We start from the raw sequence: 72,089 nt of genomic DNA, 5'->3' as shown, positions 1-72,089 counted from the left end.
AATTCATCAAAAATATCAGTTTTCAGTTTGTGTTGGTATTAGAAGATGCCAACATTGAAAATCTGGAATAATATGTATGCTAACTTCCACCAGGGTTTAGTAATTGGTAAGTAACATTCTATATAAACATGTGAGGGCGGAGTTATCGACCATGCCAACCTTCATCTATCAAAAGGTACCTCGTGATTGAATCAAGTTGGCATGTCTTATATACAAGTGAATTGATGTTTAATTTTCGTAGTGGTAGTTACTCCACAAACATGTAGGATATTTTTGCGATATTCAGAAGTGGTTTTATTTTCAAGAGACACTTTTTTCCCATTCTTTTTTTCTTATTCAATGTTTTTTCTTGTCTAGGTCAAGTAGAAAGTGGATTTGAGTAGGAATTCTCCAGGTCGAGTAGGAATTCCTTCTAAATATGTGTTAAGATATAAACTTACTTAATATATAGATTTGATTTTCTTTGCATTGAGTAATAGCACAAAATAAGGTAGCTATATTTTAGGTAGCTATATTAGTAGCTATATTACACACTATAGAATAACCATATTTGCAAAATATTTTTCGATTCTTCTCCAAAAAGACTTCATGAGAAAGCTAGCTTTCTTTAGGATAAATAATGGTATCAAGTACTGAGATATTCTTGTAATATTTCATTCTTTTCTCCTTAGTTTATTATGTTGCATTATTTCACTATTATGTGTTCATACATAAAATTTGTCATTTATAATTCCAGATTTGTTTTTCTGTTAAGTCCTCCATTTAATTAAACACGGACACTTCTCACAAAATTTTATTAAGCTTGCTCTAAATAAATTCTGGTGACAGAAAAATCTTTTAAAGCAAGTGCATTTACCAAAGATTCTTCATTTTGATTATGTTTGTGAAATTGATAAATTATCTTTGATTAATACTTTGCTTGGTAGAAAAAACTCTTTCTCCCATTTCTTTTAAGATATAAAAAAAGTTTCTATTCTAGATTTCTTTAAAACTAATAAAAATTTCTTAGCCTGTTTACTCAAAAACGCTTCTAAACACCAACACCCAGTCATATTACTGCACTTAGTATAACTAGAGTTACTGAAGCAACCCTAGAATAGCTATGTATGGTGTGTGAGCAATTGCTCTCGGCCACAATGAAATTTGTTTGTTCTTTCTTTCCCTGCTTTCCTGTTTCTTGCATTTTTTTTACCAAAAGCCTTTTTCTGCATGCAATATTTTTAACAATAACTTATTTTTATGTTCTCAAATACTGAAATATCACTTTTGGTTACAGCCAAATTTATCACCAAACAATATATGGGAACATTCAATTCCACCTACGACTTGGGAACCTGAAACATCATGGTCATCTTCTTGTGACAACTGCGGTTTCGTTAGTAGTAATGGACTGAGTGATAATGTTGTGATGGCACCTGAAGATAGTGGTATTGAAAAAAAGGTATAATACTTAACACCTCTTAAAGTTTTACTAGGGAGATGCCGAAAGTGTTACTTGCCATTGTTATTAACTACATGAAAGTGTAATTATTGGCTATAAATCTTATGCTGTGAGAAATACACCTAGGAAAAGTGTGTAGCCGTAAAACAACTGATTACATATCATTCAGTTAGTGAAAATCAACTATTTAAAAACAATTCTTTATTTTTATACTAGAGCAAAATAGAAATATTTTGCTGTACTATTTTTTTATAGGAGAAAAATACTATTTATTAAAATTATTATAGTTTGTGGCCATGTGACAGAATCATAGCGCCATGGTGACATTGTCGCAGAGCGTTACAGAGCTCTTGCAGAAAGATTTTTTTCTGGGGAGAAAAAATTTTGGTTTTCTTTTCTGTAGAAATTTACACGTTAAATTTAAATAGTACATTTAAATTATCACTTTTTGTCACATTCAATTTACGTTGATAGTATCAGATATCCCTGTAGTGTTTTGATTGTATTTTCGGCATTTATTGATTTTCATATGGTTTTTAATTATTCCAATATATTTCAGACGATATGGGAAATTCGAATCGTGCATTCGAGTATTTACTTTTTAAAGCAACAATTCTATCGTTTTTTTTTGGCAATTATTGTTTTTTATTTCCATATAGTTTTTAAAATCCAATCTTAGTTATTAACTATCAAATCTTGAAACGAAATACGTAACCTCTTTTTGAATATTTCGATTCACGTGATTTCTTCGTTGATCTGTTTTTCAGCATTTACTGCTACGGATTTCATGATTTTAAATTATTTTTTTTAAATGTGTTAGTGATTTACAAAATGCAATAAAGGAAATAATTAGTGAGTTTTTCTCCCCAACAATATGCTGGAATGTCACCCATTATATTATAATGAAATAAATATTACATATTCTTTTAAAAATAATATATTGTCTTTGTAAACACAGCGTTTTTCTTACCTTGAATTAGTGACATACGTCTTTGTTATTATTGAAAGTATCTTGCAGAAAGATATTAGTGCTAGAGTTTTGTCGCAGAAAGCCTGAAAAATTCTGTCATAGGAGTTTGTGATTGGGTTTGTAGGAGTTTGTGATCTTGTTAATGTTATTTCATATATTAACTCATTTTTCTGTGAATTACTTTTACTTTTCTTTAATTCTGGTGACGGTTGTTATTTAATTGAACATTTTTTTGCTATTTTTTAGGAATCTGCTACAACTGAATTCGACCCTTTCCATACCCCAAGCCCTCTTTGGATTTCGCCCCTTAATGACAAACAAACTTTTTCAAGCACTTCAGGTGCAAATACATGGTCTTTCAGCTTGTTTTCTGATCCTTCTCAAGTTTTAATGACTGAAAATGCTCATGATTCAAGAGAGGAAATAATTGATGTAAAGACTGAAACTTCAACCATTTGATTTTATTGAAAAATTTAAAACTAATTAAAATTCATTTCTGTCTATTCTAAGTATTTAAATCTGTAAATGTACTAATTTCATGTATTTGCTGTAAAGTGTGGTTAATACTTTCTTTGAGTGTTACTAATATATACTTAAAAAATTAAGTACAAACTATTCAACTAAATTTCAGATGTTTTTGGTGAAATTTTTTTTTCTAATAATATAGTTAATTTACGTGTCATAACTTGTTTAGTTCCCTAGATCCTTGTAAATCTTATAACACTATTTATATATCGTTAATCCCGTATGTATTTGGAAAAACATTGGAAACATTTGGAAAAACATTAGTTAAAAACATTGTTAATTGAGAAATAGTTCATATTAAGCTATATTTTCTCTTATAACTCTGATGGTTAAGCACCACTGCAAATTTGAACTCAAAACTCTCTTACTCTGCAACAATTTCCAAATAAAAAGCATAAAAGAAGTGGCTTAATGTGTAAGAAGGCAGTGCATTCAACTTTTTTTTAAAAAAAGCTTGAACTACCACTCAAAAAGTTGATTTTATTTTGTATTTGTTATGACATTTTTAAGTTTTATTGAAAGTATAAAACTCCTTTCAAGATTTAGTGATATGTATATAACTTTTTTTTATAAAAAAATTATTGTATTGTCCGTAAGCATGTTTCGACATGAAGCAATGACTACTGAATTTGAAATCTTGCAAGTCTAATGTTTATCAAATAAAAAAAACTAATCAAATTTGAGCAATAAAACTACAATCTGATCAATTTAAACACACTATTTGATATGTTGGTGAATTTTTTTGAAAATGAAGTACTAATAAAACTGCAATCTGATCAATTTAAATACATTATTTGATATGTTGGTGAATTTTTTTAAAAATAAGATACTTACATTTTAATGTATTATCTAACTTTTAGTGACAATTTAAGTCATTGTGTATTCATAACATAGACATATACCTATTAGTTTTAAAATTGTTACAGATTAGAAATTACTAAATTATTTATATGTCTACAAATTTATTTACAACTTCGTTGATTTTTTTTTTGTGGGTTAATATTAATATTTTTTAAAAAAACTTCTTAGAAAAATTTCCTCACTTTTTCTTCATTGCTCAAATTTTACATTAAATAACAGAAAGAGAAATCATTTTATATTGTTAAAAGGTTGCTAAGGTTAGGATGAAATATTTTCAGTTAAACACTCATAAAATCAAGCTAAGAAAATTATTTAAAAATTGCTATGCACCCATATTTTTATTCACCTTCATCCATCAGAACAATTTTGTACCAAGATTATTATTTTGTAGTACAATCAAGTTTCTATTGAGCTTTTTAAGATCAATGTGAAACTGAACTCTTTTAATAGCTGCCTCTTTCCTTATTCAAAGTAAAGTATTGTTAGCACTTTTTATTGATGCAATAATGTTCTCTACAATGAAAAGCTACAATTAAGTGATTAAATTCCCTGCAATATTTAAAACTTCCAATTGTGTGTATGTCCCAATTGTATTTTGTTTTAACTGTCATTTTAAATTGGCATTAGTTACAAGTGTGTTATTTGCATCTTGCACATTGTTTTTTTTAAAACATTTGAAGAGTGAAAATTATTAGTGTTTGTTAAACTATTATTTTTTTCTTTGTGCTAATTCTTTTACAGGTTTATTTTCATCACAAACTATGTATTTCTATCTAAATATATATTAAGTTTATTTATATTATGGTAGACTACTCCTGAATATCCGGCTCTTAATTCTGTGACATGGTTACAGAAAATCCTTCTGAGTTATATGCAAAATCATTTCACCATTTGAAAATCAAGATCATTTGAAAAGAACTTACGAAGTTGTATAATAATACTTAAAGTATTAAGGATTTTCTAAAACTTAAGCTATTTTGCCAACACTTCAGTCCTATAAATGTAAGCCTACTGAAGTATTTATCCTTATAAATTTATGTTTTCTCCCCTTCTATTGAAGCAATATATTTATATCCCTATTTTTTAGAGAAATAAAAAGAGAATTAATTTTTGCTTTAAATTTAATTTCACATCAAATTTTCTTTTAATATGCATTTTAATCACTTTGTTTGTTACTTCAAATATTTATTTTAAAATTTACCGTTCATATTTCAATTTCTTATAAAACACAAATACCACTACTATAACTTTACTATTTTCTTTTTTGAAGATAAAATTTTTTAGTGATTAATCAGATGATTGAGAACATTTTGTTAATTAATTTATGCAATGCTGTTCACTTCTGCAAATGATATCGTTAAATTCTTATTTTACACGGAATGTTTTGTAAATAATTTTAAATTTATTTACATATTTTTGGAGTGATTTTTTTTCATGTGAGAGAAAAAAATTTTCTTTTGGTGATCAAAAATCTATTTTCTAAATGTTTGAAATGTTCAAGATCTGTCAGACAGTTGGTTTGCTATTGGTTGATTTCATAACTTAAGAGTTCAAATTGAATTCTTTACAGTTTAAAGTATATAAATGTGTTTATATTCAGTATCCTATTTATTTCTGTAAAATCTTCCAATACTTCTGCAGTTTTATTAGACACAGTTTTCTAATTATAAATGAATCAATTTATATAATTTATTTGTGAAAATCAAATTCTAAGTCATATAGAGTTTTTCTTTTATTTTAACCTTTGGGTGTTGTTTTTCAATGTCTGTCTGTGTCTAACATTGCATTTGTCTGTTTTTTTTTGTTTGTGTTTCATACTTACTGTTATTTTATTTTTGTAAAATACAACTGAATTATCAGGTTAAATCTTATTTTTTCAAATGTGTGTTTTTTAGATGCTTGCAACTCAAATATAATTTTGGCTTTATTAAAATTTTGAGTTAAGTATTTTGCTTATGATATCCATTCTGTATTCATGCGTATTGTATTGTTTTAATTTTAAAGAAACTTTAAAAGCCTTTTAACATTTAGCACCTGGGCAATGCTGTAGGATTTTTTTTATTGTTGTGCACCATTTCTCCATTGAGTAACAAAAGAATAAACCACTGAAACGTTAAGTAAAATGGTTGAAAATTTTAGGTTACACACTTATCAGGTTGAAGTATACTTGAATTGCAAGTATTCACTGTGAAAGAGTTATTTTAATTTATACATCATTTCAATTTATTTTGTAATTGTCAAAATGTGCAAATGTAAATAAAATATATTTTTCATAAGTATTCATGGTAAAAATAAGAAAGTCCCAGTTTGAACCCTGCATGATGAAATATATTCTGTATATAATGCTCATGCTTTAAAAAGCTGGTTTATCCCATATTTATGAAAAATAATTATTAACAAACTGTCAGTGAACATTAAATAGACATTACTGTGATATTTTTATTTCAATGAAAGTATTTAGCAATAACAAAAGTCAACTTAATTTTTAACCCCTTTAAGCATATCATTATTTACCTCATTACTGTGCAACTGATATTATAACTTGATAAATGTTCTAATATTAAAAGCATTATATTTTCTTTTATTAACCTTTTGCTTATGGCACTTAGCATGATAACACCTGTTATTTTGTTCCATCTGTTGTACTAGCTGTTACAAAGGGTTAAGATGTATGTTCACTGTATAATAATTCTGCACATTCACTCAATGTGAATCTGTTGTTTTGCTGCAAGATGCTCATATAAATGCCCATTTTTTTGGGACCTGTTAATTTTTATTATATTTCTTCGTATTATATTTTGTACAAACTAATATAATAGTTTAATTTGTAAATTTCCTGAAAGCATTTTCTGTTAGTTACTGTAAAGTTAAGAATATGTGTATTAAAAATATATAATTTTAAGTATTTATATGACTTATGTTCCAAAAGTGCCAATTTTTGCTATGCTCATTCTTTATAGTTAATTGAGGCAAATCAATATAGATATAGGTATGAAAGGATATACCACAGGATTTAACATTAGTGGATTTGGTTTATGTTATTAATGTATCTGATATTTTAAATTAATAACTACTCTTAACACTGTTTTATTCCATAAAGAAATACCACTACTGTACAAATCATTATATGAAATTTTTACACAATTTAAAAGAGTTGGAAAGCTTGAAAAAGGTCATGGATAGTTTCTCTGTTTAATTTAGTTGAACAACGGGTACACCACTTATCTTTTAAAAAATTACTTGCATTCGCAAGTAATTTTGGTTTGTGATGCATATTAGGAAAAATATTGCAGTTTATAATTTTGCACTGATTTTTTTTCTGCCTATATTAGTGAATCTGCTTATTTGAATATCTTAAACATTAATTTTTTTTCAATCAACTTATTATAAATTATTTATAAATTTTACTAAAATGTTTCTGTTATGTCTATTTCTAAATCTTATTTATTTTTATATTCTTTTTCTGAATCTTTAAGTTAATCCAAGTGTTAGGCATACTTGTATTGAAAAGTTGTGTTAAAAGTATCACTAATTGTCTACATTATATTTAAAGCAAGATTTAATAAAATGCTAATAAATCATAGACCTCTGATTTTCCAATTGAAACAAAAAGCAATTTTAGCTCTTTTTAAATATTATAAAAGAAATAAAGTTGAGATACTACATATGTATTGATCAAGTATAGAAAGTTAAAAAAAAAGTTAAATATTTAATGAAACAAAATATTTATTTTTCAAAAAATTCAAATATTAAAATAAAATTTGTATTTTACAGAAGTGAGACATAATTTTACATAAAGATCTCTATATTTCTGAAAATTCTAAATCTAGCGTTGTCATTTCAGAAATACTACTGCATAATGGATATAACAAAAATTATTTATTAAAACCCTTGCTAAAATTTTATATAATACAAAGTAACAATTTTGGTTGATATTACAAGAGACCTATGTTCTACAAAATTAAATCTCTCCAATTCACTGGGAGTTAAACATTATTTTTTGGTGTATTTCTATAAAATACTGTAGGTACTATAATTTAAAGTGATAAAACAATCATGATCAGTACATGTTATAAATTTGTCGTTAGTCTTAATATTTTTTTCTCCATATTTATTGCTTCTAGCTAATATTTACAAACAATTATGTATAATGAAACATTTATATGGAAATTAAATTTTTTGAAAAATAAAATAGGAAAATACTTTTTTATTTAGTCTTATTATCATTATTTTAACTAATGTTAATATTTATTTCTTCAGCTTTTGATTTAATTTTGAGATTGTAAAATGAAATAATTTCAAATGCTTAATAAATAAATTTCCTTAGTTTCATTTTGATAATTTATGCTAGTCTTTATTTATTGTATTTATTACATAGCTTAATTTTTCTGTAAATTATTCAATATTTATGATAAATAAACTTACTTTTGGGACCTGAAAAAGATATTGAGTGTATTTTGTAATGCTTTATCTGTTTGATTGATAAATAAAAGATAGGGTTGCAAGTTTGTCGCGGGCACGAATTCCTGAGAATTAACGTTTTTTTTAAGCCTGCAAATATTTTGATTTACCAAAAATTTTCTAAAATGTGAGATATTTCGGTTTTTTAATATTACAGTTTAGCATCAATTAGCTCTTTACTGTTGGTTCAATATTGATAATGTATAAGGTCTTTCTACTACAACATTTCTGTTATGCCACAAGCCTGGCATGCAACATCTTGACACGAATTCCTGATCACAAACAAAGTGGTTTCCTTCTTGCTTGTTATATGCTTTTATTATTTGTACCATATCCATGTCTTTCAATGCATAACACCAAAACTTTTCTACAGCTGAATTTAAGAAATTTTTTTCCAAATTTAGCTTGAATTTTCTGCAATTTTTTGGTAGTACTTATTCCCCCGCTACAAGCTTGCAATGTTAATAATAGATGTTTTTATTTTTTTTAATATGTTTATTTTTTCAGAATAAGAGTGAGAATTTGAAGTATAATTTATGTATTTATTCCTAAAATAATTATTTCCATGTAAATTAAAATGCTAAACATTTTTGTGCGAGTTATATTTAGATTCATTGAATATGTTTTTGTTACAATAATTTTGTTTTTTTTTTCTGTAATTTTTTTTTTAGATTCAACGAATATATGAATGTGTGTCTTGAAAGTTTCAAATATAAATGTCATGTTTCAATGTCTTATACTCATTTTCCCATGCAGCTATGATCGTATAATTTGCGAAATTTTTTTCAAGAATGGCGACTGAACTAAGTTTCTTTTTACCATTCTTAACTTTTTGCAATTTATGTTTTGTTTATGGAGTTAATAAATTATGCAGTGAAAGATATGTAAATCTACCAACTCGTGAGTTAACAGAAATAGTATCATTCTGTTAAAATGTTATCTCTTTGAAATGATCGTACAAAAGAATTTCATAGATATATTATATAAAAATTTAAGCTAGGTATGAAACTATATACGGCTACTTTAACTGTCTTATACACATATTAAAATGTGTAGATCTAATTGATAATAAAAATAACATTCTTGTGCTTGTTCAGGTGGAAACATAAATAATGCACTAAATTTACGTAAATTAAACCTTTATTGCTGCTGGGTTATCTATGTTGTTGTACAATTTTTTTTAGTCTTTGTCAAAAGAAAACCACACTACAGCAAGTGTATTAAAACTTATACTGAATGCTAATAATTACATTTAATGCTAATAATTCAAATTAGAAATTTAATAAAATTGTTTATTTTTTCTCAGTTACATTTTTTCAAAACTTTCTTTAATTTATTAACTACAGTAATAAATTCTTTATTACTATGTAAAATGCAGTGTTTTTTTCTCTTTCAATTTCAAATATTTAAATTTTCAATTGTTCTTCGCAATTCTATTGAATACTGTTCCGTATTTATAAATTACGCTCTTGGTGTTGGAGCATCTCCCTTGGCGCACTGTAATTACACCAACTTGGCAAGCACAACCTTTTCTAAACTCAGTCTATGTTTGTACGCCAACGCAGTCCACGCACATACACCCTAAACGGAAATGCTAATAGACTCATTTTAGTAAAAAACACATTTTTACTGTTCATTTACGCTACCTCCGCACATTTTGGTCCTTAGCGACGCGGAGGTGATCCAGATCCTATGGAATACTTAAAGTGTTATGATTGAATTTAATAAATTCATTCCGCTAAATATGGCAAATATCATAGCGCTAAACCGCAAGCCTGGCAGCATCAAAAAGCCAGCTGACGAAATTAAATAATGTTCTCACAAAAAGACGAGACAAGATGGACATCTCTGAGCTTCAGGCTCAATTGGATATTGTGCTTAGTATCCAACAGAAATTCGAAACGCTAAAAGATGACTACTACAAAATCGCAATGGAAGATTAAAGTTGAGGCCTCTCTTTTCGAAGTGGATAACGACATTCAAAAATTAGAGGTAAGCTTTAAAACCTCTATGCAAAATCAAAGTGTTGATAATTCTATTATCAGTGATCAGCCTAAAAAGACGTAAATTAAACTTCCGAAAATTCCACTTCCGTTTTTCAGCGGAAAATTCGAGAAATGGAACTTGTTCCCAACACAATTCAATAGCCTAATTAGTGAAAATCTTGAACTTTCTGACTATGAAAAATTACATTATTTACGCGGATCTCTTAAAGGAGAAGCTAAAATCATAGAAACTGTTGACGATAACTTTTCTTCACTATATTTAAAGCGTTAGAATAACGCTATGAAAACAAAATAAAAATTGTTAACTGTCGTATCAAAAACATTTTAAATATTCATCCCTTAAAGTATGAATCAGGCAGGGATCTCCGTAAAGTATTGGATAACATTTTGAAAAACCTCAGATCAATAAAAATCTGATTTCGAACGAGATGAATTATCCAACGCTTTATTATTAAATATTGTACTCGATAAATTAGACAGAGACACGCGCAAACAATTTGAATTAACATTGAAAGATAACGATGTGCCTGAATTTGATAATTTCCTCGAATTCTTGAAAGGAGATGTCAAATTTTAAACAATATTCAAACTAACATTTCTTCTAAATTTAATCCCGATATATCGAAATCTTTTTTTGTTAAAGACAAATCTCCTAAGTTGTGTATCGCTTGTAAAATACAAACACACGTTCTGTATCATTGCAATGCATTTAAAGAAATGAAGTTTTAAAAGTTTAGATTATTTACAAAGAATCGCCTTTGTAAAAATTGTTTAAGTGATTTTCACCCATTATCCAAATGTAACTCCAAAAGTTCTTGTTTCGTTTATAAGAAAAACTTAAATCATCGCACATTCCTTCATGAATATTCTACACCGTCAATCATGACAGCTAGTTATGACATTCAAGAGAATGAAACCAGACTCGCGACGCCTCGTTTTTCTGTTACGGAATTAAGAGCATTTTGATAAACACAGCAATAACATATGTCAGAGAAGCATAGGCGTCCTATACTCAGCTAGCGAGAGTTCTTTCCTCTCGCCATCCGCGCAGACTTCTTGGGATTGAAAAAAACAAGAAATAAACATCCCGATTTGCGGTTTGAATGATACATCATTAAATATAAAGAAAAAAAGTATCAGCTTTTTTATCGAATGAAAATAATGATTCGCATTGGGAATAAATTTATTAATTGTTACCACTGTAACAAATTTCACACCTTCTAAATGTTTCGAACTTGAACATTCCCACGGGGAAGTTAAATTAGCTGATCCATAATTTTTTATTCCTCAAAAAATATACATTCTATTAGGTGTAGAATTATTTATTTCATTATTGAATGGCGATAAAATAAAACTGGCAGACTACTTATTCTTGCAATCAAGTTGTTTCGGCTATCTTGTTTCAGGTGTTATTTCAAACAATAATTTTTATAACACTCCAAAACATTGTTTTTCAACTAAAAACTTAGACATTCTTATTAAAACTCTCAAACGCTTTTGGGAAATTGAAAAAATCGAAACAAACGAAACTTGCAGCGATGAATTAAAATATTGTAACGAACATTTCGCGAAATCGCATTATAGGAAACCGGATGGTAGATACGTTGTGGAAATGCCATTCAAACCTGATTTTTCCGAAGGAATGTTAGGAAATTCTAAGACAGTCGCATCAAAAAGACTAGACCAGTTACGGACGCGATCCCGCCATGCTAACGCTTTATTCAGAATTCCTCAGCGAATATGAATTGTTACAACATATGGAAGAGATTAAGGAAAATTCATATGTCACAAACGGATACTTTCTACACATCACGGTGTGTTACGCCCATCAAACAAAACTACTTAACTTCGTGTAGTTTTCAACGCGAGTGCGAAAACTTCCTGTGGACATTCTTTAAATGATTTATTGTGCAAAGGAGGAGTGTTTCAGGAAGAATCTCTTCTCGGTCCTAATTAGATTTAGAAAACACGCTTATGCATTTACAGCAGATATAATACAAATGTTCAGGATGATTGAGGTTAATCCTCCGCAAACCGAGTTTCAAAGAATTCTATGGAAGAACAGTAAAACCGCACCAACTAAAGTTTATGAGTTGCGAACTGTAACATACGGTACGGCATCCGCTCCCTACTTAGCAACAAGGGTTCTGCAACAACTTGCCCTATAGGAACAGAAGGACTTTCCTTTAGCGTCAAAGGCAGTACTTCAAGTTTTTTATATGGATGATAGCCTCTCTAGTGCTCCAGAACTTAGCGAGTTCGAAAAGCTCAAATCTGAATTAACACAGCTGCTCCAACGAGGAGGCATGACTTTGCACAAATGGTGCTCCAACAAGGCTTCATCAACTGAACTTAAGGAATTCTCGCTTGGCCAAAATTTTGATGAGATAATGGTCAAACCTTTAGGAATGTTTTGGAACAGTTTAACGGATTCATTTGCGTATAAGGTTACCTCCAGTACAGATTGCAACTACACCAAACGAGAAGTATTTTCACAAATAGCTCACATCTATGACCCACTAAGACCTGTCATTGCCAAAGCTAAAATATTCATACAGCAATTGTGGTTGCTTCAATTAGACTGGAACGAAACACTACCTCCAGATGTATCCAAACAATGCGAAAACTTCATTAAAACTACCGGATATAGAATGCATTCATGTTCCCAGATGTTTCCTGCAAGTTCGTAAGGTTGCACGGATTTGCAGACGCATCTCCAAAGGCTTATAGAGCCGTGATTTACATACAAAATGTATATAACTCCAATGAAGTAACTACTCAACTTCTTAGTAGTAAATAGCGGGTTGCACCACCCAAATCCATGACAATCCCTAGGCACGAGCTTTGCTCCTGTCTACTTCTCTCAAAACTTACACAGAAGGTCATAGCTGCAATATGACTCAAAATCGACTCATAATACATTCAGATTCAACAATATCCCTAGCATGCATAAACTCTCCTTCTAATTTGCTCAAAACATTTGTAAGCAACCGAGTGTCTCAAATCCAGCAACTATCTAAAGATTTCCAATGGAAACAAATTCCATCAGGGCTTAACCCCGCAGACTTGATTTCCAGAGGACTTGATGTTAACAGAGGCGTATCTATGGAAAGAAGCGCCTATGGCAAATCTCTTACTGGCGCCCTTCCTAAAATATTAATATTCTCTTTTTTTTTCTTAAATTTTTTTTTTTGTCCAATGCAAAATAAAAGCATTGTTTGAAGTATTTAACTCTTTTGACAATATTGCAAAAAGATTGCATTAAATTTATAGAAAAAAAAAACGAATTGATAAATAAATAAATATTAAATATAGCAATAAAATTATTTCTTTTTAATTGTTATGCGTTCACATGTATTCGAAATCCTCCTAGGTAAGAAATAAAAATACCTTTTCTATCATATTTATAGAAGGTTCTATTGCGTTTTTTAAATTGCCAATAAAAATTCTAACAAGTTGTTTAATTAAGCACTATTATATTTTAAAGCTTTACAATTATAATTTGGTAACAAAAATACGCACACACAACAAATGTAGCTCTGAGTTAAAGAAGAACTGTAATATAACCGGATGATACCTAACATTTTCAAAATTAAAACTGAAGGAAATTGATTTTTTTTAAATNTTCTCTTTTTTTTTTTCTTAAATTTAATTTTTTATCCAATACAAAATAAAAGCATTGCTTGAAGTATTTAACTCTTTTGACAATATTGCAAAAAGATTGTATTAAATTTATAGAAGGAAAAAAAAAACGAATTGATAAATAAATAAATATTAAATATAACAATAAAATTATTTCTTTTTAATTGTTATGCGTTCACGTGTATTCGAAATCCTCCTAGGTAAGAAATAAAAATACCTTTTGTATCATATTTATAGAAGGTTCTATTGCGTTTTTTAAATTGCCAATAAAAATTCTAACAAGTTGTTTAATTAAGCACTATTATATTTTAAAGCTTTACAATTATAATTTGGTAACAAAAATACGCACACACAACAAATGTAGCTCTGAGTTAAAGAAGAACTGTAATATAACCGGATGATACCTAACATTTTCAAAATTAAAACTGAAGGAAATTGATTTTTTTTAAATAATCACGCTTTGCTAACGTCAAAACAATAAAATCATCGCGATATAATAAATTCATTAAACATCACAATGTAAATGATTTAGATTTGTTGTGATAGTTACAAATAAAATAGCTACAATCAAAAGATATATTTTGGTTAGTTTATTTACTGTTCAATAAAAAAAGACCGATGCTCGTAATATAATTAAGTTTCGCAAACATTAATAACCGATAATATGAAAAAATATACACATAATTACATACAAAACACTAATAGCGACAATAATACATGCTTCATTGAGAAATAAATTAAAGGAAGTTGACGTTTTAGTTTTAAGAATATCTAGAAATAATTATTTTGCAAACAGTAAAAAAAAAAGGCAAGAGGTAAAGAAATAGACCGATATCTGTATATTTAATTAAAAGAAGAAAAAAAATATGAAAAATTCTCTCTTTGCATCACAATAGAACAAATTAAAGATAAAGCAAAAAATTAAACAGATTTGAATTATTAATTTTTTGACGTACAGTGCGCAAAAAAATAAATAAAGGGACCACCCTGATAACTTTTGATCTAATGATCAGATCTTTAATTTCTTCTTATCTCAATGGTTCAAGGGGTGACTTGAAATAGGATAATTAATGCAGGTAGGATATTTTAAGTTACGAAATCAGATACTAAAACGTACTTTCTCTGAAGTTTCTATTTATACATGCCATTTTTTCGACGAATTTGGATTTCTGAACCCCAAAATATAGGAGTAATCGCAATTTGAGAAGTACCTAGAGAGATTTTCAAACAAAGCGAAAAAAAATAATAATAAATTGCACAATTATTATATCGTTTATTGCACAATTATTAAAATCGTTTATAATTTTGAAAATTGTTTAAAAAAAATTTTTTTTTAGTAAATATTTATTATTTTATTTAATATTTGTCTTAAAAATTTGAATTGTAAGGTAAAATTTTTTTACGTCATTTTAAAAGAAGGTAATTTAACATGGGAAAATACAATAGTTCAGCAAAATTGATCGAACAGTTAATGAGAAATCAAATTTCAAATATCCGACTTCTTTAAAATTCGATTTCTCAGAAAATCGAACTCCATATTCGAACTATATGAATATAGACTAACCTGCAGAACAGGTTTTTCAAAAAACTTTATAAAACTAATCAAAATTAATTGGATTTAAAAGTTGTTTTTAAGGAAAAAGAAAAATATAAATCATTGAAATATTTGAGGAGAAGATGACTTTTCGCATCTTTATGAAAATACACTATAAGAATGCGTATGCTTCATAACTAAAAAGACTCGAGTTCTTCATTAGATGCTTTTTTTTATATATATTCTTAAAATAAAGATAATTATTTAACGAAAAAATATTATTGTGATTATCATTTTATTGATAACTTTTTTTCTCAAGTTACTAAACTGTTGTAATGATTGGGTTATAAACTACATATTATACCCTTAATATTATTTTGTTACCATTTTACTTTGATTATAAGAAATAAATATAATATATAAATGTAATATATAAATAGAGGACACTTTAAACCCATTTAAAAGCAGTACACTAATTTTTTTCAAGCAATATGATATGGAGTGACATAAATGTAATGTGATATATATTGCGAAAGACTTAAAAATTAAAAAATTAGCATTTATATAAAATTAAAAGAGTAGTATTTATTTAATCTATTTTTTTGTTTGTTTGTTTTTGTTTGAAGGAAGAAAATGGCAATCTGAAATAAAAGAAAAAATATAGGAGAAAGATTTGCAAAATTTTGTGCCTGAGAAATAAGGAAGCGTGCTCCATAGCTCGAAGACAGTTTGATAAATATTAAATAAGTATAATTTAAAAATTCAAAACAAACATGTCTTTAAAAATTAAAAATTCTTTTTTCTTTTTTCAAATATTTTTCTTTTTTCAAATCAAAATATAATAAAAATTGTGAGTGAATAATACTTCTGTAAAAAAAAAGGAAAGAAAAAAAAATCGAACTTTCCAGTGGTTAAATTCAAAATTTATTTATTATGAATAAAAAGAAAAACATTTTTAGGTAGTTGGCAACTGCTGAACTTAATGAACGTTACTTACTTAATTTACACAAAAGTATTTACCTATCGCAATTAATTTTCAGGAAATTTAAAAAATTATGTCCCCAATAACATTTGAAATTTTGACATTTGTTTTTTTTATTATATATTATTTTTAATAATCAAGCATTAACAAGTATTTAATTATACAATATATAATTATTAATACCAAAAAATCAATAATTACTTACAATCAAGGAAGAAAATCCTACCACTTAAATAGTTGAATGAATCATAAAGAGCTGTAACTTATTAAATTAGATTATAAAATTCCAAACTAGACTTTAAATATTTATTCTCTTGAATTAAATTTTGAAATAACAACTAGAACAAGCAGAATTTTTCATATGTGCCTGAACACCTNCAGTGTTTTTTTCCTTATGCAATATTACAGTTTGACTCTAAGTTAGTTTCAATAAAGTCTTATCAATAGTGTCTTGTTTGTTTATAAGATTGTGAACTTTAAAACTCTTATGCGCGAATAAACCTTTTGAATGAACATTATTAAACTGTTTATTTTATGATCGTTTATTCCTGAAAAAAATTTTTTTTTTTTCGTTTCTTCAAACAATTTTACGTTTAGTTTGTGCTTTATTTTTCATTTTTAATTGAAAAAAATGAAATACATAATACACTGAAAAGAAAGAAAAAAATTAAATTCTCTGTAATTTTCTATAATGAATAATGAGCTTATATTTTGTTTCCTTTTTTTCCGTATCGGCTATAACTTAAATTCTTTCTATTACAGCTTTGACTTGTAAAGCAATGATAAGCTACATTTTCGAAAATTTTAAATTCATTTGAAATTATATATGTGGTTAAAAGACTTTTCGTAAAAGGATTTTGATAAAAATTAAAAATATTTTCATTTGAATGTATTAAAAAGTTAGCAAAGGGAGTAATAATAATTATTAAAAACTAGGCATTATTCTTTAAATTATGATTTTGTAATTAAAATTTGGTTTTTTCACGTAATCGTCGTAAATATAACAGCAGAAAGGACGAAGCTATTTTTTCATTTGTTTATTTTAGTATTCATCGTGAATGTATTCATGAACATTAACAAATTATATTTAATCTGAATTGTTTGACGTTCGTCACCAACTTTGTTTACGATTAGCGGTTCCCTTTCATACTTCACTGCCCCAGTGACAAAAAGAGTCCCTCAAAAAACGATGTTTTCTTTTCGAGCCCAGGTGAAAAGTTTAAATGTTGTACGCTTTAATGCTGTATGCTTTCTCTCTCTCTCTCTAAATATATATATATATATTATTTTTTTTTGAACTTAATGAAATTCTTAAGTAAAAAAATTTTTGATGTTGATCGATTTTGCGCCTTTTTGAAATAATGCGCCCATGGCATTCGCCATACTTGCCATACCCTAGGTACGCCACTGGATGTTAAGGCCCTTGCAGCCAGTGAACTGTGGTTTAAAGGACCAGACTTTTCGAAATTAAACTTACCTGGTCTTCAGAGTGTGCAAATTTCTAGTGGCTCAACCGACAAACTTTATATTGGTGAGTTGAAGCCAGTTTCCAAAATAACTTTTGACTTTAAATAATGACTAAATTTTTAGATGATTTTCTAGTTATCACTAATGACTTTCACAAATTAATCAGAATTCTGGCATTTATTTTTAGGTTTGCCCAAAACTGCAAATTTCCTGAAAGGGTAAGATGATTCCTTCAAACAGTAGGAATACATGAACGCGGAAAAGGTGCTCTTAAAAAATTGTCAAAGGAAGTATTTTTCTTCTGAGATCTCTGCTTTAGAAAAACGATCGCCAGTTCTATCTACTAGTAAGTTAAAATTTCTTAATCCCTTCATAGATCGAATGTGGGTGGCAGACTTGTGCATTCTAATTTAAGTTAGAAACACCCAGTTATTCTTCCGACGGGAAATAAATTAGTTAAGTTCATATTTCAGTACTACCATAAACGAGATTTCCATGTAGGCCCTCAAGCCCTTCTAAAGTCGTTCATGAGTGAGTAGAATGCTTCGGAAACAAGCAAGTTGTCGCGAATCAAATTATGGGGGACCTTCCTGCAGAAAGAGTTACACCTAGTTCAACATTTTTAAATGCAGGAATCGATTTATGTGGGCCGTTCGAAATAAAATATAGGGGACTGGTAATCATCAGAAAATATATGTTGCTTTATTTGTATGTATGGCAACCAAAGATATACACATAGAGTTTGTCTCGGATTTTAAGTCCGAAGCTCTAATCGCAACCTTAAAAAGATTTTTTGCGCGTCGTGGCAGAAGCTCCATGATTTTTAGCGACTATGCGGCTAATTTTACAGGAGCTTCCGCAGAACTTAAACGCTTATACAAACTAAAGTTAGGTAGCGAAGACGTTTCGAATATGCTTTTCTCCGAAGGTATCAGATGGAAATTTTTGCCTCCTAGGGCTCCCAACTTCGGCGGTCTTGGGAGGCTGGCGTGAAAGCATTCAAATATCATTTTAAGAGAGTGGCAGGCCCCATAAGACTAACGCTTGAAGAGTTTTTAACAGTAATCACTCAGATAGAGGGCATCCTCAATTCGAGACCTCTCACTCCCCTAACTACTGATACTGACGAATTTCAAGTTTTAACTCCGGGCCATTTCCTTATAGGAAAACCAATAAATTGGATACCAGAACCTAATTTCATCGATAAAACAGACAATCGTCTTAATAGATGGCAAAGGGTTCAAAAATTAGTGCTAACTATTTGGAGACATTGGCAAAGCAGTTATTTGAGTCATTTACAACAGCACTCAAAGTGGCTGCTGAAAAAACAAAATTTATGTTCTGGCATGCTAGTTCTTAAGGAGGACATCCAACTTATCACTGGCCTTTAGGTCGAATCATTAGAGTAATTTCAGGTTCAGATGGCAAGGTGAGAGTAGCGGATATTCGCACAGCGAAAGGAAATTTTATGACTAATTCCAAAACTTGCATTTTGCCTATAGTAGATAATTTTGAGTTGAATTGAAATGTTCATTTGTATCTGTTTAATTATTACACTGATTGTATTTATTTACTGATTGTATAATTATTGAGTTGCTTTATTTCTTTAACTTTAATAAGAAAAATAGCGATGTAACTTTATATAAATTTTTCCTTATTGAAACATGCATATTTCAACACCGGGTGGAATGTTTCGTATTTGTAAATTACATTCTTGGCGTTGGAGCATCTCCCTTGGTACACTGTAATTACGCCAACTTGGCAAGCACAATCTTTTCTAAACTCAGTCTATGTTTGTACGCCAACACAGTCCATGCATCTAAACCCGAAAGGGAAACGCAAATAAACTCATTTTTAGTAAAAAAACACATTTTTACTCTTCATTTACGCTACCTCCACACAAATACTATACCTCATGATCTGGTTTGAATACTAAATATTACACTGAATTTAAGCTAGAAAGATTAACTTATTAAATAATTGTTACAAGAGCTTTGTTCTTCTAATTTTTATAACTAATTCGTGTTCCTTACATTACCTTCGTTTTATAACAATTTTTATACATTACTTGAATTTTGGAATTTTAAGATTCAGACTACAGATTAACAAGTTTTACATTATTTGATAAAAGAAATTTTTTTGCACTTGAAAATACATTTTCTACATTATCAAATGACTTTTAAAAAATTATCTTTTTAAAAAACTGATATGTATTAGAAAAAAAAATAATCGAAGGACCCATCAACTATGTTTGTTTTATTTCAATGTTGATAATCCTTTTGACTTCCATTGAAATAAGAGATTTAAAGACTGAAAATTTTCAAAGGTTGAAAGTAGATAACTAAAAATTGAAGATGACACAAAACATGACCAGTTTATTAACAAGCACTGAAATATAATACAGAACATAAAAAACTTCATAAAACTTACAACCATTCTTTAGATCAAGTGCAAGTAGAAATATTGAAGATTTTTCAAGAAAATGAGTTGAATGTAGAAAAATGAGCATTAAATATAAGTTCATCTTTTGAGTGACCATGTTCTTGACACTTGTACAGGTTTACCTATGATAAATATAAAGTTGAGAGAACATGGCCCACATACATTTTAAATAAAGTAGAATATTTTATTCATGATTAGATATTTTGTAGAGCATTATCAATCGTGGTTGCTGTGGAAAACTATAATAAAAATAAAAAGCTCAAGTATTTCAGGGTTTGTAAATAAGTTGCAACTGAGAGAGTTTTCTGCTCTAGGTAATTTAATGTGAATTACAAGCATAATGATATATCAAGAACAGTGATTTTCTAGACCAATTATACAAATGAAATTACCAAAAATTTTTTCTATGTAACTCAAAGGACATTTACAGGAATGATGGTCATTGAAGGTTGGCTTAAAATAACCATAGCATAATATTATATAGATTGTAAACAAGAATTTCCCTATTCTGAAACAATTAAATCCGACAAACTCCAGTCAACAAAGGCATGTTAGGCTTTGTATGTTGTTAAAGGAGTTTTAACTTAGGTTGTTTAACCCCTTCTATTAAGATTTAATAATAATGATTATGCGTGAAATAACTATTTAATTTTTATTGAAAGAAAAATTGTTTCATTTTATAATTTTTACATATTGTTATTTGAAATTTTATTTTTGATATGGATATTGTAATTTGTTGTCGAATATCAAAACTTAACTAAACGAAAAACGAGATATAATTAAATTTGTTCACTTACCTGAAGTGATTAACTTAAAAAGTTCTAACTTGTTGAAAATTTTCTAAGTTAAACAATTTGTCTTAATTTATATGGAAAGAAAAACTTGACTTTTGATCTGTTTGCTATTATCGGTAAATGCAAGTAATTGGTGGAGAGTTGGTAAGCTCAAGGCAGGTGTGGGAAACTTATGTACTTGGGAAGCCTTTTCTAACTAAACTTCTACTCCTTATTGGGCTCCAAATATAGGGCACCAAACAGAACATAAATAATCAGGCCAAATATGGTTGTCAATAATATTTTCAGTGACATACAAAATGATCAGGCCCATTTCTTTCTTGCTGTGTACGAACCTCAGTGAAAACCATACGACTAAATATGCCCATCAAATAGTTTCACAAGTGACCCAAAGCTGCAACTGTATCCTTTGCTCACCAATGCTTTGATTTGTTATTTGCACACATTGTCAACACAAATGATTTGATGTTTAACATTTAGAATTATAGGAAAACCTGTCAACAAAACCTTGATGTATTGGGGTAAGTAAAGTGAAATAAAATTTTTTCTATTTCTTTTCTTCAATATTCATTCAACAATCTCACAATTATTATTCAAGTCAAATGCGTAGTCTTATGTTTTGGGGAATTTTTATTTTTGAATTAATAGTTATCTGTCATGAGCAGAAGAATAATCTGAATTTTCTTTCATTGTTACAATTTAAATACTTTTATAAAAGATAAATAATAGGGATGATTGCATATCGTGATGTGTCTCGTCAACTACAATCGCCAAGGTACCAAATGGATAGTTAATTTTGAGAAATTGTTAAAAATCGATTGAAAGATAAAAAATGATTTATTATTGCCCAATACCGTGTTGTGCTTATAGAGTCAAATGCATTTATTACACAGTTTAATGCATTCAAAATTTTATTGTGGGTTATGAACATTGAGTTAGATTTATATTTATTCATATTAACATAACGTTAAGGTTCTGTGCATATAAACTATTGCATCAATTTTTGATTTTTATATTAATAAGTTTCTATGCATTAATGTTACATATATATACTTTATAAAGTTCTTTAATTACAATGTTGAATAGGACTTGTTAATTTTGAATAATCTAAAATGATTTTAGAGTTTGCTGAGATATATATTTAACCGTAAGTACCTACCTATGTTACTTGTTCTCTTAAAGATGTGTGTATTTAGGGATGTAATATTTTATATTAAAATTATTTTCTTATACATGTAGATTTTATGTGTTATTTGCTGTTATAGCTACATATGCGGAAGTCCTTGATAGCAGTGCAATTATAAAATGCAAAATGATATAGTTATGCAATTGTGTTCATTAGAATACAATAATAAAATTAAAACCACCCTATTTCTTTTTATTAATACTATATTCTTTATACATTTAGGTACTAATGAGGTAGAGGAAAGACTTAAAAACTACAAATTGATAGCCCAGGTCCATGATATATTATTATTATGTAACAGCCTTTGTCTACAACAGGCTGTAGTGTTTTGGAAAATAAATAATTGTAGGTAAATCATTATTTGGAAATTTATTCACTATTATTTGTGTATCATGACAATGAACACCCATATTTATTACATTCATTAAACTAGTAAAAAAATATGATTCATTCAACCAATGAAGTACAAGTAATTAGACATTTTTTTTTACTATTGTAATTGCAGATCTAAATCTAAATTTATCAGATCTTTAGTAATATAATTGATATATTACATATACATTTGAATGATAACAACTATGGGATGTGACAGAGAAATACTTCGGAGATAAACTCTGAGAATTTGATGAAGATTTTATAGGTATTAGAACTGATAGAAGCTCCATAACCTGAAAATTAGTTGCCAAACTACAACAATAAGAAGTAAAACGAATTAGCTAAAAGTTATATTTTTTGTTTTGTTTCATGCTTACATTTACCTTTTTAAATTTATTTGTGCATTCCTACCACTTGTTTCCTCGTAATTTAAGGAAATTATCAAGATGTTTTTCTTATATTAAGTCTTTTTAGTGGAATTGTTTATTTTTCAAAACTAGATTTTATTAAAAAAATTGTTGAATTATTAGTGACTTTAAAGTAATGTCAATAACAGGTAAATATTCTTAACATGGTGTGTTTGTTGTATAGCGAGTTTTCTATTCTATATTTTTAGTTTTCAAAAATAAAAGATTGCATAGTTTTAATAACTCTATGATTTTTGCAAACTTAATTAGATTTTCATTATAATTTAACTCCCTTCCCATTGCATTTTAGCTACTAATTTTTTGGATATGGTTTATCTATAATTTCTTCAAACATCCATGCAAATTGTTCCATGAGTTTTAAAAAATTCGAAACTGATGATATTTATAAGTTATACATAAAATTATAGCTCTTACCGCATAAGTGTACCTATAATTATCAAAATTAAGTTAATTTGCCGCATTGAAGTTAATTCTTTTCAGTTTAAAAACCTTGTTATTTGTTCATTTTCAAAAATTCAAGAGTGAGTCTGAACTTTTGACCAGTACTGCATATATATACATACACTGTCAGAAAAAAATCCTTATTCCAAGGAGGTGTTGTGTTGGAAAAACGATGATGAGAAAATGATGATGTCTATTCAACTTTTGCATAAGTTTGGCACTAGTATCACCACTGTGAACATGCAAATTAGGGTTGCTTTAAATACGTATTCTACTGTTCCTAAGCGTTATTTTTGTTAAATTATGACACAGTAAGTTGCTGTTAGTCAAGAATGCTTTTAAGAAGACCCAGAAGACATTATCAACAGCTCACTGACTTTCAATGTGGTCGTGTAATAGGGCTATGATCAGGTGGATTTTCTTTCCATGATATTGCAAAAAGACTGGGGAGAAATATATCTTTTGTGCATGATTGTTAGCAGCAGTGGTCAAGGGAGGGTACTGCTTTAAGAAGACTTGGTTCTGGATGGCCATGTGGCACTACTCAGAGGGAAGACCAGCTTATTGCTGTGACGCACCACACTACGGCTGCATCAGAAATTTGAGCTGCAGTTTGCACTAAAGTGACACAACAAATTGTTACAAATCGGCTACTTTAAGTACAGCTTCTACTCACCCTAAACCACTGTCGTTTACGCCGAGAGTGATGTCAAATTACAGCTCACTGGAGGACAGTGTGGAGATTTACTACGCTTTTTTATTTATTTTTTATGAAAGTCTGTTTTGCCTATGTACCAGTGATAGCCATATATTGGCTAGAAAAAGGCCAGCTGAGAGCCTGCTACTGACCAGTCTCTGGCCTAATCACACTGGACCTACACTTGGAGTTATGGTCTGGGTAGCTATTTGCTATGACAGCAGGAGAAATCTCGTGGTTATTCCACGCACCTTGACTGCAAATTTCTATGTCAACCAGGTTAATCAACCTGTTTTGTTGTTATTCATGAGCAGCATTCAAGGGGGTATTTTCCAATAGGATAACGCTCGCCCTCATACTGCTCTTGTAGCCCAGAATGCCCTACAGAACGACAACATGTTGCTTCGGCCCACTAGATCACCAAATCCTTCAACAATCAAGCACATATGGGACATCATTGGACAACAACTTCAGCGTCATCCATAACAAGCATTAACTATCCTCCTATAGACTAACCAAAGGCAACCATGGAAACTATATCCCACAAAAGAATATATGGCATCTGTATAACACAATGCATGCCCATTTACATGCTTGCATTCAAAATTCTGGTGGTTACACTGGTTATTACTGAACTAGTATTTTGCATTTGACATGGTTTTTCAATTAATTACATTAACCTGTAATCTTGAAACAATTAAATATCCTTCTTAGACAAACGCATAGCCGAAATTTCATTACTCTACAATAATTGTTTGTTGGTGTTGGAATTTTTTTCCATCAGCATTATATATACACACATATATACATATATATACACATATATACAATGATGGAAAAGACACTTTCCGCTTTTAATATTTTTTTTTTAGTTTCTCAGGCAATGCTTTGATCTATATTTTCTAAGTTTAGAGATGTTTAGTTGATGTGATTTTTCATACTTAGCAATAAAATTTGAAGCTTTAGGAGGCTACAATAAATTACGAAAGAAAACAAGTATTTTTGTATTTTTGAACACCCTATGCCAGAAAATCAAGCAATAAGCTTGAAACTTGTATCTATTACTTTGGTTTTTATTTTTAATAACTGAATAAAGTTTTGTTAACCTAGAATTAATATTTCTGGAGATTTTTATAAAAAATTAACTTTTCCACCTTATGTTTTTTCTTAATAACTTTATAGACGTTCAATGGAATTGAACTAAATTTTTAGAGCAATTTAAAATTAAATACAAAATTAGCGATTAAAAATTAAAAAACTTTTTGTTAAAAACTGTGCAAACTATGAGTATTTAAGCTAGTTCTCTTATACTGTGAATGCACTCACAAAAATTTGAAATTTTTTTTTCATGATTTTAAAGCAATGAAAAAAAAAATTGATTTGAATATTTTAAAAATTTGAAAAGTTTCAAGTAATTTTCTAACTAGTTTCTGTACTTTTTAAAAGAAAGCTCAAAACGTTTAATCGTTTTGCACTTTCTTCCAAGAAGTACAAAAACAACTTAGAAAATTGCTTGGAACATGTTAGGATTTTAAGATATTTAAATAAAGCTTTTCTCATTAGTTGCCAAATACGATTCCCTACAAAATTATGAAAAAACTTTCTTAAATTTTTTTTTGCGTATGTGCAGTATAAAAGAACTAGCTTAAATACTTATATTTTGTGCTGTTTTTAAAATTTTAAATCAACTATTTTGTAACTAATCTGAAATTTCTGCAAAAATTTTGTTTAATTCCATAGAATATCTATAAAATTATAATGAAAAAACAGTAAAAAAAAAATTAAGTTTTTATAAAAATGTCCATATTTCCATAAATATTTCTTCTATGTTCATAAAACTTTATCAACTTCAGTAATCTATACAAGTTACAAGCTTATCGCTTTATTTTCTGGCATAGGGCGTTCAAAAATACTTTTCTTTCGTAATTTAATGTAGGTCGTTAAAACTTCTGAAAGTTCTAAATTTTAGTGCCAAGTATGAAAAATCGCATGAAGTAAACATCTCTAAAGTTACAAAGTAATAATTTAAATAGTTCTTGAGAAATTTAAAAATATGTCAAAAACTGAAAGTGTCTCTTCCATTATCTTAGGGTAGTGTATATACCTAATTACAATTACTATAAGGCTCCAAGTTAGAAAAACTCCAGATTGCTGATATTTTATGATTTTCCAGATTTTGGGTATCTAAAATAGATTTTAAATTGTTAAAAAAGATTGCTGTAATAGCTTGTGACTTTTTCTTAACTGAGTGTGATCTCTTTTATGTTTTCTTCTTTTAATAGCTGCTGCGAGCAAAAAAAGTTAACAGAAAGTCTTCAAGAAAAAGTATCTAAAGATAAGGGTTATTGGCTATTTATTAGCAGGAATTATCCCAGGAAAAAACAACCAGTTTCACTACAAGTCCCAAATGGCCATAATAATTACATCACTTTAGTGAAATTTATTAATTGTGAAAATAAATCATAAGCTTTCTTTCAACAAAGCTTTCTTCCATTAAAAAAAAAAAACTTTATACATTTTCTTTTTACTGGGTACGAATATTTCACGATAGCGTAAGTTGAGAGAAATATATTTCAGTTTACCTTGTTTGGCGTTAACATTATTTAATATTATTAATGGAGCCATTTTAACTTCAATAAAAAGAAAATTTTGCTTAGTTTAAAAATTTTCCAGTTTTTGTTTAAAATGAAATTATTTTCATTTTTTAAAAGGTATTTGTACTTGTCAGTTACAATTTAACTAGTCATTAACTTTTAGAAGGAAATCGTTAGGCTAAAAATTACAAAGATGAACAAAAATATCCAGGGGCAATTGGTGCCACTGTATCACAAATATGAACTAAAAACTCTAGGAAATAGCTGACAGCATATCATGCAAATACATTAAAAAAAATGCCAAGTGAAAGGAAACTGTAAGCAAAGAAATTATAAAGAAAAAACAAAAACAAAAAGTGATAGAAAACTATATAAGAGTGAAACTAAGTCTAGAAAAAATCTAAGAACTGATGAATTACCTGATTCATTAAAAGTGGTCAGTGACAATCTTTTTAACCTCTCTTCAAGATAAGCTTCAGATGAAAATCTCTTTGAAGTAATAGGTAGAACTACAAGAATTTAAATCTTTTGTTACACAACAATCACAAATTAAAAGTTAAAATGTTAGAACAAATTAAAAATACAATTATAAAAAACTTATGATTCCTAAAAATATAAAGAATTCTCAGTTCTCAGTGTTCCGGAATAAAAATTGCGTAGAAATTTGCTGCTGATCTCATGCTAGTGTAGGATACTACTCTAATGACTATCATCTACTGGCTCATGATCCACAGCGAACATGTTTAAAGAAGAATGCTTTTTTTTTATTGTTATTTGCATTACAATGTAAATGTAAAGATGTAAGGTTTCACAAGTTTACTATATCATCTTTAAACACATCTTTTTTATTAATTGAATTTATTCTAGTTCAATTTGATCATTTTTAAGATGATTTTTGTTTCATTATATCAAAACATTTTACAGGATTAATTGTAAACATAGAAAAAGTTTCCTGCAAAGCAATTAGTTTAGAATTTACTATTTAATTTATATGAATGCTGAAATAAATATGACAGTAAATTTGGGGGTTCAAAACTCATACGAATTCTTAAGACTTGGTAGAAACTTGAAATAAAAAAGAATTATATAAGACAGAAAACCCCGATGTAGATAGCTAGGTGATAAATAAAGATGTACGAATGACAAGACAATTATGGGTAGAAAACTATTTTTTTACAGATACTTTAAGAAAGTATGTGAGTAGTCAGCAAGAAAAAAAAAGAAAAAAAAAGAGGATACTTAATGATCAAACAAATTTTTATCTACTGAAAGGAAATCTTTGTGATTAGAGAGGCTCATCTAAGGCATGCTAAGTAATTAATGCAGAAAATATACATTACATTACAAATAAGACAAAAAAAAAACACATCTTTCCCAAATAAACATACCTTTAAAAGCAGATTTGGATTTCTTACCCTCTAGATATGAAAGAAGGTAGTCACAATTTAGATTCTATGTTCATAAAAGTTAAGACTGAAGAAGACCAGTTAAAATCTTAGATTTCTTAATGATATTCTTGCTTTTTTGTATTTCATTACATCTTTAGAGCTTTCATTATCGAATTGAGCAGTCATTGAACAGTTTTTGTACCTATTTATGAAGTTCTTTTATCCTAAGGTAATTGCTTACATAAAATATGTTTATTTTGTGTAAGCTTTAAAATTATGATAATATGCTTTAAAGTTATGAAGAAATAATAATAAGTTATAAAATTTTCTTCATGTAAAAAAAGTCAAATTTTCATAAGCAATAATCTGCAACATCATTGTACAAATATACTAAGAATTAAATATAAGTAAATTTTCAGATTTTCCTTCATTTATTTCAAATAAATTGGCATAATTTAAAAAAAAAAGTATTAAAATATTTCAATTAATTATCATTTGCACTCTTGGTCGATGTTAAAAGTGTCCTCTTCCTCGGCCTTGTTGAATAGATATTATGTCATTCTGTGTTTCTTAGAGGGGCAGAAAGTACAAATTCTGCATTTATTAGCCATACTTTTAGTTTGTGATCTTTACAATATTCAAAATATTTTTGATGCCTATTTTCATGAAACTAAACATTTGACTGGTAGACAATGGTTGCAGCAAATATCAAAAAGTAACAAGTGTACATATCACCTTTGAATTACTCATTTTACTAATTATGACGGTACTGTGAGTGAAGTAGTTTGAGCGCTAAAGGAATATTTTGAATTCGTAAAACTGGCAGGAGCGAATTATTAGACAAATGTTTAGTTATCTAAGGATATATTAAGTAATTTTTAATGAAAAAAAAATTTAAATTTGAGCAAAATTAAGTGAATAGTTATTGAAAAATTAACTTAAAAAACCAGCAAAAAACTTATGAGCCTAAACTTCCTTCTGGTAATACTATTAGAACCATATATTACAGATTGCAGCAGTGGCAACTTATCATTGGGGTCAGAAATCTAAATCTGTCAAAATAAAACTACATTTATTCAAAAAAACGTTAATAACTGCACTTAATGTTAAACTTAAAGTGATAGCTGCATTTATTGATGAGCATATTTTATTTTGATCCCTCAAATCATGAAGATTCAATTCAGTGAAATACGGAAAAATCAAATCGAAAATTATGACGGGAAATTTATTTTTTATTTTATTGGTTGCACACATTCCGGTTTATAACAACTTCTCACTATTCACTGTTATACATGCTTCACTACAGTATCACCTTTATTGTTAACCACTTTAAAATCTTCCCAGATCTTGAAAATATTTAAGATTCTGGTATTGTGATCAGTTGCAGCTCTTCATAAAGTGTAAGTCTGTCATTGCAGCAAACTTAAATTGTTCCAGCTTATGAGCATGATTCTACATTAAATGATTAGCACAGAATTGTAACTATTGAGCTAGTAAACAGTTGATCCAGTCCTTTATGTCAATGAGATACAGTTTTGTTTCTTAGTTTTGTTTTACTTAAGGGTTTTCCACATTGAGTTTTGAATAACCCCGTAGTCTTAAAGACATTATAAGCTAAAGACTGAAAGTTGGAAAAAATATTTTGAAATCACCCTGTATTTGTTTTCTGTAAACTCACAAAAATAAAACAAAGGAAATAACTATTTTAAAGGAACATTTTAAACAACAAAATATATTTCATCACATAGTCCTATACATTATTACTCTCCATACATTAAAATAAGATAGAAAAGGAGATACAAATGCATGAAACAACAAAAATAAGGTAGAAATGTATGGAACAACCAATCTGTTTTACAATCGAACTCTTTATCTGCATTGTTTTGAAAATCTAAAATGTTAAAAACTTTAAGCAATACTAATTGAAATAATACTATAAACTGTATTAAAGTTTGACCTGAAATTTTATCTTTATCTCTGAGACTATGCATTTATAAGATTTTGCCAAAATAATAAATTTAGTAAAGTTCAAACAATGATCATAGAGTAAATGCTATTAACAATTCAAATGTGTGGCTTGTAATTTTTCAGACTTCTATACTTTTTGCTTTCCTGCTTAACATACAAGTGTTTCCCAAAAGTATTTCTAAGCATTTTAAGCTGAAAATTCAGAACTGAACTATCTGGAGGATCAGTGCAAAGAGGGCTAATTATAATTATTATATTTTAGTGATCAGACATGAATGCAGCAAACTGTCATGCATAATTATGATGACCCATTTTGTCTTTTAAAAAAAGGCAAGAGGCTAATAAAATAACATCACCACAGCCCTATGAACACTTTCCATCACTTTTACTTTAATATCAGGTAAATAAATTATTTTTCTGTTTCATTAAATTTCTGTCATTATTTTATTTATAGCAGTCACATATTTTAAAATAAATAAGGGTAACATTATTTTTCAAATAATAAATGTATTAAAACTTTAGCATTTTGTAAGATTGAAATTTATAATGAGCTGTTTCATAAACCATTAAATTTTCTAAAATTTATTCTCAGCATACCTTTTATAACATTTATCTTTTAAAGATATTTTTTTTAACCACAGAAAAAATGAGATTTCACCGCTTTTTTCATCTAAAGTTTATGAAGTAAAGCAAAAGACAACCTTTTTATGTCGTTATTATCCTTGTATAACTAATAAAATACCAATGATTATCATCTCCAGTCAAATATAATGATAAAAATATTATTTATAACAATTCATGAAAACAACTTACGGATATACTGAACTTATAAGCAATTTTTTTAAAGTCTAATCTTTAAAGAGTTTATTTTAAATAACAACTTTTTATGTTAGTTTACAAAATAATTTCTAAAATTTATTATTTATTCATTTCTTTTACAAGAAAATATTACAGAAAAATTAAACCAATCATCTGAGAGACATTATCTATCTGACTGTAGTACATAATGGCATTAAGTCCAACAGCTTTAAAGTCATATTAAGTGACAAACGAATATAAAATTTTAAGAAATTGTGTAAAAAAATTGATATGTTAAACTTTTGTGACATTAAATTTTGAACTACTAAAGAATTTTACTCAAAATAGAATTTGAAGCTATTTTAAAAGGCTGTAGCCTTAACACTAAACATAACATAACCGGTCAAATGACTGTTTAAGATCTTTTGCATCAAAAATGCACTTATCATCTTATCGTTTATGCACATTTGATTTCATGACTTTATATAACAATATTACAGTTAATATTCTATTAATATTTTTTTTGTACTTTGTTTGTTTCGAATAATACTTGTCATATATCTATTTCTACCACAACCAGTCATTTGACAGGAAGAACAATTTATTGCTTTATAAGGTTATCGGAGTAGAAATTACGATGTAATGCGTGTTCAACGTATTGCATTCGATTCGTTTCATATTTCTTCTAAGAGCGTTGCATAGTTAGTTCAATCAGAATAACTGTAAATTCAAATTTTACCTAAACTTTTAGATTGGCATTTTTGTGTAAGAAAAAGGGACAAAAACTAAATATTTTGGTAAGTAGCTTATATTTTATTTTGATAGCTTTACTTCATTTCTAACTAACTGTTAATTTTTACCCAGAAAAATGTTGAAACAATCAAGACAGCACAAGTTCTTAGAAGAAATAATATTAATTATAAGAATAATTATAATTCTAATAATTATATCTTATGATTATTCTTATAAGTAATTATAAAAATAATCATAGGGATTATAAAGATAACAGTAATTAGAAGAAATATGTTTGCGGAAAATGTACAATGGAAACACGCTGTATATGTAAAAAATGTGTTGAGCAATGAATTAAAAATTCTTATTCTTTGTGTTTGTAATACATAAAAATTGGCAATAAACAATTTTGTTTCGTTCTAATAAAGTTTTTTTTAGTTTATTTCCTTCCTAACATCCATATTTCATACATTCAATCAAGAAACATAAAGTCTGGTCATTTGACCGGCTATGGTAGAAATATATATACATTAAGTGTTGGTAGGTTTAGTGTTAAGAGCACACAATCGAAGAGGTTGCAGCCCAATTCTTTAATTAATTGTTACTACTTTACAATTTTCACACACTCTCTCTCCTATCAGCTATATAATATAATTTTAAAAACTCTCAGCACATCTTGGTTAAACCAACATTAAAATGATTGATAATTTATGATACATTCATATTTTTGTACGTATTATGTATTCATATTATGATACATTCATATTATTCATTCATATATAAATTTCATTCATTTCATATGTTTGGATTAAAAGAGAGAAAAGTATAGAATACCATCATCTTCTTCATGTGGGATAGAAATGAAATTATCAACTTGATCCTCACACCAAGATGGTCTCTGTTTTAGCTCTTCAACAAACTTGGAAATCAATTTATCCATCATATTAGCCTGAAAAATATCATAAATTCAAAAGTTATTGTTTTTGAAAATAAAAGAGGATACATAATATTTTAAGAATATTTTTCATCAATTATAAAAAAATACTCAAATGAAACCATCAAAAGCTTTTGCAATGTGGCTATTCAAGAAAATTTTAACTAATCTACAAAAAGTTTAGTAAAACATTAAATTTTAATTAAATTTGAAAATATAACAAAATGTAATGAATTTTAAACATCAGTTCAAATTGAAAATTAGAGACATTACTTGACCTGATTTTGACTTGGGTTTTAGGAAAAATTAAAATAATTTTTAACAGTCAACATTTTGTCTAAATTGAAATTTTGAAAGCTACATGACAGTTCGATTTAGCTACTCAACATAACATTTGAGTTCCTTACATTATTTCACAGTTGGCCATCAAATGTTAATCTTTTAAAGATTTTTTGTAGCAGTCATTTGAAAAAACATTATAAGCATAAATTACTTAAAATGTTTAATGAAAACACAAATAGTACAGTTAAAAAAAAAAACATACAGATGTTTAAAAAAACTCCCAAAACATGCTAAAATCTAGTGAAAAGCTTAATTTCGTAAAAGAAAATTATTAATCCTCTCTTTATTTACTATTTATATAATTGGTTATGAGACTAAACAATAAAAATAATTATGCGTTTTACTTATTTATTAGTTATCCGAAACTAAATTTTGGTTTTGAAAATAAAACCAGATATACAACTGTACCATAATCAGGCTAAAAAAATTTACTAATCATAATGACAGGTAATTTCAGTCTCATCAAAATAAATTTGAATACTCACAAATTTATTGAAATCTGCAAAGTGCCACCATGAATTTTTATTTAATAATATATTTTTTTTTAAATTTTTACTTTGTATGCCATACATAAATTTATCATATAGTAAATATGTCCAGCAATAGATTCAACATAAAATAAGGAAGTAAAAATAATTTAAAATAAATCTTGTTTTTCTTCAAAAAAAAGTCTTATTATTTTTAGAATTTCTAGAAAAACAAAGGAATAACATAATACAAGGTAGGTCAAACCTATAATCCTGTGCACTAAATCTGAGTGTATAATTCTGTAATAAATTGACTTATTGGTTCTTGCTCTTTTCATTTTTCATTAACATTTGGAAATATTCTTCTATACTTTGCATGAAGTTCATAATAAGGTTAATCAAACATTGTAATCAGAATGTTTCTCAGAATATGAGTTTAACTATTGATTTTCATTTTTGCGCCAGTTTAAATCCCACTCCTTACAATATTTTAAGAGCTAAACACCAATTATCAAAGAATTTCAAAGAAAAACTGAACATAACTGTTAAATTATCAATTTAGATAATGAAAAAATTATTTAATACCTGGTGTGAAAATATCTGTATGAGTTTTGAATCTCTTGCACGTTGATTGGGAATTTTAAATTGAATGAAAAGACAAGGTAAACAATCAGGATTTTCAGGTTTCAGAGAGGCATAATCCCAGGACAAATTTCGAAATTTCATACTTAGGAGTAGACACTGCAATTGTAAATGATATTTAATCAACTGGTATAGAATTTAATACACCTTAAAAATTAAAGCTATTGGGAGTACAAATACCTTTTCTATAAAAAAATTAGCAGTTTATTATGAAAAAGACGGTGCATTATCTTTTATTCTAAGTATTCCCCATTACTAGACATTACTTTTCCCCATCTTTCTGGGAGCATTCAAATACCACGTCAGAAGAACTCATCATCTGTCAAGGCAAGGTCTGGTGAAGTGACGGGTAGGACTTCCCATTGAAGTGTTTTCAAATTGGTTTTGACCGGCTTCACAACATGTGGATGAGCATTATCATGCAGGAGAATAATTTTGTCATGTCTGGAGTAGAACTGGACTAGTTTTTCTTTGGGTGCTTGGCTCAATTTTATTAATTGTGTTCAGTAGAGAGATCTAGTAATGGTTTTGCTTGGTTTAAGCAACTTATAATCGACAACGCTAATTTGATCCCACCAAATACACAGCATGAGTTTTTTCCCTAAGTATTTGGTTTGGATGTAGATGTTGTAGTATAACCAAGTGCTTTCCACAATCTCCTCTTTTTTGGGTTATCATAGTGAATCCATTTTTCATTGCCAGTGGCTATACAATGCAGAAAACCCCTTTTCTTATGTCTGGAAAGCAGCATTCCACTCATGCGAAATTGATGTTCAATGTCTCTTGGATGGAACCCAACTTCCTTGTTTTTGGATCATTCCCAGCGATTTTTAATGATCTGAAATTGCTTACTGAGTCACTTGTAATGTAAGAACAAGTTCTTTTTGTGTTTGGGACAAATCTTCTTTCAATAATTCCTCCAATTCCTAGTCCTTTTCAGCCTTTCACTGCGTTCATTGTCTTCCACCTCAAACTTACCGTTTTTAAACTTCTGAAGCCACTCACGACAACTTCTCTCACTTAAAGCAGCCTCACAATATGCTTCTCCAAGCAATCGATGTGCCTCAGTTGCAGATTTCTTCAAATGAAAGAAGTAAATCAAAAGTTTCCGCAAATGCTTATTTGGCAAAAAACTTGGCATTTTTGCACAAAAACAATTACGTAATGCTAATACAGAATCACTAATACTTTAAAGTTAATATTGTTACCAGATGAACAAACTTACAATAAGACGTTTAACACCAGTCAATTTCTATGTAACCTTCTAGTAGTGCCATCTTGTGATGAACAGCGGGAACTTATTTGTACATTCAATACATGCATAGAAAAATTTAATTTTTAGCAATCAGTTTCAAAATTAGCTCAATAAAATAAATTATTTTTAATGTTTGTGTTAATTTTCAACTTTCTTAATCATTAAAATGAAGAAAAGTTTTTTGCTTCATTAAATATGCATTTTGTAAAACCTCTGTCTGTAAAACTTCAGAAAATATTAATCAGGCTTTTAAACCAAACACTTTAGTAAGAAATGAATATAATTAACAAGTGATTCCTCTATTTAAAAAAAAAAAAAAAAAAACAAAAAAAAATTTTAAAANCTAAAAAAAAAAAAAAAAAAAGAATAAAAATTTTTAAAATTAAGGAACAATATTGAAGCAAAGCTATTATGTCACCACAGTCAATTGTAAGTTGATATTGTTGCTACAGTCAGTCAATTGTACTTTTGTTAGTTTATAATTGGGATATAATTTATACTTGCATTTAAATATTTTATATTTTAAATTTAAAAAAATGGTCTAATCTATTACAAATTTTCAAACTTTAGCCAACCATTATATAAGAACCAAAAAGCATAGTATGCATTGATACTAATTTATAAATTAAAAATATCTGGGGAGATAAACCATATAATTAATAGAACTATGTAATTTTTAAAAAAAATACAATACTTTCAATTAACTGTAATTATTTTAATTTATTAGCATTAATTATAAATGATTTAAAAATGTACAATACAATATATAATACTTGATCAAAAGGAACTTAATTACAGAGTTAAGGAAAACGTTATAGACAATCGTACCATAAACAAATTTCTTTTTTTAGCTTTGGGCAGTAATTTCATTCAATGAAGGAATATTTAATACTGAAATAACAGTTTTTAAGAAAATCAAAAACAAGCTATGTCAAATACACATTTTAATATATTATTGTAAAAATGTTATAGTCAGAAATAATCTTTTTTACTTTAAACTTTTAATTAATAACTTTATTCTAGTGAAAATATTCAGGTCTTTAATTTTTACTAGCATAGAAAAATGCTACATTTTATTTAAAAAAATATTTTTAAGAGATCCATTGTGTTTTGTATTTTTCAAATTCAATGTACTTAAATTTTATTTTATTAACTAAATATTAAAATTCATATTTCGAAAAACAAAATTTTTTTAATAAAATATTAAATTATAAAATATACTTGTTAAATATTTAACAATATATACAGTAGAGCAAAAAAAAAAAAAAAAAAAAAAAAAAAAAAAAAAAAAAAAANAAAAAAAAAAAAGACTTAATGATGATTGTAAATAGGAATTATGAACTGAAAACAGTAAAGCAACTTATATCAGTGTCCAAAAATTGAAAAAGAAAGTGAAGGTTATATAGTTTTTGGGAAATAGCAATCAAAAGATCTTTGTTTTTTAACCTCTTAACGATCGGTTAGTTTTCAAGAAAACAGTTGTAAAAGTGCCTATTTTTTTGTATTTGTATTACGTATTTGATTAGTGCTGCAACTAGTTTAAAGTAAACTAACTATCTACAATTACCTTAAAAATATCCTAGTACTGCCATCAGGTGAGCAAAATGAGAAATAAAATGTTTTCCAGGCAAAAGAAATGAATTAGTTTTATTCTTATTGGCGTGTTACTACTGAACACTTCTCCCCGTCATTTTCACGGGAGCGAGAAGGAAGGGGTTAATCCTTTCTATTACAAAATTGTTTTCAAATTCTTTCACTTAAATTTCTATTTATGAAAGGTTATTTTATATCTAAAAAAAAAAAAACATATTCTTTTATTTCAAATTTCATATTCTGTAATATAAAACTATTAAAATTCATATGATATATTCCTTAAAATTATAACTGTTCTAATCATTATTGAACAACAAAAAGCAAGAAATAAATGTGATAAGGTCTTTTTTATTAGCTGTGAAAATCTTTGATTCCCAACAAGTCTTTACTTTCTAATCCTACAAGTCATCTGAGTTGGAAATGTTTCATTCAAGAAATAAGGTAAAAAAATAACCATTTATAAAAGATCCAAAAATATCTGATGATTTCATTTTGCGAAATTTAGCAAATTATAGTATCTTCACAACATTTTGATGTTAGACAAACTAAATCTATTGAAAAAGGATATGTTTATTTAAGTAAAAAACTCTTTTGTGTCTCATTTTGTTACTTAATTGATAGTAAGTACTAATTAATAAGCATATTTAAAGCAAGACTCAATCAAGCATATCCAAGATTTTTTTCCTACTTCTACATTATTATTAAGCAAAAAAATGTTAAAACTTTGAACAAGAAGTAGAAATAATTGAAAAAATTACAATACATTAATCATACAGTAGTAAATGAAAAATATGAAATATGAAAAAATTATACACTTACATGGTCTGCAGCATCTATTAAATGAACACCTTCTCGGTTGATACCTATCAACACCTTCTTATCAAAATGATCAAGCAAAAGAGCTAAACCTTTCGTGGGTTTTTCAACTTGGCCATGGAAGAAAGCTGAACTGCAAAAAACATCCATATTAGACTGAAGCATAAGAAATTAAAAGTCACATAAAAAATTAAAATTTTAATTTCGCTTTTTAAACTCAAAAGACTCATAGGATTTCTGAAATACTTGCCGAATAAAGCTTTACATTTTAATTAGGAGCTTAAAAATAAAGTTTTCACTTCATGACCATGCTGCCAAACTTTTTTAATCATTGACCTCCAAATATTTTATAATTATCTTATTGACACCCTTTTAAAAATTAATTAACTGTTTCTTAAATGATTTATTATATTTTGACAAAATCAAATTTTAACAGAAATCTATGAGATGGATGTGTTGATGATTATTGGCTAGATTTACAACATTTGGTTTGAAATATGCTAGTTTCAGTCTAAATCCCCTTCTCAATTCATTTCTCTGCTTTTTTAAAATAGAATTAACATGACTGAAGCCAAATTCAATCATATATGAGCTTGGAAATGTAGCATTACAAAAGAAAAACGTTTTTTTCCTCAATGCCCACCCGGGGAATGACCTTTCATCAATACAAGCATCTAAAAGGGCAGTATTGTTGGCCACTCCTTCAGGGGCACCATATTAGGTGGGTCAACGTTGCTCCCACAGTAAGAACAGATAGTATAAAGAATGAAAGAACATCCCTGCCTTACCCAGGATTCGAACCCAGAACCTTTCTGATGCAAGGCCAGACCCCTTCACAGTCCAGTCGGCAAAAGAAAAATGTAGCATTACAAAGTTTAGGGTACTTTACATGTACTCTTTATATTCATCTAAAATTTACTCATTATTTAAAAGCATCTTTGCTTCAAGATCAACTAATAATTCATTGACTTAATCTTGGAAATGACTGTCAATATTTTCAACTTGAACAGAAAGTGGCACAATAATCCATTCTGGGATATTTATATTTTCGATATTTCCAAAGCAAAATTTAAAATCATCACTAAAGTTTTAAATTCTTCATGAGTGAATAACATTAGTATCCCTTCATTGACCAATAATCAACTCCATAGGTCCTCATGACTTACAGGTATGCATTGCTTTTCTTCCGTGAATCATGGGAGGTTTACTTTCAAGGAGGAACCACGTTTCCTATCAAGTGATAGGTAAGTGTTAGGGGATGTACACCAAATAATTGAAACCGGACTGAGGACTAAAAGCTCCCATTTGGTATCATATGTCTAAGTTGAATAACTGAGCAAATAGGAAAATTATATTGATTTATCTCCAGCTACATCTATAATTATGTATTTATATCAAGCTTTTTAATATATTCTTTCTTATCGACAAAAATATTTTTTAAGGTTGAAATAAATATTCTTGTAGGTAGTTGCTGTAGATCTTTTAATTATTTCTATATCTTTGAAAAGATTCTAAAAACAATTTATGGTGTTAAACTTCATTATTAGGGTACCCTTTCCATAAACGTTTGTTATTAGGGTACTCTCCCATTAAAAAAAAGAACAGAAATCTAATCATCAAGGCGTTCATATAAATTGAACATTTATTCAGACACTTGACAAATGATCGATTAACAACTCCATAGGGCTTAATGCCTAGTAGATATTGCTGTGTTCTTCTGTTCTGTGCATCATGGGAGGTTCACCTTCAAGGAGGTATTGACATGTTTCCTATCAAGCAATGGGGAGGTAGTAGGGGGTTTAAACCTAATAATTGGAACTGACTGAGGAAGTGATGTAGAACTAAATGCTTCTATATGGTATCATATGACTAACTTGAATATCTTTGTATATAGGAAAAACATTTTCATTTCTCTGTCAATACATTTGAAATTATGAATATATATCAAATTTCTTTACCTATTTGTTTGGTATTGTAAATATTATAGTTTTTAAAGTATAAATAAATATCAATGTAAACAGTTATTATAGATTATTAAATTATTTTCATATTAGGTGGCTGGGCCACCTCTTCAGAAATTCTGATGCCGTCCCTGCCAAAAAAGTGACTTTTTCCACAATTGAAGGGACGAGACGTAGGGGACGACCACCTACAAGATGGATAGACGACGTTGAAAAGGACCTCAAGCTATTGGGAGTCAGCCGATGGCGGGCCGTCGCACCGGACAGGGCCAGATGGAGGAAAATCTGCGAGTCAGCCTTGGCCTGTGAAAGGCTGTTGCGCTTATGAAGAAGAAGAAGAAATTATTTTCATATCATTGCAAGTGTTCTAAAAAGAATTTATGTCATTAAACTTTGTTATAAATGTACCCTTTCTGTAAACAGACAGCTGTTGTAAGCAGACAATTTTTTGGTCCCAAGAGTGTCTGCTTGATGAAGGTTTCTTTGCATATTCCCAGGGGTCAATATCGACCACTTTGATGTCCCATGACCAAGAGAAGAGTTTTCAAAACCTAATTATTAAGTAATGATAAATGATACTCATTTTTCTTTTTTCTGAAACAATTATTTAATTTAATAAGAATTTTTTAAGAAACAAAAGTAAGTAGGAAGTAGCAGAAAAATTTAAGTACAATAGAAACAGTACAATAATTTATGTACAATAGTAGCAGAAAAAATTAAGTACATATTTCAAGAGTTTCAATGCACAACATGGTTTGAATTCTTAAAGAAGTCCCAAAATTCGAAGAAATGTTTTGCTTTAATGGAAATTTTTAAGAAAGTTGTAACTTTATTTTATAAATTAAATAACAGATGAGAAAATTAGGTTTATCGTGCACTTACCCATAATAAGGTAAAGCCCAACAAAATTCCATGTATTTTCGCAATAATTTATATCTGGTAGTGTTAACAGATATGCTTTTATATCTATCCAAAAGTCTGTGTTCTGGACCGGGCTTAGCGCTGACATTAAGAAAAGCCCAACGGTTCTTGCAAGCATAATCAGGAAGATACTCATTTATCTTACTTCTACAAATAAACGTATAAAAGCATTCATAAATCAAATATTTTAATTTAATTTAAAAATACAGAAAATAAAATAAAGAATATAAAATAAGGAATTTAAAGTAGCTTTCTTTTTGAACAGCAAAATTTAATTTGAGCTTAGATTCAATTTTCTATTACACAGGGGTCGCATTCCCCCTAAAATTCCTAAAACTATGTGTAAACCCTAAAATTCCTAAAAATCTGATAAAAGTTTGTTGGTGTTCCTAAAAAATTAGAGTTATAGGCTAAATATAAATAAAACAGCAATAATCTAAAATATAAGAATTTAACTACATTAATTAAAACTGTTTTAATTTTGCCACATGGGAATTCTGATCCTGAGAGAGGTTTTTCGATAAATAAAGCAATGCTTAATGTGAGTCACCATGAGAATACTATTATGTCTCTTAGACTAATCAAAGATACCATTCGAAATTATGGAGGAGTGTTGAAGATCACCACAACACTATTGAGGGCAGTAAAAGAATCTCACAAATCATATCAAGAATATATTAGAAAAATGATCATGATTAATTTGTTTTTCTCTAACTTCTAATATAAATTGCTGATTTGAAATCTAATAATATCACACAATAGTTTTTCTTAATAAAGTAAGGTAAAGGGTAATAATAAAGTTTTGATTAAGAAGGTAAAAATTAAATAAAAATCCAAGTTGGTGTTAATTTATTTTTTCTCTTGATTTATTCTCACTTTTGCCTGTTCCTGAATTATGCACTTAATTTCTGATAGGTAATATGTAAAGTTGAAATTTCATTTTTACACTTTAGAGATTTCATTCTTGACTTAATAAATTTCAGAGCTTTATTTTATGGCTTGCAATTATTTATGATATGTGTGGATGAATTGTAATAATCTTCTGTTATGTAATAAACTACCGTGTGATCTGTTTTTATCCTAGCAAAATCATATATTACCCCTAAAATTTACCTAAAATTTTTTGAAAAAAGTTCCTAAAATTACCCTAAAATTTTAAAAAACTTTGCTGCTACCCCTGATTACAGTTAAAAAAAACCAATTATCCATGATACTCGGGACCATCACTATCCCGGATGGCTGAATTTCCCGATTTTCTGTATTGGATAAAGAGTTTTGTTAATCGATGTTTTATTGAACCGAAATTACAATGAAAAAGAGTAACATATTTTAAAATGAGAAAAGAAAGAAAAGAAGCTCTCCTAAATAAAAAAAATGGCAGAAAAATAGCATTTAAATTAATAAAAACATCTACACATTTAGACGAGAAAAACAAGCTTAAAAAATAAAAAATTCACATATATATTTTTTGGAAGATTTATTAAAATCACCAAATTAACTTATATATAAAATAAAACCAATGATTAAAAAAACGCATTATATTTCATGCCTAATTATAAGGAAAAAAGAAAACGATAAAATAAAAGGAAAACTTATTAATCAAATTAAATAAAAACAACTCTTGAAAATTACCAAATGGAAACGATAGTTAAAAAAGCACTATAATAAATATTAGAACCCCTGACAAGGCAGAATATTATAAGACTAAGTGAATTAAAAAAAATTACGAATATAAATTATGAATAAAAAGAACTAACATATTGAGTATGAAATTTATCATGATAAGTGAAAAAAAAGAAAAAAACAAACTCAAAACGTAGTGGAATCAGAAAAGTATCACTTTAAAAAAAAAAGCTACAATTTGCTTCATAAAATAATAGTCTGTGAAATGAACTGATGAACTTATTTTGCTCCGATATGGAGAGCTCTGATTTTGATGTATAGTGATATCTGTAATCAATACCTGCATTAGTAAAGTAAAATCCGACGTGGTATGTACGATGGTGTGGCGTGCCCAACAAAAATTATTTTTTTGGGCTTGACGTATATACCAGGGAGGCGTTACTCCCCAAAATTACGGTATATACATATATTATTCTTAATAACCTGTTCCTAGCTTAAGAAAGTCATTATTGAATTAAGTCAGTTCTTATATTTTTTGTGATTAAATTTAAAGTAAATTTAATTTATTGAAAATTGATATGACTTATAAAAAGAAAAATTAAAAAAACCAGAAAGCTAATGCACCTCAACATTTATTTATCAGATTAATTACCTAAAGAATTTAACAGTATGATATTGCTGATAAAAAAAAACTAATTCTAAGTGAGCTTGAGTACATGATGTCACAATCTAGAAAATATTTTTAACAAAACTGTTTTTATAAACTTTATTTTAAAATTTTTCTTTTTAATTTTAATAAAATTTTTAATATCCTCATAAGTTCCTTGTTTAATCAAAGAAGATAATTATTTCATTAAATCAGTACTTTTAAAATTTTTTTCAATTAAATTCAAAGTTAACTCTATTCATTAAAATTTGGTCTAACTTATACATTTCAAAATAGAAAATAAAAAATTACTAGCAGCAAATGTTGTAAAAAACAATTTAGGATTTATTTATCTGATGAATTACCTGAAAAATTCCGCAGTGTGAATTTGAGGATTAAAAGGACCAAGTTCTAAGCGAGCTTGAATACCAGCCAAAACATCACAATCTTGAATTTCACAGGGGTAACGTCCTTTAAGTACATTATATTTAGCTTCTTCATAAAGAAGTTCCAATATTTTCATATCACAGATCTAGAAAATAAAGTGAATATTAAAAGAAAATATCATGACTTAAAAGAAGGATAGTCGTTTTTCTATTCTATTTGAATGCTGAACAAGAACTAGGTAAGTCATTCATGTCCTGTAACTAGTATTCATAAATTTTGTTCAGCTATTTTTTGAATATTTAATAAACTTTTTTGGTTGGCTACTCAACTTGAATTGAGTTAAAATAATTTTTTTTATGAAATTAATAAAAAAAAAATATTACGATTTAAGTCCTAACAAGAAAAATAAAATATGCCAGAAGATATAAATTTGCATATTTTAGTAAGAGGAAAACCAATAATTTGCATAGCATATACAAAATATTTCATTTTTGCTACATTGAATAATATTAAACAGGAACTGTGATGAAAAAGTAGATAAATGAGAAACATATAAACAGGGCTTAATTGTATTAAATGTTCTTATTTTAAACTAAAAGATTAAATAATAAGATAATTTATTCAAAATGTTTATTATACACCTAAAAAAGGTTTTTCTACCTTTACATTTTAGAGCATTTAATAAATTTAAATTAATATATTTGGTATATTAAAAACTTATGTGTTGCAAACTTTATATACTACATGCAAAGACATTAACATATTTGAAATATAAAACAAATAGGAAAAAAACTTACTCGCATCTCATCCTGCTTATCATAGAACACATTTCTCTTCAAGTACAGTTCTGGTTCATCTGAAATATTATGATTTAACACATTTGATTATTTCTAAATTATTATGATAATTATAACAACTAAGAAAATACATTGAACATTTTTTTTAACCTAAAATATTTTCAAAGTACATTTTTCATCATCAGTAAAAATGATTTTTCTTTTTGAAAATTTTGTGTTTCCGATTGCATGATTTTCATAAAATTGTATTTTACAATTTATAATTTAGACATAATGATTTTTAACTTATATTTACATTAAAAGTTCAATACATCATTAAATATATTTATTTCTATTTTTGTTTATATCTTAAATTGTGCATGAACATAAATTTTCAAGCCTATTTGTAACTTATTATTCAATATTATTTGAAACTTTGATATTTATTTTATTTTAATTAAGAGCCTCAGCTCTAAGCTAAAGTTACAATTCTGACTTGTTTTAGAGATAACAAGAAAATTTTTGCTTAACTTTTAGAATATGAAAGGTAATAGTTGCATGCCAAATTTAATTGCAGTGTTATGTTGATTACATTTAAGCAGTTTAGAATAGTTACATAAAGGTTATCTTTAACACATAATTGTCAAATTTACAATCTTTCAAAAAATGAAATGTTTGTAAAGTTAAATAGATAAATTGGTTGGAACTACAATGGTTATAAAAACTATAGTTCATTGTTTAGCAATAAATAAGATCATTGGTTCCCAACATATTTTGACCTATTCTCTTTTTTCACTATTGCTAGAAGTTCATTCATCTGTTTCCAAAACTCAAAACATCTCTCAGGTTCAGATTATTTCTTAACATGGCTTCAAGAATTAAACAACAAATGCACAAAAAATATTTTGATGTACACCAATAATTGTTAAGTTCCCAAACGAATTATTTAAACAAAATAATTGAAAAATATTTAAATTCTTAGGAAAAAATTATTATTACAGGTGATATTAATCACTTTTTATTCAACAAAACACCTGTGAATTTTAATTTGTTATTTCTTGAATGCATGGAGTTAACAATGTAGGTCACTTGCAATATTCAATCTATTTCCTTGAGATATTCTAATTTGCAACAGAGTTGAAAAGCCTAACACACGATTAATTGTTACAATTGGAAACAATGTACTGACAGAATATTATTTTTTTTCTATTTCTTGGATGCATGGAGAAGTTTTGGAAAGGTTCAACACAAGTCACTTTTAATGTCTAAGTTGTCTTTACTCTTTTAGTTGTCTGTATGTGTAACAAAGATGAGTCAACATAAATGGTAAAAATATTTTTTAAAAGCACTTCCTCCACTCTAAGATAAGACTCAGTGACTGATTTCTTTTAAAAAATGTCTTTAGCAAGGAAATTAAATTTCAGTTCAAGAAGTTCCACTTTTTAAACAGGCAAATTAAGTAAATTTTGTATTAAATCTAACTCTTTATGAGAGATCCTTCTCCTGTTAGGAACCTTTGTTTAAGATTAAGTAAAGTTTGCAATTTATTTAAGATTTTTTCAGGCTGGATGTTCTTTTTTATACTACAATTAGTTTTTTCATTTGCAATGCTTTTTTAAGTGTAGCAAATAATTCTACGAGTGAAGCAAGTTTTATAAATGAAAATGTGCAAATATAAGCTATTTTTTCAATAAAAAAAAATCACATAAAAATTTAATATTTAATAAAAACACAACAAATTATTTTTAATTAAAACAGAAAAATATTACCATTGATTTTATTCAGTTTCTAGGCACAGCCAGCAAAAAGAAAAAATTCCTTTACTCTGAATAACTTTTGATCTGATCACCAGCTTTTTAAGTGTTTAAGATATAAGAAATTCTAGGCATAAAAAAATGGGAGGTAGAAATCTGATAACTATTATTCCCTTCTAACGATTAAGAATGACTTTTAGTGAATGAAAATCATTAGATCAAACTTATATTAAGAGATAAATCATGTTCTCAGTTAAATCATGCTTAGATCAAGTTTTTTTTTTCTCATTTCATTGTATAAGATGTGTGTTATAATACAAGGCAAAGTAACACAACATTAAAAAAACTTTGATAGAAAGCAAAAATTAAGAAACTATGTTGAAAAATTATGTGTAATTGAAAAAATTTTATATTGTTTTTATAGAGTATGAAAGAGTAAATAATTTGATTTTATACTGATAAATGGCAGTAGTTATTCTTAGATAAAGTTGAATATGATATTTTTTAAGGATTGTATATGATGAGATTAGAACAGTCCAGCTGGTCAAAGTTATCAATTTGTATTATGTGGGTATATGTGAAATAAGTGTGGCATCTTTAGATAGTTAATTAACCCACTGACGGTTCTGCACGTAATAAGTCGCATTTTAGCCTGCAGTTTTCTCAGCAGAGCAAAACCGGTTTTCCCATGTTAATGGATAGAGGAACTGTGTGTAGGTGGGAAACATTCTCCCAATTTTGCCCATTTCCTTAACCGCCAGTGGGTTAATGGCATGCTTTACCCCAACTAAAACTAACACAAACCCTTTTCTTCCCAAGCAAAGTGATGTATTAGTTTTTAAAGAATGATTTGTTTTAATTGAAATGATTTTTGTCTATTTATGACAATAAGAAATTCTTAAAAGCTCATTAAATACTTTTTAAAATAAGTCTTGGATGAAAAAAACTTTCTTTAAAATTTTCAAAATTTTAAATTACTTTAATTAAATTGATAACACAACTTGATAATACAACTTTTGCAGAAAAAGATAACCTCGAATTTTATTTTAAGATAAGTTACATTTAAACTTTTTAAAGCCCTTATTATTCAAAAATATTTCTTATTTTTGATGAGAAAATTTTTTTATAATCATAATTCTACACTACTACTTATAGAGTTTTAACAGCAAATATATGCAAACAAATAATCAAGTTGCTAACTTGCATTTGGACATCAGTACATTAGATGAAAACTATAAGAGCAATGAAAGAGCATATGATGCAAGATATCTGAAACATAGGTATTACATAACCATAGCACCATAGGTATTACATAAGAGGAGATGGCACTACCACACTGGAAGCTTTATCACATGCTTCAATTCCAAATTTAACTTCTTATTAAATTCTTCCACATTTTTGAGTTACTTCACATTCTCATTTAGTGCTCTTTATTCATATCTCTACCTTTTAATTAGTCTGAAAAAGGCTAATACTTTCATTTCAATTATGAGGAAACGTTTAATATCCCTGGCAATGCAAAACAAATTTATAACCATTCAAGAATTGGAAAAACATCTTTCTACTTCAATATTTAGTTTATGCTTAAAATCAGAACTACAGTTAATAAATAACTAGAAGAAATTAATACTAACCATTAGAATAAATTTATACCCATTGTCTATTAATAAAATTTAACATTATCAATAGATTTTAAAATATATTTTACTAATAAAATCATAAATAGAATCAATAAAAAAAAAATTGCACAAGAATGTAAATTAAAAAAAAAAAGTTTACTTTGAGCAAAAAACAAAGAAACTAAAATATAAAAAGAACTGAACCTTTATCAAGGTGTTTAGTGGTAGCAGATGTATACTTCAAAAGCAGGGTCATCCATTGTTGTCGTGTGTGATACGGTCTTTGGAAACTTGTTAGCTGTAATTCTTACAAATAAAAAACAATAATGTTACCAGGAATAATCAGCATATTATAATTAGTAATTATTGTTAAACTTTTGAATTGAAGATTTTAAAAATTAAAATCTTCAATTCAATATGTTAGGTTTCTTATCTTCAATATAGCAAAAGACTCTGAAGCAAGAGGGTGCACTTGTACATTGCCCGAAATCAAAAATTAAACTTTTACAATTAGTACTAGTTGTGTTTTTAATATGCTATATTAAATTTACTCAGATTTATAAAATAAATAAAAAAGTTTCATTTCTTAATTTAAAGTTTATTTTTTTTACATCAATTAACTTACTTTTGACTTAAATTTTCAAAAATTAACCTTCACTGAATATTTTACTTAATCTGGACTTGATTGACCTTAACCTAAATATAACTTAAAAACAGCTATTACTTTTAACTCTATGATAATCATTTTATAAAATTGTATAAAACAATTCCTGTGTACCAAAAATTTTATTAACTTTACTAATTATTCGAATGGTTCGTGTAAATTTATGAAAATATTTTATTTAATATAAATTACCAAGCATAGGAGAAACAAGCCAAAGGGAGAATACATCTCTAGCACTTGTAGGTAGAGAAAGATCTTGATCATCTTGTAATATCAATTCCATAAGTTCTTGTACAGTTGCTTGAGATGGATTTTCACATTCAACACACAGCACAACTTTATTCATTAATAAAACGCATATGTCTTCTTCTATGTAAGAGAAAAATAATATGATTTTATTAGAAGCAATAAATTTTAAAGAGTAAAAAATAAAAACTTATTTATCTAATATTATAAAAGTGTTACTGTAAATTCAAAAATGTGTTTCAAAGGATAATGATTTTAAAAGTTTAATTTAAAATCAATTTTTCAGAAATTTAGGAAAAATTCCTCATTAAATTAAAGCTGAATTTTAAATGGAATTTATTTTTTTATATCAACCAACCATTCCTCTAAAATTTTTCATTAAGCCTAACATTTCATTACTTTAGAACTCATTACAGTAAATCAGTTTGTTGGCCATTTATCAGTTTATGCATTCAGTAAAAATTTTGTTATGAATAAAACTAAACTGGCACACTAAATTTTTGCATGTATTTCACCCAATCAAAGAAAACATTTTTAAATTTACTTTTTGTTTGTTTTTGAGATCTTTGTGCAGTTTCTCGATGCCATTCAGTAGAAGTATTTGGCAGATAGCATGTCTGCGATGGCTGTGAAGGTAGAGGATGACGTGGAATATATTCTGGATGTATAGTTCTGTAACCAACTTGATATGAACGAGGTAGTTCCCATTCTTGCACTCTATCATCACTAATTTGCAAAGGAGCTAAAATTTAACAAAAGAAATCAAATGCAGTGCAGCTTTTTTGTAGAAATTATTCTAGACAAAGGAAAATAATAGTGACAGCAATAAGAATGTCACAGATCTTTCAATACATAGGATTCAGTTTGTATGCACAAACACAAGGGCGATTCTTATCAAATGCGACAACTTTCAGTATATGCAGCAAAAATCCTACTATAAATTGGTAATTTTTTTTAAAACTTCAGTTAAGGCCATAATTAATAGCTTTTTAAGATGATTTTACACTAATTTTAAAAATTATATGCAAATAAAAATATATGTTGGGTTCTAAATGTCATTTTCCTGACATTTTACAAAGAATACTTTAAATAATTACTTGTTTTAAAACTCCCTTTACATTTTTTGCGTTAAATTTTTTACATCTAAACTGATATTAGCATTTTTAGTGTATTTGCACAAGAAATGACTTAAAAAATATTTCATAAATAAAAATTTTCTGTTAATAATTTACATATCACAAGAAAATATGTCATTTTTCCTGGCCACTTATTTTCATTTCTCTATAACCTACATAAATGGTGCTAGTGGTAATTTTTTTGTCTAAGTATATGATTGGTAAGCCATTTCGTTATAACATATCTTCCAGTGGGCACACAGAAGACAGTTACAGAGAAAAACCCATTTAAAGAGATCATAACATATATAACAAAATCTAAACTAAATCATAACATAACAAAACTAAACAAACATCAAAACTAACATCATAACAAACTAAATCATAACATAAAATATATTATTCAGTCTGAGCTTCTTTAGAAAAAAAAACATTAACAACATAAATATAAATTTCATTCCTAAAAGTAGAAGAAAATAGAAGTAAACAGCTACAAAATTTCAAGTGTCATTATCCTGGCTATTGGCATTATCAGATAAAATTTATTAGATCACCTATACTGTTATTTTATCTATACATTTCTCTATAAATACACACACATATACATATTTAAGGTTTTCTGCGAAATAATGTTTTTTTATAGCCATATATGCTTTTGTCAAGTAAAACAAAAGGATCCTGGTCTTTTGATCTAAGAATATTTTAAACTAGTTTAAAATTGGACCTTTCTAATGAATATAATTTAGATATTCTCAAAAGATAAACAAAAATTCATATTTTTTGACTTTCTCTTGAAAAATAACAAATGGTCTACTATGGAAAATAACATATAGTTATATGGTCTACTGTCCTAAAAGAAATTATTGGATTATTAGCTAAAGGTAACCATAGTAACATTTACCTAAACTAATAGAGAAAGATTATTTTCTTCTCAGGTTCTTTAGTCAGTCTACTCAATCAAATGCGAGAGAGAGAGAGAACAAATTTCAGTTTTTTTTCCTGCCATCAAAATAAATTCTTAATTAAAATGTTCTCTTAATTAAAATAATCTGCAGAATGAGGATAAATAAATTCTTAAGTTTTCAGCCATACTGTATGATATGTTTGTATCATATTTTATAAAAGCATTTAAATTCAAACCACATTATCTAATATTAACAGCTAATTTTTTTTTAAAGATTTCCACTTTAAATCTTTACCAATATAAAATTTAACCCTTGTTAGCAGCTAATTGTTTAAGGATTTTCAATTAAAAATTGCCAAATTATAAGCTTTTAATTTTTCAGCAAGAAGTCAGAAATCAATCAACTCCAATACTTGCCATCAACTTGCTGCTTTTGCAAAAATTTGCACACTACTGAGATTTGTGAAATGATCAGAAAAGAACTGCAATTCTAGAGTAGGCGAGCATAATGCAAAGCCCTTTAAATGTATAAATGATGAAAGATGCATGTGATGATAAAAATGGTATTCTTTTAACATATGACAAAAATAATAAATATATATGCTTTTAAACCAAAATTCAATCCAAATTTTAAAATTAACATTCAGTACATAGTTCGGAAAAATTCAAACATCTTAACCCTAAATACTGCTTCTAAAATGTAAATAATAAATATATATGCTTCTAAATCAAAATTCAATACAAAATTTAAAACTAACATTCAGTACATAGTTAGGAAAAATGTAAACATTTTGATGCATCTTGACCCTAAATACTACTTTAAAATAAATTTTTAGAATAATTAAACATTACATTTGTAACTAGACAAAACAAATATTTTTTCTACACCACTAGTCAACCACTTGTTTCCCAAACTACTAGTCAATGCATTCACTCAAAAATTTGATAAGCTATCTCCAAGAAAAATTAATCAACTAAATTTTAGACCCTAATTTTCAACTAACATACCACATCAGTGGCTGATAAAATATTGTGACCGATGCACTTTTTCATATTCAGAATCTTTTTACACAAAATCATTAAAATTATTCTGATATTCAAACAAAGGATCCTTATTTTCCGATACTTATTTTTAAAGTTAGCATAAACATAAAATGTAGAAGTAAATTTCACTAGCAACTAATGACATATATTAATTATATCATTCAAAATAGGCTTAGTTTTTAATGTCTGAGTCTTTTATATATCATATTACTACTCAGTAAATGAAATGTATACAGTTTTCATTTATTCTATTATCTTATTATTTAATTGTCATGACACTTAAACAGTGTTGACACTTACTGAACATTTTGAATCAGCTATGAATAGAAAAATCTTCTCTAATATTTAAATTTTAGAAAGATTTTTCAAAATAAGTAACTAAGTTAGTAGCCCTGTGGCAGAATTTTTTCGGGATTTCTGTGACAAACTTTGTTAGCACTAATATTTTGCTTTCAGATACTTTTAATTATATCAATTACTAATTTAAAGTAACAGAAACGTTGTGTTTAGAGAAGAAAGTAAAGAATAAAAATGTATAAAAATTTTTCATTGTAAAAATAATATTTTTTTAATTCTAATATTATATGCGATTTTCTCGCATTTTGCAGGTGGAGAAAATTAACTAATTATTTCCTTTTTCGAATTTTGTAACTCAAGACACAAATTAAAATTCGTAAATAAATTAAACGATAGTAAATTAAAATTCGTAGATAAATTAAAATTCATACATAAATTAAAAATCGTAAAATGGCAGCAACTGTCAAAATAAAAATCACGAATCTTTAAAAAAGAGATCCTCAAATAAGTGTATGTAAAATATGGATTTCTTTAAATGAAAAAAAAGGAAAGAAAGAACATCATTTCTACAGTTAACTATCTTTTAAACTTTCGCAATTTCTGAATTTTTTATTTTAGATTAATATTTTGAAATTCTAGCTGAAGAAAGTCATTAAAGATTTTTTTTTTAAAAAAAAATCTCAATTGAGATTAGAAAAATCACGATTATTTCCTTCCTCTCTGAAGCGCAAAAAAGACATCTTCTAAAAAAAATTTTGCAGAAAAAAAAACTTTTTTCAAGAAATTATGCAGAAAGGAAAACCAAAAATTTCCCCTTCCCAAATGAAAAATCTTTCTGCAAAAACTATGTAATGTTCTGCTACAATGTTGCTGTGCTGCCGCAATTCTGTCACGAGGGTTAGTAGTTAAATAAATAAAGATTTTCATACATCCAAAAGTTTTTTTTCTTAAAAGTTTTAAAGGTATCAGTTCTTAAATAAATTGAAGATTTACTAAAAACCTCTCATAATAGAAACACACACATAATATTAACACATACATAATCTTAAGAAAATCAAGCTTGAACATAAATTGTGGAAAAGCTCTGTGCCTTTTAGCATTGCAATTAAAAGATAAGTAATGTAAAATACAAAGTGTAAATATATGTGCAAAATATAAGTAATGTAAAATAAAGTATTCTTTACCTGTAGATGATGAGTGAGGAGAATAATGGAATGAATGTGGTGAATAATCATACCCAGTTTCACATCTCATGACTGGACGATTACGAGTACGAGTTCCAGCATCAAAGTATCTTAAGTCATTTTCCATTTGAAAAACATTAAAATGTTGATTGCCTGCGAGGATTTATTGTAGTTTTATCTTTTAAGGTAAAGATCATATTTTCTATAACAAAAAAAAATTTCATTACATTAATAATAAAAATACATTCTAAAATTAAATTAATCAATATCTTCAATACTTACAGTTTTATTATTTAAAGGTAGCGGGAAGAACCAAACATGAGCATTTATCATCATATTAAAAAAAAAAAATCTAAAATATAAAAATTCATAATTACAGGTAGAACCCGATAAGCTTAACTAATAGTAAATATAATCAACTTTCAGCAAAATGATTAATTTTTTAATGCTATTTTGACTTACCTATGATCGTATAACTTATTCGAGATAGTGTCTGTAGTGAGTAGCTAATAAATTTTCTAGATCTTATTAAATATTTTATGCAATGAAAACGTTAGAATTATATACATTTTGTTTCGTTTTTCGTTACTTGATGACATGTATTCAGATAATAAATAATTTTACACGGTTGGTTTAAGATTAAGTTAAGTTTTACAAAGAAAATACAATACTATAAAAATTAAATACTTAAATAATTTAGAAAATAAACACTTATAAAAAAATAAAAGCATGGAAAAACGAAGTTCATTAAGTCACAGTCACCCTTTTATAATAGTATTTTTTAATATATACCAATCAGGCAAAAATTGCCGATGTATTTACAAAATTCCCAAACAAAAACTAGATTATCCAAACAAACGATAGTTGTTGCCAAAGATATATTTTTACAAGAAATAAGTGCATTACAATTTGGAGGCCAACGTGGCCAAGAGACTAAAGTCTCAGGTATTTTCCAGTTCAAAAGATGTTATAAATATTTTTTTCGCTGATCATACAGCTGTATTTAATTTTTAAAATTTCCAATGTCACAACAATCAATGTAACATTTTAATTTTTTATACCTGTTGTTTGACATGGCAGCATGTCAAACATTGAATACTAAACATGCAGTAGAGCTGGAGCTACAAACTTTGCATCTTTTCATAAACATAATTTCAGAAAAAAGGGGGATTTTTGAAGCATTATTTAGTAACACGCAGTATTGAGTTTAAAAAAAAAAATTCTGTGAAAGTGTTGCATACAGTAATAGTTATTTCGTAATAAAATCTTTATTTATTTCATATTTGTTTTTAAAATGTAACTGGCTACTAAAAACCCGCCAGCAACATACAATGTCGAAGATTTGTTTATTTATTTTGGTTGTCTTATGTAGTGATGTTTTAGCGCTCATTGAAGATGATTATTCGAATATTAAAACATCTGGCAGCAAAATGAAAGCTAAAATTGGCGATATCGAGCGTGAAAAAAGAAAAGAAATTGTTAAGAATTATTTGGAAACGTTACCTAAAACACAAAATGATTGGGTTGACCCTTACGATATGTCATTACCATCACAAGAGTCAAAAGACATGGACAATGAATACAAGCCTGTATTTAGTGATATAAGCGGTGAAGTTATTGGCTTAAATGCCATGTCAAAAGATAATACTGAGATTGTCATTAAAGATTCTGGCAAGCTTTTTCATAATCCTAAACATCAATTATGCGTTCTTGATAGCATATATATTTCTCGATGGTTGAAAATGTTGATTTTAAAAATTGAAACTGACTCTTTCTTTAAACCCAGTGCACTTGTCATTCCCCTTAATTCAGATTCCCTATCTGAACTTAAAACAATATCAACTAAAACTTTAAATATCGGAGAACTTGATGAGCTTGTTTCTAATTTGATATCTAAAACAACTGTGACTAGTAAAGAAACATATGACTGGGCAAATTTTTCATATGATTTTGGATACGGATTATTAGTATTATTGGGTACTGGTTTATTTGCTTATTTGTTTTATATTCTTTTTATCCTCAGACCTATTTGGACTATATTTTGGTGTATCATTTTTATTTGTATATTTTGGCATTGGATGCATTTGTATCAAAAGAAAGTTGCATATAAACATGCTCAATTAGCATCAATGACGATCCCTTCTGAGTGTAGAAAAAATGATTTCAGTTTTCTTGAATCCATTCAAGAATATTTTAAAAGTTTTTTCAGAGTTAGCGATTGCACAAAGTACTATGAGGCACTTATGGTGGATCCAATTTGGGAAGTTAGTTTTTCAGTTGCATTCTCTGAAGCATTGTCCGCAGCTCTCTTTCAGCCTATGTATTCCGGATCAAAAGCATTAAACGCTTCAGCAAAACAGTTGCTTGATGGTTTATCTCTTTCAAGCACTATAATACTTTTAGGGTTTTTATTTTTATTGATTTTAATGTTTTTTGGTTATCGTATAAAGTTACCATTTTTTATGGGTGCAATAGAACCTGGTTATACTCAGCGAAATTATGTTGAAGATGTAAAACCTACTAGAACTATTAGTGCATTGGGTGGTTTCATACAGAAATCTAAGGAAATTATTGATAGAGAAGATCGTAAAACTTCGGGCTTGTTTAAAAATAAATCTTATAAAGATTGTAGTTGCGACTCCCCGAATCGAATCAAATGTAATGAAAATGTTACTTCAAAATATGGCTCTGAAGAAGATTGTCTCTGTGCTTCTCAGTTAACTTGTAAAGACTGTAAAAGAACACCAATAGAATATCATCCTGATCAAGTGTCGAAAGTTGGAGAAGAACTAAAGAGTTGTACATTTTGTAAAAAGCATGTTGCAAATGATAATTCTCCTTGTAGAAGAAACAATTCGTGTTTTGGAAGTGACAAATGTTATAATTTATCTAAAATTAGTGGCCCAACTGAGTTAGCTGATGTTGATCAGGACAAAATTGTAGAAAACGCTTGTTCTGCCTGTGAATCTAATCAGTTGAAACCAAATATTTGCTGTGGAATGTCTGAACAAAATACATGAAGTTTTAATGGTACTTTTTTCTTCCCTTTGCTAATATTTGTAAAGTGTTTTAATATTTTTGCATATTTTAATTTTATTATATTTTCTTTGTATATCAACTTAAAAAAAATATTTTTGCCAAACATTTTAATTGTTTTATAATTGCTGATTCATGGTGCGTAGCATTTTTAAAAAGAGCTTAAATGTACCTATTTGCGATTTTTGTTCTCTAAAAACCCTTAAAGGCGCATTTCTTATAGGGAGTTTTTAAAAGATGTTTAATAAGATTTCTTAATATAGAATTATCGAAAATAAGATTTCTTTCTTTACAATGTTGATTTTTACTACGTATTATGTATAAGCGCGGTTTTCATATTGTTCTATTAAATGTCTTCACAATTCATTCAAACACTGCATTTAGGCATACTTGTCACTCTGTAGTGTATGAAAGTGCCAATCATTGTACATGTTTGATGAAATACTTCTGGGTCCGCATGTGCGTCTACTGAGCTGGGTTTGGTGAGATTCTTGCACTCTCAAGGGCAACTCTGCTGCATTTTGCAACATATTCTCAATTTCAGGCTTCATTTTCCACCCACTGAAAATCTCTCGATCTTTTTTTATGTTGGCTAATATAATCAAGAAAAAAGTTCTTTATCAGAAACTAGTTATTTTGTCATGATCATGTAAAGTCTTTGAAAATTATATTGCATTTTGTTAATGTATGTAATGCTTTAAAATATTTTTAGTGCTTAAAAAGTGCTTATTTTTTGTTGAAAGATTCAGCTACGCACCCTGTGATGAGAATATGTTTGTATTTATCAGTTTATTTTTTATGAACTGACTAAGTGCAAAAGCTTATTTTAATGAAGATTTTAATGTTAATCATTTATATAAATACAGTACAGAACCCGTTATCCGGAAATCAGAAAACCGGAAAACCGGAATGAAATTCGATAAATTTTCCCGCCATTTTTTTAAAGAATATTTTTTTTCCTCATAATATTTTAGGATTTTTCTTTCTTTTTTGAAAGATGTTTACCTTACCATCATTTTGGAAATAATCATTAGTGTATTACTTCATCGTTTTTTCTTCTTTTTAAGATTATTTCCAAAATTTTTTTTTTTTAGTTGGGTTTAACAATAAAAAAAACTGCTTTTTGCAGCGATTCAGAAAACCGGAAAAATCAGTTATCCGGAATAGCGATGGTCCCGATCGTTCCGGATAATCGGTACCTTACTGTAGTTATGTAGTGGCTGATAAAAATTTTATGTTTGCTTCAATGAAGAAGCATTTTCTGAAATGAGTTTTCCTCTTTTTAAAAAAAAGCCAATATATCTTGATTGTTAAAAAGTTGAAAAACATTTTCATTGTCTTTTTTGGAAGTTATTTTTTGTTCATAAAATTTTGTATATTTAAAAATATTCTTCATGTATTGCATAGAGACTTGTTCCATTCTTATATCTTCATTATCTCGTTTAAAATAAAGTGAATAACTGTTTAAAAATATTCAATAATGCTTTGATTCTATCCTTTTAATTGCATTTACAGACTAATTCTTACGGAAAAAACTCAGGATTTTTTAAAAAGAAATAATCGCATCACAGAGGTGCTCATGATTTCTATTAGGTTTTTTTTTGAATAGATAGGTGGTAAATGATAGAGAGGAATAAATTGTAAAATAATTTTTATATGTACTTAATAAGATGGAATTCTAATAGATCATATCCAGAAAAAATATGAATTATTAATTTTCTTAAAATGAATTGTTCATCTCTAATTTTTGACTATTGACATTTTTAAGAAAAGTTTGTATATATTATAAAGGTACACTGTTTTAAAAAATTTTACTTAAATGATTCTAAGTAAAACTATATATTTTATTTAATATGATGTCTAGAACTGAGAAAATTCAATATTTTAATTTTGGTAATTTTTTCACCAATTTTCTTTCTTTTATCAATTTTTTTTTCATTTTTATTATATTTTCTTATTACCTAAAACTGAAAATGTCAGTTATTTTTTTATGAAAATTTTATTATTGTTTGCATTTATAGTTAATATACTTAAAATGAATAGTTTTCTGATTTTTGTCAGGATGAGGTTTCAGGAAAATACTTGTATATTTTATTAAAATTTTGATTTTAAACTTTAACTGCAGCATGTAAAGAAAAAATTTTCTTAAAAATTCAATCAATATTCTTATCAATATTTAATATCAATTCTTATCAATATATTAATACCAATTCTTATCAATATTTAATATCGATTCTTATCAATATATTAATACCAATTCTTATCAATACTTAATGTATTATTTAGGTATATTATATGCAATATATATGTTTATATATACAGTGAAACCTGTTACAAACACTCCTACAAAGCAGATACCTCTCATTATAGACATATTTCCCCTGTGAATCTTCTATGAATAAGCCACTATGTACCTTCTTCAAAAAACAGGACACGGACAGTCACTTAAGCTCTGGAACGTTATTTCCTATCTCTACAAACCAGACACCAATTTTTCTGATTTTTTTTTAAAAAAAAAAACTTCAAATTCTAAGGAAAAAATTATGCAACTTCTCACTAATTTTAAAGCATGTAATTTTTTTTCTTCCTAATCCACAACTAAAAATAAGGTATTTCGCTACTAAAAAAATCATTCTCCTTTCACCTTCCTTTGTCTTTGCAAGGAAAGGAGAGAAAATGATACTGCTCATATGAAATATTTCAGGCAGTGTCATCTTTTCACCTGGATTATACTGGTTGAGACCCCACATGCTAATATGATGCTTTAACCACTTCTCTAAAAAAAATTTTTGATAAAAAAAAATGCAGAAAATCAGCATATTTTTTTATTTCATCATTAAATACAAGGAACTAAAATGAAGCATATTACACATGTTGAAATTTTAAATTTTTTTATGTGTAAAAAACATTTAATTTGCTATCAGTTTTCGATCCAGAGTCATCTCGGGCAAGTGAAGAAAGTTAAATATCATTCTTTGTATGATAATTTTTAAAAGTGTATACATTAAGTGATACTTTCCAAACGCCAGTGAAGAAATACCCTATTTTTTTTTAACTCTCTTTTTTTCTATGTAAAGTCAACAACTACCGTATAAGCAATCGCACAAAACACGTTTGCAGTCCCGCAATCTAACAGCATAACTCCCAAGCAAGCTTCTAATCACAGCAGAATTTTTTTTTAATTTGCTTCTTACCTAGTAAAAACTTGAGAAAATAAAACACTGAAAAATTCTTCAACGCCCGAGTTTTCTCTGGATAATTAATATTTGCATTATAATCGTATCCGAGTTAACTGGGGATAATCAGGGAAGCAGTTAAATGCTCTCAATTTCTGTTCCCCACTGTGAATTCCTATCTATTTATTATCAATTTGGAGACTATAACACAGTTGGGTTATAAAAAAAGAACAGAAATCTAGTCATTGAGGTGTTCATATAAATGAAGCGTTTATTTAGACGTATGACAAATGTTCAATTGAGAATATAACAGCTCCATAAAGCCAGAGCTCATTCTAGGCAGAAAAAAGGACAGGGTGCATAAGTTTAAAAAAAGGGCATTATTATTCTAAAAAGGCAATAATTTCTCTCTGTGGGCTTTACACGTTCTATTAAATAACATTGCCAATTAGTAAAAGAATTTTTTTTAAACTTTACTAAAAGTAGCAAAGCAATCATATTAATTACTAATTTTTATTAATAAATTAACAGATATATCGAGTTAATGAGCTAATTAGCTTAGTAATTTATTTAAAATGCATGCATATATTAATTAAATTATAAATGTATGTTTTTGAGTGTCTGTAGTTATGATTTAATAATTAAAATGATTAATAATAATTATGATTTAATGATAGTGGAAGTAACTGCAAACTTTCAACGACAAGCGCAACAAGGGGGTGTGATGGGTATTTTTCCTTTCCCATATAAATCTATGTATTGACAGCAATGACAAACAAAATAAAAAGAGTTAAAAACAACAAAAGTTTAAAAAATCCATTGTAGAGTTTGGGAAAAAAATAAAGACGGGTTAAGGAAAGAAAGGGTATGGAGTCTATTACATCAGGACACTAATTTACTTCAGGGGCAACAGGGTGGATTCTTTTGACTAAAAGGGCAGCAGGGTGCTGCGCCCTGTTTACCCTGCCTAGAATGAGCTCTGATAAAGCCTTGTGGAGAGAGTTGTTATTGAACATGTCAACCTTCATCTATGGAAAGGTATCCAAGCATAGAATCGAGTTAACATGTCTTATATACTAGTGATTTTGAATTGTATTTTTGTAGTGGTAGACATACTACAGCCTCATGCCTTACAGATATGCAATGCTTTCTTTTTTTTTCTGTGCATAGTGCCAGGTTTACTTTCAAAAAGGTATTACCATGTTTCCTATCAAGTGATGGGGAGGTGTTAGGGGGTGAAACCTAATAATCGAACCGTTTGAGGGAGTGATGTAGGACTAAAATCGGTATCATATGACTAACTTGTATGTCTGTGTAAATAGGAAACACATACTAATTTCTCTGTAGCTTCATCTAGAATTATGTATACATATCAAATGTTTTCCTATATATTTTGTAGCAAAAAAAATATTTTTTAAAGTTTAATAAATAGATTATTTAATCTTTTGTATATCATTGCAATTGTTCTAAAAGCAATTTACGGCATTAAACTTTATTATTACTGTACACTTCCCGCATGAACGGACAACTCTTGTAAGTGGCCAATTTTATCGCTCCCAAGATCATCCGTTTAACCGAAGTTTCACTGTATATACACACAATTTATTTATTTGTTCTTTCTCATTGAGAAGTAAATGCTCATTTTAGAAAAAAATTAATGGAATGTTTTAAACAGAACAGATTGCAAACTTCATTTAGAAATTGTATTAATTTTTATAATTAAAAAAATTTATATTGATATTTCAAAAATTGAATAATAGTTAGAATAAATGAAAGAAAATTTTCTGGAAGGATTTTTGAACCTATTCAAGTAAGCAATTAACAGTGGAAGCTAAGAAACAGTAGTGAATTTGACCGTTTATTTAAATAAAATGAATCATTCGATTCTTTAAAGTGAGGCACATGGTATCTGGTATCACTATGCCAAACGAGGAGAATTAACTATTCTAAGGGGTTGAGAAAATTTTTTAAGCTAGAAACCAATGGAAAAAACTCCTACAGGGGTTTAAATTTTTTAGAAAAAATTTATTTCAGAGATATATGGTCCCAAAATGGGTGACTTAGCACCTTACAAGGTTAACAAAACCACTTTTGTCACATTGTTGCTATTTGAATCTGTAAAGGATATCTTTCTCTCTGGTCAAAAAATGGAATCTCATTTTGGAACCTTCCTAAATATACTACTCTGAAACACCTTTAAAATAATCGTAACCCCTAGTTTAAATGGTTACCACTATTGTTCATATACGATGTCAATAAACTCAGTTGCATGAATAAATTATTTTTATTGGCTTTTTTCATTTGAAGAAAATTGTGAGAATTATGCTTAAATTTGAAACTTTTTTAAAAAAATAGAAATTTCATGACAGAATTATAGAAAAAAAATTCCAACAAAACCTAATCATTCAATATTTAAAGAGAGAAATCAAAATATATTGATTTCAATTATTCAAGGAGACAAAAAAAATCTAAATCGGAGGTTTTTCAAAATGTGTCTGAATGATTCTTAATAAATATATGAGCAAAAGGAAAGAAATGTTTTTTTTTTATATTTTCATAAATGTGATTTTTTTTTGTATATATTTTTATATATCTGTTATTCAAATGTTCAGTGTTTAAATTAAATTCATAATATGTTATTTATAAATGAATTTAAACAGTACTACAATAAACTTTAACATAACAATTTTTAAATGCAAGTAATGAGATGAAATTCTTATGTTTTATAACCAAAAAAAAAAAACAAAAACATTTAAAACAAAAACTGTATTTATATGCTGAAAAAGAATTCTGTGTCTTGAGATTAGAAGTATGTGTATGCATTTTTTCATTTATATATGTATATATAAATGAGTATATTATGTTCTTTTATTTTTAAATAAAAATGTATATTTATGGAAAGGGCAGGAAATGTTTGTTTGTGTATTTGATAATAAAATGCATTGCCGAATGCCCCAAATACCAATTTTTATTTTCTATAAACCCTGTTTCATTAGGTAGTTAACAATCATTAACTATCTAATTTAATTTAATTAAATGTTACAACATAGATTTATTATTTTTTATCATTTAAAATTTGCATTTACTCATATGTGTTATCATATTTTTCTTTAAAATGAGCCTATTATTATTATTATAAATTTTTTTTTTTGGATGGCATGTTTGATTTAATTGCAAAGGAAAATCTGTTTTTATTAGTAGAATTGCTATTATGTCAATTTTCCTTTGATGTGTACTATAGCACTATTTTTCTTCTTCTTTTTAATTGCCATTTTTGATTCTCAGTAAAGCATGTGTAAAAAAAAAAAACGAAACAACTTGGTATTTTTTACTCTCCATAAATATGTGATATTTTTTTGTGTATGTTTTTAAAATCCTGTTATTAAAATGTTGAACATTGTTTAATTTTGAATAAATGAATTTAAACAGTGTGTTAAGTCTTATTTTGTCAAATTAATATTTTTTGCACTAAGGAGAAAAATTTGTTTATAATGTTCATGCATAATTAAAAATTTCCACATGAACTGAAAGTCCTGTTTTAAATTTTTTTAAAATTTGTATTTTGATTATGTTTTTAAAAATAATATCCGGAAACTGAATTTAAAATACTTATACTAGTATTTGTTTGAAGGAAAGGATTTGTTAAGCGCATCTTAATCTATGTAAGCATTTCATGTGAATTAAAAAAGGTAAACTGCAATTGAATTAAAAAGGGCAAAATGCAATTTAAGTCATTCTTTCAGTAATGAAATTTATGCACTAGAACCTCTGTATTCTGACATTTGCCTGCCTTGACTATTGGAATTACATTTTCCAGATTGCTTTGTACTTTAAGGGTCAACTAAGCAAAAATATTTCGAAAAAATATTTGTTTATTCAATGAAAGTAGATTTTTGTGACTGATTTCGTATTTTAAAATAATTCTGCACTAATTAATATCAGATTGAGTCCTATTCCATGAAAATCTGTTTCTTTTTTTGATAGAAATTTATTCTGAGAGTTCNTTTATTCAGGGAGTTCCCCCCCCCCGCTCTGTGTAACCTATCCTTTAGCAATGACTTATAGATAGCAGCAGGCTACAAGAAGACTAATGAAATCTCCTTTTTTCCTGCCTACTAGTAATGCAATTTCAAATATGTTGATTTGGTTTATTTTTTGTAATATGCTATGTATATAAAATATAACTAATTATAAACTTAAATTTTTATGACATATTTTTGTTAAAAAATATTTAACTTGGTCAGGACCTGCAAAAGGAGAAAAAAGTGCTTTCCCAGGCCCGCACCCTTAACATGCGAGAACCGGACACGAATTTACAATCCAGCTGCCTTTAAGGACTTGTGTAGCGTATCTACCACTACAAAATTACAACTACAATTCACTAGTATATAAGACATGTTAACTCGACTCTATGTTGGGGTACCTTTTCATAGATGACGGTTGACATGGTCTGTAACTACTCTCNAGCTTAGTGCCTCTAAAAGGCATGATGAATTCAGCCAAATACATCGATATATTACATAGTAGGATTGTTCCATTCATGGAAACATTCGACGGAACATTTCAACATGATTTGGCCCCTTATCACAATTCCAAACTGTTCCAGAATTTTATGCGAGAAAACAAAATAAAAGTGCTTGATTGCCCTGGTAATTCACCAAACCTAAATCCCATTGAGAACCTGTGGCATATTCTAAAGAATCGCTTAGCCAAGATGAATTGCACGACAGCAGAACAAATGATAAAAAGTGCTATTCAAGTATGATTCCACGACGATGAAGTCAAGAACATGTGCGCTACATTAGTGGAATCAATGCCAAAACGTGTTCTTGAAGTCATAGCTGTTAAAGGAGGACATACTTCATATTAATACAGACATGTATCAATGTGACTTAAGGTGTGTAATGATTAAAAACTAAAGTTTCAATAAATCACTTTTTTTGCATTTGTCCCAATTAATTCGAACAGTATAGTAATTATAAACTTAAATTTTTATGACATATTTTTGTTAAAAAATATTTAACTTGGTCAGGACCTGCAAAAGGAGAAAAAAGTGCTTTCCCAGGCCCGCACCCTTTACATGCGAGAACCGGACACGAATTTACAATCCAGCTGCCTTTAAGGACTTGTTCTCTTTTTTGGAGATTTAAACATTGCTTGTTGTTGGTTCCAATTATGGAACAAGCTTTTCTTTCTTTTAAAATTTGTTACCTGAACTAAAACAAGATAGCCGTGTGCTATACAAGATGAAAATTTTCAATTTATCTTATTAATGTTAGACAGAAACTATTCGCTTTGAAGGAAACGTTTTTAATTAAAGCTTTTTACTTCAAACGTTGTTATATATATGATGAAGAAACTACTCCAGTTTTGTTGGATATTTATTGGTTTGTATTTTGAAGAATTCTTCAACTGTGACGTGTCTTATTCAATCTTAGAATGTAAAGAAGATACAAAAAATGTAATTTAAGAGAATTGTTGAGATCGTCTAGAGAAATTTTCTTCAATTTCTTTCTCTATTTATTTTATTTTTTGCATTAAAAAGCTTTTTTTCGTAGTTAGTTTATCGATTCTGCGTTATGAAATGTAATCAAAATTGATTAACGGTTTAAGCCGTCGTAAGCGTGGGGCAAGCGAGGAACGGAGCAATCTCTTTTGAACTTTATAGAGACACTTCGCTAATCGTATCAAAGGAAGATTTTTTTTTTAACAATGATTTTAAAAAAGAAAAAATTATTTTGACTTTCTTCTGCCGAAAGTATTGGAACTATATTTTCCAGATTGCGGTTATCTACCATATTTTAATGGTCAAAAATCTTGTTTATTCAGAATCCTTAAATGTTTCATCAGATATGTCAATTCATTAAATGTTTATTCAGAGGAAAACCCTAACCTAAACCAGAGAACACTAATTAATTAGCATATTTTGAGGACAATCTTTTAAACCATTAAGATTAACATTTAGCTTATGAAAATCCCATTATTCGAACGAAACTTATACAAAGTAATATTTTTTTTTTAATTTTCGCACTGTAAGTTGTAAACTTGTAAATAAACAGTCCTTTGAAACTGAATGAATCATTTATCCAACTCCGGTATTTTAATTAAGTGAGACATAAAATAGATCAAATAATTATTTTTGGAATAAAATATTAAAATTATTGGCAATATTATATTTCCATTATTATATTTGCATATTTATTTCCTTAAAAAGTTTCTTCGATTGGATAAAATATCTAAAAAAATATGCTTAAAAGTTTTTGTTTGTACTATTCAGAATAAGAAAAAAATTATTGTCTCAATCTTTTATAGAAAATGTTTACTGTTTGCTTTCGAATTTTTTCTTTATTCTTTTTTAGTAGGAACTAGTATATTAAAAACCGCTGGGAATTTAATGCTTTTAAAAGAATGGAAATAAATGGAGTCTATATTTTCTGAGAAAAAGGAAAAATAAATATTTTTGAATAAGTTATACCTTAGGTTTCAAAAGTAAAACGTATGTTATCTAAGTTGGAATGTAGCAAGAAAGTATGAAATGTGTATTAGCAGTAAGTAAGAAATAGGTTTAAGTGTTTTAATAAAAAATTTCGTATTTTGAATCATGGTATAAACGCGACAATGAAAGCAAAATAAATGAATCTTCATTTTTTTCTCTAGTTATTCGAGTAATACTTTGAGTTCAGTAATACTCGAACAATATTCAATCGTTTATTGCTATAACTATTTTAAATAATTAAATAATCTTTTTTAATTTTTTTTCTTCTTTTGAATACTTTTGATGTTAGAAAATAAAATACAGCTAAACTGAAAGTTTCTTTTTTAGTTTGTTCTAAATGCAAAATTTGAAATTAAAAAAAAATAAATAAATAAGCAAAGGAAAAAAAGCTTAATAGTTTCCAAAAATAACAATGAAAAACAACTATAAAAAATATTTATTTCGAAGTAATCAACCGATTAGTTTGGTATAAGAAATGACGTAATTTAACAATTGTATACTTTAATTAAAAAAAAAAAAACGGCCTTTAATAATTTAAGCATTGAAAAGAAATAAAAATATTAGTGCATGCGATTAGCTATAATTTAATCGAAACCAAATAAAAATCAGTTAAATAGTTTCTACGAACTCGAAGAGACTTATTTTTCTATGAATAACACATTTGAAGATTTAATTTTTCGTATCTGCTGCATGTATCACAACTTGAATTTCTTAGCTCTAATTCTTCCATTTGATGATTTCTATCCCGTCTTCGCTGTCATTGATCTCAATAATTATTGGTCAGAGTTTTTAGTTGTTTCTTACTTAAATATTAATTTAGTGTTCCTAATTTTAAAGGGATTCTAAATATAAACTGGTTGCTTCAAAATTGCTGCTTATTATGCCGTAAAGTAATAGTGAAAAATGCTGTACTGTGTTCAAAAATATAAACGGATCATCCTCAATAACTTTTGATCCTAATTTTCCGATCTTCACGTTCTAGGACTCAATCTTAACGGTTCGAGGGGCGGGTAACCTCAAATATGCTAATAATTAGTACAGACGATATTTTAAGTTGCGAAATGAGATCCAAAACCGTACTTTCTATGAAAAAATATTAATTTTTTTCAATTGATTCGGATTTCTAACCCCCTACATATGTGGGGGGGGGGGGGCGGCCTCAGTCTGGGAAATATGGTCGCAATAGTTTGGTCAGGAGAGCAAACCCAAAATTTGAACCCCTGAATTTTAATTTTACTTTTTGCGTATTTCGCACTATCTCGAGAACTTTTTAAAAGAATTGAAAAATTTTTGTACACAATTATAAAATTCGTTTATCCAAGGATAATTCCATGCCAAAAATAAACTTAAGTGAGTATTTATTATTTTTTATTACTTAATTTTATACTAGCTAAAAAAATTGGATTGTAAGGTATACAGTTTCTTATATTATTTTAAAGAATGTAATTTTAAATGACAAAATACGAAATTTGAACTAAATTGGTCGAATAGTTTCTGAGAAATCATATTTTGCAAAAGTCGTATTCTTAAAATTCGATTTCTCAGGAACTATTCGACAGATTTTGCACAAAATTTGTATTGTGCCATATAAATGTACATTCTTTAATATGATTCAAGAAATAGTATACCTTACAATTCAAAATTTTTTCGATTAGTGTAAAATAAAATAATAAATACTCACTAAAATTTATTTTTTGTGTGGAATTATCTGTGGCTAAACAAATTTTATAATTGTGATCAAAAAATTTCCAATTCGCTTGGAAATTTCTCGAGGTATGGCGAAATATGCAAAAAGTAAAATTAATATGAAGGGGTCCAGACAACGGACCGCTCTCCAGACTAGACTTTTTAAATATTGTAAAAAATTCATACATTCTTTTCACGTTTTTTTCGTTTTACTTAACTAGTTAATATGTTTACTTAAAATTTTTACATGAAATAAACTTCGAACAGCAAATTCGAGAATACAAAAATTCAATATACTTTAAAACTGCGTTCCAATATTGCAGTCGGAATTCAACTAAATCTTAAAAAAAAATTGGTTTTGTTTGCATTTTTCTTGATAGCATTATATTCTATCATTAAAAACGTATTAAAATATTTCAAAAAACTGACTCAAAAGTATTGTTAACAGTTTATTACATTTACAGAGCGCTAAAAATAAATAGAAAACCCTGAATAATTTTCGATGTTATGATCGGATCTTCAGATTCTAGAACTCAATCTTAATGGTTCGAAGGGTTAACCTCAAATATGCTAATTAATTAGTCGAGACGATACTTTTTACGAAATCAGACTAAAAACGCACTTACTCAGAAAAAACGTACAGTTTTTTCGATGGATTCGGATATCTGGTCGGTTTTCCGGTTAAATAGTTCCGGAGAAATCAAATTTTAAATATACAACTTTTTTTAAAAAATTCGATTTCTCAGGAACTACTGGACCGATTTGGCTCAAATTCTGTATTTTACCTCGTAAAATTAAATTTTTTAAGATGATGTCAAAAATTGTATACCTTACGATTCAAAAATTTTACGCTATTATTAAACAAAATTATATACATAAAAAAATATAATTCCAAAAGTTATTTTTTGCACAGAATTATCTTTGGATTAACGAATTTTATAATTGTGCGCAAAATTTTTTCAATTCGCTTAAATAATTCTTGAGAAGTAGCGAAATACGCAAAAAGTAAATTTAACATTAAAGGTCCCAAACTTTCGATCTCTCTCTTTACTGAACTATGGGGACCATATTTCCCAGATTGTGGCTATCCCCTATACTTTTGGGGTCAGAAATCCAAATCCATCATGAAAAAGATATATATGGGTTATTCTCACGAAAACTGTCATTTTTCAGTTCATAAAATCCCAAGAAAGTAAAGTGAATAAAAAGCTCTGAAACTTTTTATATTAATAGAAATATGTAATGGCATTATAAAGAAAGTATATATCCTATAAATTATACTTAATATTTAAATTAATTAATTTTTTAAATAATTAATTTATAATTAATTATTTATAATAATGAATAATTAATTAATTAATTTAATAAATAAATTTATTAATTTAATAAATTAATGTATTAATTTTTTAATTTATTTTTCAAATTAATTAATAAGTAAATTAATTATTTTCACTATTTAAAAAGTGAGGGAATGACACTAATAGTGAGGGAATGATATTTTATTTTAATACATGTTTTTATCTAAGTTACATCTACCTAAAGTTTGAAAATGATAACATACTAAGTATATCTAATATTTATTATAATTTAGTCTTATATATTTAATAGTTTTTACAGGTTTGGGAAATAAAATTGGCTGGCACGATTGAACAAAAAAAAATTTAATAATATACTCATCTTGAATCATTCCCTCACTTCAGCGTCATTCCCTCACTTTATACACTAGTGAGGGAATGACGAATTCAATAAAATTTAAAAATAACAGTTAGGCCTAATTAATTTCTGAAGTCAATCACATACAATTATATTCATACAAGAAAGCAACATATAATTATCCACTTTCTCGATGAAGTTGTATTTTATTTTACTCTAAAAAATGACATGAGGGAATGACAAATGTAAAAAATTTTACCTGGTTTGATTCATTCAAATTTATTCCACAGCAAAGCTTCTTTAAGTTGAAGATGGAAACATACTGCAATTTTGTTCTATGATGCCAGTTGTTAACTTCTGAAGTTTTTATTAAAATATTTTTATTCTAAGAAGATTGCAGGTGATAAGAACATTGTTGTGAGGGAATGACGCGAAACACTGGGGACAAAGTTTAAAATAGTGCTGTGTTAATATTTTTATCAGAAATTAAATTTAAAATTGATTTTCTGAATTCTATATTTCAGTATTCTGAAATAAAAAACACGAATTTGTAAAAAAAAAAATTTTATTTCAGAAACAATTTTTTTCTTTTTTTAAATCAGCAGTGGGGACAAGTGAGGGAATGACATATTGGTATATTTTAATTACCTAAAATAAATAAAAAATAAAAATTGATAATTTTATTTTTATTCTTTTGTTAGCTTGCATTCTGAAGGACACTTTCCCTGAATTTTTTTTTTCGTAAGCTGTAAAACAAACATAAAATATACTGGGGACATGAAAATGACTGTTTTTGTGAGAATGAGCCATATATATATGCAAAGAAAATACGTTTTTGTATCCAATTTTGCAACCTAAAATATCGTCTGCCCTTATTAATTAGGATATTTGAGGTTATCCACTCGAACCATTATGGTTGAATCCTAGAGCGTGAAAATCTCACCATTAGATCCAAAGTTATTCAGAGCGTTCCCTTTTTTGCGCACTGTACAACTATTCCAAAACCTTTTTTAAGTTCTAAGCGTACTTTTTCACTAATCATTTTTCAGAATTATTTTTTTTACCAAAATTTAAATTATTATCGTTTCTTGAAAACAAATTAGCATTGCATTTGTGACTTCCATTTCGATTGTGAGTTCTTTAAAATTAAAATAAATCAATAAGAATATGCTGTATTCTTTCTTACTTTTAATTTGCATTCAACAACTTAATTGAAGATTTCGTTCTCATTTTTTTCATAGTTAGAGCTCTTTTAATGCAAATCGAGTGTACCTTTGTTTAATTCCTATCTTTGAATTTATTGGACCTTTTCAAAAGAAGTTCTTTTAAAATGTTCATTTGAAAAATCTTTCCTATAAGTAACTGGAGTTTTATTTCTTGAATAAAATATATAATGTTATAATGTTGCTTCGTGTTTATTATAAATTCTATAAGTCTGTAAACTTAAGATACAGAGTTTACTAAATTAGACTGACCTATTTTAAAAATTTAAAGCAAGAACATTAGCATTAACATTAAAAAAAATTGCAACAAATTCCAATAACAATGTATAGGTTATGGTTTAAGTAATAAATCTGGTTATTATAAAATCTGGTTGATATTATTAATAACCAATGATTATTAATAATATCCTGGTTTTTGATAAAGGCGTGCACATAAAATTATGCACATTAATCAGACGTAAATTGCAAAAGGTTAGAACATCTAAAAAAACTTGTGTTTATAATTTATGCTCGATTATTAAAAATAAATAAATAAAGTTAGTTTTTAATTTTTCAGACAATATATTTCCTTAACACTCTAGACCTCAAGTTTTAAAAGGACATTTTGAGTACACGCCCTTTTATCTTTTTTTCCCTAAGAATGAAATAAGTGTTAAACTTCAAAAGCTGTTTTTTTCAAAATAACGTTTTCATTTCCGCAAACTCGATAACATTTCAATTTTCATCGAATTAACATCGAATTTTAAAGATACTAGGACTACTGTAATTTATTTTGCTGGTAAAAGTTGTTTTTATTTCATTTATAATTTCTGATCGATCGCATGATAAACGCATGATATTTAATCAATTGAAAATTATAAATTTAGCCAAAAATATCTTACGTGTACGGAAACTACATTACTTGTAAACGTGCTGATGAAATTTTAAATTTGATGAAATTTCAAAATTAAACACATTTTTGAGTAGGAAAAGAAGAAAATTGAGAAAATTCCATTTAAGAAGTACTTGGATCATTTAGGTATTCATAAATGCACTATACAGATTGTTCCGTAAAAACTACCATTAATATGAAATTTTAAAATCCTTATCAAAAATGAAAGCAAAATGTATACACAATGGAGGTTCCAAATTAAAATTTAAGCAAGGAAAAAACAAAAACATTATTTTTGTATTACTAAAATTGCTTGTTATAATATTCAAGTAAGGTGTCCATAGGTAGAATTGCAATTTGATGGTCGATTTGAGGTCAACAAAGTGGTATTTTAATTGTTTTTGCCAGTTTCTTAATTGTTTACAGATAGTAACCTTGACCAGAGATTCCCAATTTTTTACGGTTATAGAACCCTAAATGATCGAGTATCTTTTGGAGGAACCTCAAACATATGAATAAAATTTATTAGCAGCTGTGAATATATAGATCAAAGAAAGAAGAACAATTATTTTGATAACATTAATGTGAAGAATAAAATGTTTTTCAATAATCGTCTTTATCAATAAAACTCTTAAAATAATAGGTTTAACGTCTTAGTTGAATTCGCAGGCCTGAAGTCTAGTTCTGAAATTGTTTTGGATGTATACATTAGCTGAAAATGAATAAAATAAACTAAATTATGGTTTTCGAAAAAGAACTATTATAATCATTGAGAACAGTTATCAGCAAAAACATAGTTCGTTATTCTTGAATTCGATCATTTTATTTCAAACTGAGAAATTTGACGAAAAATACTGATGCAATTTTGTACAAATTTTGTCTTTTATTTGGTGGCATTTTATTTAAATAATATGTATCATAAAAATAACCAAACTTTCAAATAAATAATGATTTATTTTTTTGATATAAACATAATTACAAGTTTCAAAAATTATCAACGATTTAAAATACTTAAACTCTCGGAAC

General features: G+C 27.6%; 3 protein-coding genes and 1 long non-coding RNA gene across 4 annotated transcripts in view; 3 read left to right on the top strand and 1 right to left on the bottom strand.

Moving 5' to 3' along the window:
* LOC107453505 (Transmembrane protein 131) overlaps window positions 1-4,105 on the top strand; it is an 82,509-nt gene extending 78,404 nt beyond the window's left edge. Inside the window, exons 35-36 of the mRNA XM_016070370.3 lie at window positions 1,277-1,441; window positions 2,658-4,105. Coding sequence (XP_015925856.2) covers window positions 1,277-1,441; window positions 2,658-2,870 — 378 coding nt within the window. The 3' untranslated portion in view covers window positions 2,871-4,105. The remainder of the gene's footprint in view (window positions 1-1,276; window positions 1,442-2,657) is intronic.
* Window positions 4,106-19,186: 15,081 nt separating this feature from the next.
* On the top strand, window positions 19,187-26,670 carry LOC139427246 (uncharacterized). Its single transcript, XR_011638384.1, has 3 exons — window positions 19,187-19,318; window positions 22,534-22,656; window positions 26,535-26,670. It is a non-coding gene; the product is annotated as an uncharacterized lncRNA (long non-coding RNA).
* LOC107453507 (FERM domain-containing protein 8 Bili) lies at window positions 20,238-53,810 on the bottom strand. Its single transcript, XM_016070375.3, has 14 exons — window positions 53,385-53,810; window positions 53,205-53,274; window positions 52,923-53,124; window positions 48,923-49,120; window positions 48,325-48,501; window positions 47,673-47,774; window positions 44,117-44,175; window positions 43,298-43,464; window positions 40,625-40,810; window positions 37,785-37,914; window positions 34,061-34,216; window positions 32,567-32,681; window positions 27,266-27,355; window positions 20,238-20,453 (listed from the first exon to the last, which is right to left on the bottom strand). Exons 3-14 carry the CDS (start codon window positions 53,047-53,049, stop codon window positions 20,410-20,412), a joined length of 1,551 nt encoding a protein of 516 aa, XP_015925861.1. The 5' UTR covers window positions 53,050-53,124; window positions 53,205-53,274; window positions 53,385-53,810; the 3' UTR covers window positions 20,238-20,409.
* Window positions 53,811-54,014: 204 nt separating this feature from the next.
* Window positions 54,015-57,431, top strand: LOC122269915 (uncharacterized). The gene has a single exon (XM_043045262.2). It carries the CDS (start codon window positions 54,254-54,256, stop codon window positions 55,940-55,942), a length of 1,689 nt encoding a protein of 562 aa, XP_042901196.1. The 5' UTR covers window positions 54,015-54,253; the 3' UTR covers window positions 55,943-57,431.
* Window positions 57,432-72,089: the final 14,658 nt, after the last annotated feature.

This window comes from Parasteatoda tepidariorum, chromosome X2, assembly GCF_043381705.1.
Source record: "Parasteatoda tepidariorum isolate YZ-2023 chromosome X2, CAS_Ptep_4.0, whole genome shotgun sequence".
NCBI classification, from domain to species: Eukaryota; Metazoa; Arthropoda; class Arachnida; order Araneae; family Theridiidae; genus Parasteatoda; species Parasteatoda tepidariorum.
Note: the sequence above shows the minus strand (reverse complement) of the source record. Positions and strands in the feature narration are given on the sequence as shown.

Excerpts from the sequence above, each read along its gene's own strand:
- LOC107453507 (XM_016070375.3), bottom strand. The coding sequence starts at position 53,049 with ATGGAAAATGACTTAAGATACTTTGATGCTGGAACTCGTACTCGTAAT. Across the intron at positions 47,775-48,324 it reads GCTTGTTTCTCCTATGCTTG|AATTACAGCTAACAAGTTTC; the intron begins GTAATTTATATT and ends TTTATTTGTAAG. Across the intron at positions 20,454-27,265 it reads GACCACTTTTAATGAATCAG|GTAAACCTGTACAAGTGTCA; the intron begins GTAATTCATCAG and ends TATTTATCATAG.
- LOC122269915 (XM_043045262.2), top strand. The coding sequence starts at position 54,254 with ATGTCGAAGATTTGTTTATTTATTTTGGTTGTCTTATGTAGTGATGTT.